Below are 72,089 nucleotides of genomic sequence, written 5' to 3' on the forward strand. Positions count from 1 at the left end.
ATGCTTTTAATTCTACCAGGTTAATTGATGGGTGAAAATAATATCCTGCCTTGAATTTATTTCCTATAATTATTGGTTATTTTTATTCCTTTCTCTGAAATATCCTCTTTTATCATTTGTCAAGTTAAAAAAATGTTCTTTATATTTTTGCTAAATATTTGTGGAGTGCTTCATATGTTAAACCTTTATTATTTCCTGAAGTGAAATTTCTAGATGTGGAATTGCTGGGCCAAAGGACTGAACAGTTAAGGGAAGGTTTTTGACATTTCCTAGTGGAATTTCAGGGAAATTTCTTAAGTCTTCCTTCTGATTATACCCTACTGATGAGTTAAGTCTCAGTTGTTGCCAGTATACAAGTTCTCTGTACAAAAGAGATAAAGCAGTGAACTACCTGCCAGTGTAGTCTATGGCTGTTGAGGACGAGCTGTGCTTAGCTACTTTGCAAATAATTGTCAAGCTTTTTTCTGAACATAGCTGGGCTGAGGTAACTCATGAGCCATGATAAAAGCCAAGGAAGATCCTTCATTCATTGATTATGTACTTTTTCTTGTTCCCCTGAACAAGGGAACCTAGACTCTTGTTAGTTACTGAGATATTTACCCATTACTTCCTATGAACCAGGCACTATTTTAGGCACTTAAGATCTAGAATCTCCAAGGATAAGCCAGGTTTTGGATGTGGCAATTCAGCTGAGTAGGCCATTTGCAATTCAAGATTCATCTTTTTTTGTGATTTGGATTTTAGACTTTATGAGGCTGTTACACAATTCTACTATTAAATCACTAAGTTAAGCTGGCCACTTAGCCTTTGAACCTCAATGTGACTCATGTTCTCTATTCACATAAAGAACAAAGCAGTTACATTTTTTTGTTAGACATAGCTTATAAGGGAAAGAGAAAACTGGTAAAAAGTTGAAAAGCAGATAACTTGTGGTGTGTGGACATGCACAGGAAATAAGTTGTTCTTAGAGGAAATATGATTTAGGAGATAGCCAGGAGCTTGCAAAACATTTTTGTCATTTGAGAATCTAAAAATTTGCAAAGGTCTCAGGGTATACTTCGGCAGTCTCCTACATTAATACATTTTATAAATATTTTATTAAAAACTGGTGCTACAGGGACATTTGTGGTTAAGAGATTTGTATATCAGTTATTTGAAGTCTTCAAAATTCAGAAGAGTGACTGAAGACTTGTTACAACTGGAGGTGGTTTTTTTGTTGTTGTTTGTTGGGTAGTCTAGTGACTTGTTCAGTTGAAACCTTTAAAACCAATGTGGGTATCCTGTATATGCACAGCATCGATGTTTTTGCTGTTGATGTTCTCAATAGTTAGAGGGACATAACTGATCCTAGCATGATGCAGGTACATGGGATTTAAAATACGAAAATTTTGTTTGAGTATTAGCTCTCTTCCTAATTGAGTCTGCCATCTTTGGGGAGTCACCTAATCTCAGTGCCTCATTTTCTCATCTGTAAAAGTATAGATGCTGGCAACAGATCTTTGTAAACAAAAACTTCTAGATGGGAACAAAACATCCTTCAAATGGGATAGTATAAAAATCATCAATTGGAGTTTATCATTTTGTCATAATAATAAAAGAGAGGAAACATTCATTCACCAATTCATTAACAGTTTGATTACCTGCCATGAGTCAAGCATCATGCTAAGTGCTGGAATAATGAAATAAACAAGTCCTGCTTTCTGCCGTGCTAGAGATTACAAGCCAGTGCAGATGGTGGTCAAGATGGTCTAGTCCAATTGTTGCCATGCTGGATGGAGCTGGTTCATGTGCACTCACAAGAACTGATTGCTAAATTTTCAGGAATTCTGAAAAGCAAGTTGCTAAACATAGCCATTATTAAAAGTAAAGTTATATAGTTGACTTTTATTCATGGATTCTGTATTTGTAAATTTGCCTATTCAATATAATTTATTCATAACCCTTAAGTCAATACTTGTGGTCATTTGTGAACATGGGCATGTGAAGAGTTGTGAAAAGTTTGAGCTGCCCCATGTCATGTCCCTGGCTAAAGCTGAATAAGGATTTCTTGTTTCAGCTCTCATACTATAAATAAATGTCCTTTGCATGACAAATTTAGTGCCAGGGTTTTCACATTTCTGTGCTTTTTGTGGGTGATTTTGCTGTTAAAATGGCCCCCAAGCAGAGTGCTGAAGTGCTGTTTAGTGTTCAGAAGAACCAAAAGGCCATGATGTGCTTTATGGAGTAAGTACAGGTGTTAGATAAACTTCATTCACACATGAGTTATAGTGCTATTGGCCACAAGTCCAATGTTAATGAGTCAGCAATATGTATCTGACAAGGTGTCTTTAAATAGAAATACATATAAAACAAGGTTACATATTGATTGGTTGGTGAAAATGTTTTTACCAGAGGCTCATAGAAACCTAACTTTGTATTTCTCCTAGAAGCATTGATTTAATATTTATTAATTCAGTGCTTGCAGCAACTTTTTAGAATGTAACTACTGTGAATAATGAGAATTGACATTATGAAATTATATTACACAAAGATTACAAATATCCCAAACTCTTTATTCCCTAATTATTTTGCTACATACTACTAGTATCTATGGGTTTTTTTTTTTTTTTTTGTACTGGAGATTGAACTCAGGGGCACTCAACCACTGAACCACATCCCAGTCCTATTTGTATTTTATTTAGAGACAGAGTCTCACTGAGTTGCTTAGTGCCTCACTATTGCTGAGGCTGGCTTTGAACTTGTGATCCTATTGCCTCAGCCTCCCAAACCTCTGGGATTATAGGCATGTGCCACCACACCCAGCAATACCTATGTTCTTAAGGTTATTTGTGACTAATGTATTTGTACAGTAGAAATACTATATGATGGGGGGTGTTACCATGCATTTCTTTCCAACTCCCTCATGTTCAGTGATACCAAGTCAGTAGTTTGACATTGACTAAAGTGGGAGTATTTTATACCATGGAACAAATCTAGGTTCTTTCCCTCCATCCTCCAGCTGGTAAAACATTTACCATACATAACTACATTCAACTTTCATCAGACGCCTGTTCTCAGAGCTACTAGAGTTAACACTCAGGTTCTAGGAGAGTGCCCAAAATTACAGAAAATTTATCTCCTCCTACCTCCACCCAGGTACATTAGAAAATGACTGACTCGGGTTCTCATGCCTTGCAGTGGGATTTATACGCCTGAGTTTCCCGTGGCATCCAGAAGCCTGGCATCATAATGTCTTTTGGCTCTCTCCTCTTCCCTGTCCTGATCACCTCTTACCCTTACGAGTATCTCCTGGGAGCTCTTCCTTGGTCTATTGCTTGCACACAAATACAAGTCTCAGGGTTCACTCTTGGAATACTCCATCTAAACAGTACTCATGCAATCAGTGTACATGCATCCCAGCTTCTAAAGAACTACTGGTAGATCTTGGTTTTCTGGTTTAATTCCTCCTTAAAAAGCCACTGCAGCTGGGCATGGTAATTCATGTCTGTAATCCCAGTGGCTCAGAGGCTGAGGCAGGAGGATTGCACATTTGAGGCCAAACTCAGTAACTTAGTGAGGCCCTATCTCAAAATAAATAAAAAGGGCTGGGGATGTGACTCAGTGGTTAAGTGCCCCTGAGTTCAATCCCTGGTTAAAAAAAAAAAAAAAGCCATTGTTTTACAATTTTAATCTTCGATTTAAATTATCTAATGACCTGTAGACATGTGAATTAAAAACTTTTCAGGTTTTGTAGCTGCAACTTAATGTGCTTAATGCATTCACATTTTGATAAAATATGAAAAATCACTGGAACATTGTCATTTACCCAGACTGGCTTCTTGATGGGTTTGCCTCTGCTGAGCTCAGCGAGTGGCCTTGAACTCTGACATGCAATAATAAATCAAGCTTTCATCAACTTCTTCTTAGCCTGTTGAGAAACAAAAACCCATAAGAAATGCTGCAATAACTGCCTTTGAAATTCTAATTTCTTTTACTGTGATAAAAAGATGTGAGAGGTAGTCAAAAAGTCCACTGTGCTGTTATGTACAACAGTAATATGATTCTCTAAATAGTTTCTTCATTTTCAAATTATTCTTGCTTTAGCAATTGCCAGTTCAGATGCATGGCCTGGGCAATTGTGTAGTAATTAAATGCTTGCTTGAGAAAACAATTTTAGATCACTAAATTGCTTTATTGCCTTTTGAAAGACTGAAAGGGGCATTCAATCAGGTAGAGACTGTGTTCCTAACAAGACTCATCATACATTATTCACATGGGCAAAGTCTGAATTTGAGAAGGAAGAGACTTGGGGCACAAGGCAATTATTGCTTCAATGGTCATTGTAGAGTTCAGTAGGCCTCATAAAAGGAGGCCTAGCCCAAAGATTCCTGGCAAAGTTTTGAGGATAAGGAAGAAGTGCCTCCTTAGCTATTCTTATTTTTTAAAGTGAGACAACTTAATGCGAGGGATTTTACTTACTCTCATGGATTACTCCCAGGTTCAAACAGCTCTGTACAAGAAAGAGCTCCTGCCAATTTCAGTTAAATTATGTAATTCAGAGGAAAGCCTAAAACCATGATTTCACAAAGTATGACATAGGTGGGAAAATTATTAGTATAAACATTGGGAATCACATATATTCCTGCACACAAGACGAATGTTTCACTGAGGCTTCTAAGTATATTTATGCTTTTTTTCTGGATTTTTTTTATTGAACAATTATTTACCCACAGTGAAATGCACAAATTTTAAGTGCATAGCTTGATGAATTTTAAAAATGTATATACTCATGTAACTATCATCTAGATAAAAATATAGAAAAATTTTATCACCCCTGAAAAATTTCTCATGCTTCTTCCCAAATAACACCCTCTTCCAGAGGTAAGCACTATTGATTTTAAGACACAGATTCTTTTCAGTTGTTTTTGACGTACATATGGATAGATGTACTCATTTCTTTAGTCTGATGACTTTTGCTTAACTTAACGCATTTGATTCATCCATGTTGTAGTACTACTTTTTATTGCTAGGTGGTATTAGTTGTATGGATGTACCACAGTTTCTCTGGTCTCCTGTTGATGAGTTGACTCTCAGTTTCTGTTTACTATGAGCACAGCTTTTATGACTATTCTTGAAGAGATATTTTTGTAGACAATGTACAAAACAAGGTTGCTTGAGTACTTATTTTAGATATATGCCTAAGTAGCATTGCTGGGTCTTCCTTAGAAATTTACAAAAAAGAAATACATAGAAATGAAACAGACAGTATTACCCTGTATATATGTATGATTACATGAATGGTGTGAATCTACATTGTGTACAACCATAGAAATGAAAAGTTGTACCCTATTTGTGTACAATGAATCAAAATGTGTCTGTAAAAATATTTTAATAAAAAAAAGAAATACATAGAAATTGGAAGGATGCAGAAAAAGTGACTTTGTCCAACATCTGTTCTCAGAAGGTGAGAACAAAACTTTGTACCATCAAGGACATTGCTTTAGCATTTACACTTGGACTAACTCAAGTTATTGGTTAGCCATGGGGAATTGGAGAAATGGAATTCTGATTCTTTTTTTGGTGATATTAATTTAAATATCACATCAAATAGAAGCATTCAGGAGACCTTGCAAAGGAATTCTTGGTAGTTTGGGAAATTAGGCTAATTTGAGACTCATCACCTGGAAACAGGATAGTCTGGCTTCACCTTGGGATCACCCATGGCCCACAATAATCAAGCTCTGCTGGGAGAAGGGTACATTATGAGACTTCAGTGCTGCCAAAGTGCCATAGGGCCACCAGAGCTGACCGTTGACTCCCAAGGGGCTCACACTCCAGATCTGTTCTTTGCCAACAACCTTCTGATAATGGAACTGGTTTACAGACCAACCTAATCACACACAAAACACAGGGCTAGTAGACTTGTGAAGGGGTTAGGGCACCCCCTGGGGGACACTGAAAAGTTCTTCCTGTAGACAACTTCCAGAGGTCAAGTTCAAGTTGTATTCATTAACTTCTCAGGCATCCCTCTTTCAGTAACTCTCTTTGAAGGTCTCAAACTAAAGAGATTTCTGAGTTTTATTGGGAACAACTGGATTCAGGGAAAGCTTATGAGGAATACATGTGATGTCTAAGCTCTCACAAGAGGGGAGAGGAAATCTCTGGTTTGTTTCTAGTAAAAAGCCTTTATGTGATTGAATAATTTCTAATATTTGTTTTGTTAATGAAGGTGGCGGGGTAAGATGACAACTTCAAATTCTGCAGACCAAATGCCTCTACAAGATGGCTGTGAACCTTTTGTGTCTTGTTTGCTTAGGGTGTAAAATGAGTGATTTTCAGCCCACGTCAGTACAACTCTTCTAGAAGTGAGCATTTGGAAGTGCATGGGAGCACTTTTGATTGTCACAATGACTGGGGGGGGCATACTACTTCCATTTGCTGAGTTGAAGGAGGGAAGAGGAAATGTATAGCATGAAGGAGAGTTGTCCCATACAAAACACCTATAAGGCCCTTGATGAGAAATGCTATTTCCCCCTTCAGGCGATCTGGAGGCATTTATATGCAATTCATATTCAGAAGACTTAACAATACAAACAAAGTATGTCAAGCAAGTGAAAGTTAGCAACTTAAGGAGATTTCTGAGACAGGAGTGGATTTAAGCCTCCTTTTGGACATTTGGATTGCATGATCACTTTGCCCAAAGCAGAAATGTAGCTCTGGCCTTAAGTGGGATATGGAGGTGGGGAAATTATTTTTCCAGACTTCCTAGCATCTCTTTATTTATCCTCTTCCAAACAATTGTTCACTGACCCTGCTCTACTCCCATGTTTCTAGGAATAAGGAAGCAGCTGATAAATTCATTATGTCATGAGAATTTTGTCTTACACTTTCCAGCAGAATATTGGGAAGGGAAGAATCTCAAATGCTGGAACTTCAGATGTGGGTGAAGGAAGGTAGGTATTTTTGGCTGTAATATCTTTCTAGAACTTCTTAAATTATCCCTGGACAAGGAATAACTTGTTTTATTATGAGGCTGGCATTAGATGTGGAAACCAAAGTGTTAACATTTGCTGTAACCATGACAAAGACAAGGAAGGAGGACTGGATAACTTTGTAAGTTTATTGGCATATGAACCAGTTGCATAGGATTCTTTTGCAGGATTGAGTTTGCATAGTGCCATGTGTATGACTGCTTTGCAAACTTGAAAGTACTATGCAGTTTTGATGTATTTTCATTATACCAAATCTTCCTTGGATTTCTCATAGCACTCAACTCAGAATCTTACACAAATTATCCATTCAAAATATCCATTAATTGTGTCCCAAATGAAACAAATAAGCAGGCATGAGGTACATTGGAGGTCATGAAACAAGGCCTCATGTTGCCAAGTTTATTGATGTGCTGACATACTTCAACATGGATGGGGTTGTTCACTGAGAGGGAAATATTGCTACAGTATTCCTTTTGCTTCTATTGAGCATTTCCTGGGAGGAAATTCTCAAATCTCCCTTGAGAACAGGATTGATGACAGATCACTCCAAGGCTTCTGAAGGACACAGAATTATTCTGTATCTATTTAATAGTGAAGCAATGATTGGGGGACTACAATTGGTGATCATTTTCCAGTACCTGGGCCAACTAGTGATGATGAGAATCTAATTATGAGAGCCCCTGGGATTGTTGGACTTAATTCTCTAGGATCAGAATGCTGTGGATAGCTCAATCACTTCCTTCCTTGGTTGGGAAAGAATCAGAAATTACAAGAGGTTAAGTACTAGTCAACATTTATTGAACAGCTATTGAACCAGCCACCATACTATGCACTAGGACATGAAACTGCTTTTATGGTGCTCACAGTCTAAGGAGAGTGTTGTGGGGAGGGAGTCACAACCTGAGTCATAGATTACAGTTACCTTAAAAAACCCATGCCCAAGCCACATTCTCAATTTTTAAAACTTCCCAGGTGATTCCAAAGTGCAGCTAAGGTTGAGAAACACTGAAGAAGGGGAAAGACACAAATCTGTACGGGAAAATTTTAGATCAAAACATGGAAAGTTCTCTGTGAAGGTTAAAACCAAGTGCAGCAGGAGATGCACAGAATAGAAGAAACTGACTCTGATATCCAAGAGAGGTTTCCTATGTCACCAAGAGTTAGAAGAGCACTGGAAAATGGGGAATTCCAGAAATAAGAACAAGAGGACATCCAAATCATTTTCTAGTGGAACAATTCTAGTTTACACATTAATTTTTGTCAATGATTTTGGGGGCTTGAAAACAAGAATTGGCAAGTCATATATTGCACATCCAACTCTTTTCTTCTTGCCTTTCTGCCCTCTCTTTATTAAAACCTCTGGCCACGTGCATGGTACACAGAATGCTAGGTAGAGGTTAGTGACAGCAAATATAGTAAAACAAAAGGGAAAAAATGAAAGTTTATTATTTCTCTGAGGAAAGCACATGAATACACTATATGGTATGGTGATGTGGCTTATTTAAAAGCCCATTAATGTATTACATTGCTACCTCTAAATACATTAACTATAATCCTTGTAATACCCCTCCAACAGAAGCATTCTTATGTCTGATTAACGAAGGAAAAGAAAAGCCCAGAGAGGCCAAGTAACTGGCCAAAATTCCATATCTATTTTGTGGCACTTTTGGGATTCAAATCCACATCAGTCTGACTTGAAAAGGCTACTTCCCATTTTGCATCTGAAATGGTCTTTGCATCTGTGAAATGACTTTGTTGAGGTGGGCCTATTGTATTTATGGGGTATATCTCAACATCACACTGAAAAAATACAGTTGTTGACTAAATTTAGTCACTACCACCACCAACCTCACTGAACTTAAGGATCTGTTGGATGGACTCTTAAATAAATCTCAATGGAAGGGGAACATAGGGAGAAGTGAATTGAGGACTTATTGTGCTGTAAGAATGTAAAATCATGAGAGTTAGTAAGAAACCTAATTTCTGGTAAAAAAAAAAAAAAGAATAAAAACCCGAAGTTTTATTGTGCATTTTAGAGGAACATACTTTCAGAAAGCAAAACCAGTTGGTTACAAACTAGAGATTCAGTGCCACAAGATCTTGAGTGTACTCAGCTTTTGAAAAATAAGAACAGGATGAAAGCAACCTGAACTAAGAAAGCAAATGAACAAAAACCCAGAAGCCTAGAGGTTATTCCATTTCCCACCTTTCGCCTGAAGGAAACAAGAGAATGTAGATTTGAAAGCTTTAAATTCTTATAGCAAAGCAATATTGAGGTAGTAACCATGTCATTCATTCACAGGAATTCACATTTAACTCTCTTTCTCACACCACTGAGGTGGTAATGAAACCTTTTTATACAGATTGCCTGCAAGGCAGTAGGGTAGCTGCAGCAGCATAACAGAGAAAGAAATTGCATTCCACAGCTTTTGTTTCTAACACATTCAGAGAAAAGACTTTGAGTTTTGCCAATATAATTGTAAGACTAGCAGAGCCAAAATTTATGCTACAAACCAGTGGTTCTCAATGTCCTTGCATCAGAATCACCTGGGGGTATTTTACAACCTACTCGTGCATGGACTTCAACTGCAAAAACTCAATTTTAACTGATTTTTGATGAACATTCATTTATATGTATTTTTTAAACTGCCCAGATGATGGTAATGTGCAGCAAGGATGGGGAGCCATTCTCTTAAAACAGTTGTTCCCGCACATAAATCTAAGGCATTTTTATACATAAGTGATGAATCTTCAGAAAGAGAATTTAGGAAAACTACCCCATTCACAATAGCATCAAAAAATAAAATAAAATACTTGGGAATCAATCTCACAAAAGAGGTGAAAGACCTCTACAATGAGAACTACAGAACACTAAAGAAAGAAATTAAAGAAAACCTCAGAAGATGGAAAGATCTCCCATGTTCTTGGATAGGAAGAATTAATATTGTCAAAATGGCCATACTACCAAAAGTGCTATACAGATTCAATGCAATTCCAATTAAAATCCCAATGATGTACCTTACAGAAATAGAGCAAGCAATTATTAAATTCATCTGGAAGAATAAAAAAACCCAGAATAGCTAAAGCAATCCTTGGCAGAAAGAGTGAAGCAGGGGGTATCGCAATACCAGATCTTCAACTCTACTACAAAGCAATAGTAACAAAAATGGCATGGTATTGGTACCAAAATAGAAAGGTGGATCAATGGTACAGAATAGAGGACATGGACACAAACCCAAATAAATACAATTTTCTCATACTAGACAAAGGGACCAAAAATATGCAATGGAGAAAAGATAGCCTCTTCAACAAATGGTGCTGGGAGAATTGGAAATCCATATGCAACAGAATGAAACTAAACCCATATCTCTCACCATGCACAAAACTAAACTCAAAATGGATTAAGGACCTCAGAATCAGACCAGAGACCTTGCATCTTATAGAAGGAAAAGTAGGTCCAGAGCTTCAACATGTCGACTTAGGACCAGACTTCCTCAACAGGACTCCCATAGCACAAGAAATAAAAGCAAGAATCAATAACTGGGATAGATTCAAACTAAAAAGCTTTCTCTCAGCAAAGGAAACTATCAGCAATGCGAAGAAAGAGCCTACAGAGTGGGAGAAAATCTTTGCCAATCATACTTCAGATAGAGCACTAATCTCCAGAATCTATAAAGAACTCAAAAAACTCTACACCAAGAATGCAAATAATCCAATTGACAAATGGGCTAAGGAAATGAATAGACACTTCACAGAAGAAGATCTACAAGCAATCAACAAACATATGGAAAAATGTTCAACATCTCTAGTAATAAGAAATGCAAATCAAAACCACCCTGATTCCATCTCACCCCAATTAGAATGGCGATTATCAAGAATACAAGCAACAACAGGTGTTGGCGAGGATGTGGGGAGAAAGGTACACTCATACATTGCTGGTGGGGCTGCAAATTAGTGCAGCCACTCTGGAAAGCAGTGTGGAGACTCCTTAGAAAACTTGGAATGGAACCACCATTTGACCCAGCTATCCCACTCCTTGGCCTATACCCAAAGGACTTAAAATCAGCATATTACAGAGATACAGCCACATCAATGTTCATAGCTGCTCAGTTCACAATAGCCAGATTGTGGAACCAACCTAGATGTCCTTCAATTGATGAATGGATAAAGAAACTGTGGTATATATATACAATGGAATATTACTGAGCCATAAAGAATGATAAAATGATGGCATTTGCAGGCAAATGGATGAAATTGGAGAATATCATGCTAAGTGAGATAAGCCAATCTCAAAAAACCAAAGGACGAATGATCTCGCTGATAAGTGGATGATGACACATAATGGGGAGTGGGAGGGGTTAGTGTTAGGGTTAGAGTTAGGGTTAGGGAGGGGGGCAAGAATGGAGGAAGGAAGGACTGTATAGAGGAAAAAGAGAGGTGGGAGGGGTGGGGGGAAAGGAAAAATAACAGTATGAATCAAACAGCATTACCCTATGTAAATTTATGATTACACAAATGGTATGCCTTTACGCCATGTACAGAGAAACAATATGTATCCCATTTGCTTACAATAAAAAAAAAAAACAGTTGTTCCCAAACTTTGCTATGCATTAGAATCACCTGGGGAGCTTTAAAAATTCCCCAATGGCAATGATGCACCCACATCAACTCCCCAATGCCAAGGTTGCACCCATACCAATTAAATTAGAATGTGTGGAGGTGGGAGCTAAACAGTAGATTTTAGAAATAATCCTGATCACTGTTCTAGGGAATTATACTTAGAAGATTCCACAGACAGGCAAATGAAAGGAAGGCAGAAAGGGGGGCAGAAAGCGGGGAGAGAGATAGAGACACAGACACACAGAGACTTAGACATTGGTATGTCCTTGAGAAGGGGCTCTGTGATCACCTCTCATTCCCAAACTAAGATGTGCTGACAAATATTGAACAGATGGTACTTCAAGGGAAAAAGGACCCTGATTTGTAGGATTTGCCAATGTCTATGGTGTAAATACTCCCGTCACCAATGTCAAATTACCATGTAATATCATTGATTCTGAAGTTGGACAGAGATGCACATAAGTGTCTCCAGGGAGCCATTATGAACTGGCCCCTGGATAACTCCTCAGGTTAAGTTTGGGGATATTAGGTTAGAGAGTTTTGTGCTTTATTCCCAGGCATGAAAAAGAAAAGAGATGAAAGAGTCCAAGGTTTCTCCATGGGGTGTCACCTAGAATGGAAATGGGGATACATTTAGGCAGGTCTCATAGGAAGGGCATGAGATCACCTCTCAAGTGTCCTGTCTCTTCCCAGTGGTGTAAGGGATGTTTCAGACTCTCCTGTACTCTTGACAGCATTATGGAAGCTCTAGGCACATGCTGGGAGAGTTCAAGGGGATTTGAAGTTAGGGTGAGAAAGCCATGGAGGATTTTGATACTGATGGGCACATGAAAATCATCTCTAGATGCAGATATTGGTGAGGGTCAGTGAGCATCAAGGGTAACAGTTGAGATTCTGAAGCTTCTTCTTGATGCTGATGCCATTAAATCCAATGACAGAAAGGCCCAAGGAAACAGAGAAAATGGTGAATTTTAATAATCTCAGTAATTAGAAGTTTTTAGAGGGAATGCATCCAGAACCTCTCCTTCTCTTACTTCTTGGTAGAAGCCAAACAGAAAAGTGAAACCTGGCTTTAGGTTCATCTTGTTGGAGCTATTGAAATAATGCAGGATATTTTTCTCCTTTGATTCTGGAAGAAGTAACTGGCAATATCTTGCAAGTTCTGAAGAACATCACATTTCAAGTTCACTGAGGCAAACTTCTTGAAAGCTGATGTAAATGGGACAAGATGCTACACCTTATAAAAGTGCATATGCAAATACCACTTATGATAGTGATGTTATGGGAGACTCTTTCCCCATTCTTTGGGATGCACATTGCTGAACTTCTCTGCCATTTGTGAATTCCCAATGGATAGTTCTCATTGGGTGTTTGGTGGTGTTTAAACTAGTGCTGACCTTCTACTCTGTGATCCTCACATACTGTCATGGGTAAGGGCAATTTTGTTAGGAGACACAATAGCAGAAAGAAAACCAGAGTGGTAATGAGGAGATCTAAATTCTCATCCTGGCTCCATACCTGCTACATGATCATGGAAAGTTACTTGACCTCTCTGAGCCACTCACTACATTATCCATGATCTCTTACTGTACTGACTGAAACATCACATAACCTTGCTATTTTATTTTCTATTTTAAGACTTCTTTTGATCATTCATCCTGCTCTAGCTACTTCCCTATTTATCTACTCCTTTCCAGGAATATACCTCAAAAGATTATTGTCTATGTGGTGTTTTTACTTTCTCACTTGACAGTTTCTCCTTATCCTTCATGGTATAGCCTTGTTCTTCTGCACTCCATTGAAACTTCTCTTGCAGATGTCAGTGACTTTGATGCTACCAAGTCCATTGGTTAATAGGCATTGTCTTACTTATTTCAGCACCCTAGACTGAGTTGACTCTTCCCTTCTTGAAACAGCATTTGTATATTTTTTATTTATTCTTTTTAGATATATGATAGTAGAGTATATTTTGACATACTTTTAAAAATGGAGTATAACTTATTCTAATTAGGATCCCATTCTTGTTGTTGTATATGATGTGGAATTTCAGTGGTCATGAACTCACGTATGAATGTAGGAATGTTATGTCCAATTCATTCTACTGTCTTTCTTATTCCCATCTCCCCTTCCTTCCCTTCATTCCCCTTTGTCTAATCCAATGAACTTCTATTCTTCCCCATCCCTCTTATTGTGTGTTAGCATCTACATATCAGAAAGAACATTTGACCTTTGGTTTTTAAGGATTGGTTTAATTCATTTAGCATGCTAGTCCCCAGATTCATCCATTTACCAGAGAATGTCATAAAGTCATCCTTCTTCATGGCTGAGTAATATTCCATTTTGTATATATACAACATTTGCTTTATCCATTCATTTGTTGAAGGGCACCCAGGTTGGTTCCATAGCTTGGCTATTGTGAATTGAGCTGCTGTAAACATTGATGTGACTGTCACTGTAGTGTGCTGATTTTAAGTCCTTTGGATATATATTGAGTAGGATAACTGGGTCAAATGGTGGTTCAATTCCTGGTTTTTTGAGGAATCTCCATACTGCTCTCCAGAGTGGTTGCACCAATTTGCAGTCCTACCAGCAATGCATCAGTGTACCCTTTTCCCCACATCCTTGCCAACAGTTACTGTTGCTTGTGTTTTTTTTAAAATTATGTTCTTTTTAGTTATACATGACAGTAGAATGTATTTTGATATACTTTACATACATGGAGTATAACTTCCCATTCTTATGGTTGTACATCATGTGGAGTTACACTGGTCATGTATTCTTTTATGAACAGAGGATGTTGCTTGTATTCTTGAGTATTGCCATTCTCACTGGAGTGAAATGAAATCTCAGTGGAGTTTTAATTTGCATTTCTCTAATTGCTAGTGATGTTGAACATTTTTTCAAATATTTGTTGACAATTCTTATTTCTTATTCTGTGAAGTGTCTGCTCAGTTTCTTTGCCCATTTATTAACTGGGTTTTCTTAGTGTCAAGTTTTTGAATTCTTTACAAATCATGGAGATTAATGCTCTGAGGTGCAGGTGGCAAAAGTTTTCTCCCATTCTGTAGGCTTTCTCTTCACATTGTTTTCTTTGCTGTGAAGAAACTTTCTAGTTTAATACCATCCCATTTATTGATTTTTTATTTTACTTCTTGCACTTTAGGAGTCTTATTAAGGAAGTCAGTTCCTAAGCCAGCATGGAGAGTTGGAGCTATATTTTCTTCTAGTAAGTTCAGGGTCTCTGGTCAAATGCCTTGGTCCTTGATTCACTTTGAGTTTGTTCAGGGTGAGAGATAGAGTTTTAATTTCATTTTGCTACATATGGATTTCCAGTTTTCCCAGCACCATCTGTTGAAGAGGCTATCTTTTCTCCAATGTCTGTTTCTGGTACCATTGTCTAGTATGAGATAACTGTATTTATGTGGTTGTCTTTGTCTTCTATTCTGTTCCATTGGTCTTTATGTCTTTTTGATGCTACTACCATACTGTTTTTTTTTTAAAGCTAGTTTCCTTCCTCACCCTGTTTAAGATGAGGAAGGCTTGAATTTCAGACATTTATTGAAAACTTGTACATGCCATGTAAATGGATTAGACTCCTTAGTTGGTACACCAACTTTCCCCAAAAAACTTGTCCACTAAATGAAGAGGCCCAGCAGTCTTTAGAGAAGCTGCAGCCTGACCATCTTCTCTGCCATTGCCTGTGAGAGATAAGAAATGGCACATGGAAAAGTGGTGGGCAGACCAACAAACCCATGCATGGGGTGATGCTTTCCTCTTCATCTTTTATTCCCATTAGTCCTAGCCCAGAATGAGCCATGAGTGCTATTATTTCCTGGCAGGAGGATGAGGCAAAGGGTGCCTGAGCCCAGGCTTTGGTAGAGCTTTCCAATCCTCTGACTCCAGCACCGGGATGCTATCTTCAGATGGTCCACCTTCAGAGTCTGCAAGACCTCCTGTTCTGAGGGACTAGGTATAACTCTAAGATCTGGGGGTCTTCTTGATTCAGGTGGTAAGCCCCTAAGGCACGCATGGAGGTGCCTGGGGTCAGGGCATGCCTGCCTTTCAGCTTTCAGTCCTTGCCCATGAGAATGTGGAGGGCCCTCTGGGCACTGCCAAAACTTTTGAATTTCAGGAAATAGTATTTTTTCTGTTTTCCACTTTTAAGATCTTTAAGCAAGATCACAGCTTCCAGGCCAAGGATGAGGTTTGGCGACTGCAACAGATGTTCTTTGAAGGTTTCACCAACTCCAGACAGGTAAATAGTATCTTGGTTCTCAGAATCTCATTCCAGCTGATTAAGAAGTGTGTCACAATCAAGTGTAAGCTCCGTCACAGGTCTCTGCACCTCGATGGTGATACCTTCCACCAGAATGCCATTCAAGGACTCTATGGCCAGCTGGGCAGCTCCTAGGACTTCATACTGAACGTAGAGATGAGGATGATGTGTTTCAAGAACAAGAGTCATTGAATGGACTGGGCCAAAGCTCTTAAATAGCCTCTCAAGAGCACTTAGGTTACAATTTTTGCTAAATGGCCCGGCATAAAAGTTGACATCTCTGTGCACTTGATCCTCATTCCTTTTGTTCATCTCCTCAGTGAGGAGAGGTGGAAAAAGCTCAAAAGAGAACTGGACAATGCTGAGGGGGAACAGAGGAATTACCCATTCTGGCCTGCTCAAAGACCTCTTTATCTGAAAGGCACTTAATAGTTTGACAGTTTCCAGAAGCGGAAAGTTCAATATGATCTGTCTCCTGGGCCTAGAAAAGGAGCTTCTGACCCACTGAATCTAAGCATTCTAAAACACTTCTGTTTGGGTGCTGAACCACTTCTCTTGTATTTCTTGGCTTTTGGCCTGCTGCTTGTAGTGCTTGGAGACTAGTTAGTGCCTCCAGCTTGAGTTCTGCAATCTCCTTTGGGCCATACTTGAGGAAATACCAAGCCAGTTCAAGGACTATTCCAACATCTTCTGTGGCATCATGACTGGGTCTGTTTGAACACTGTGTATCCTTCCCCAAAATAGCTTTGGCTAAGAACTTGAGCTTAAATTTTCTGCCCTACTCTCTGACATAAAGCAATGAGTTTTCAGTAACATATGGATGTGTCATTTTCAATGCTCAGAGATCCTGGTCTAGAGAATGGCCTACTAACACAGCATCAGGAGGAAGCAATGCTTTTAACTGCCTCTGTATGTCTTTAAGTTTGGTTGACACTGGGTTAAGAATTTTCTTTGTGATTCTTGAAAAGCTTTCACTGGTAGTCTACAATCTTGTAGATCAGGTTTGACCAGTTCATCCATAACACAGCAGCCTCCTTCAGCAACCAGTGAGATGTGTGTTAATTCTCTTCCTCTGGATGTGACACACATTTCACAGTCGAGCCCAAAGAGAGGACTATTGTCTGTTATGGAACCATTACATTTGGTAGGTATAAAGTCTTCATAGTCAGGAGAACCTTGTAATGGGAAGTGAAATGTTTTCATTTCCTTGTCAGAAGGAAATGAATGATGGGGTCGTTCTGCAGGTTGATGCTGGTTTTTGAACTAGCAGAAAGTAAAGATCCTTCAATGGTCTTGGGCAAATCTCCAGCTGTTTATTTTTGTTGCCCAATGTTATCAGCTAGAAAATTTAGATGATAGAGGAGGCAAGAAGAATTTATGTGTGAAAGCTTTTCTGAGAAATCCAAATTCCAAGTAGAACCTATAGAAATGTAGCTGACTCATTCCTTGAAGAATAAAAACCACTATGCTGTTCAGATGGTTTTGGTAAAAAAGTTGGCACCACCTGGGTTTAGGAACATGGGGTTTACCCAAAACTGCATACTTCAGCAATTCACATAGCTGCCCATGGGTTGCTTCAGTTTTCAGCAAATAAAATGGTAGACAAGCGGGCCCTCTTGGCCTCAGGCTGCCTGTTCTCAAGAACCCAATGGGCTCTCCTCACCCTGGGTGCCCCAATCAGTCTGTTGGGGACCTGTCAACTCCTCTTCCTGCCCTTCCTGGGGAGTCTCCCAGTCTTTGGCTCTGGCTCCATCCGCGTCCAAGGTCAGATTCCAAAAGGCTCCCCAATGATGCCAGTGATGCCGGCCTTCTGGCCAAAAGGAGAAGGGATGCTACCTAGCAGCTTCTCTGCCTAAATCCACTCTCCATGCCCCTGAGTCTCTGAAATGCTGGAGAGAAGTGGAGAAGTGAGCACAAGGTGCTGCCTCCGCATCTGCCACCTTGCTGTTTTTGTTGCTATAGCTCTGTAGCGTAATTTAAGGTCTGGTATCATGATGCCTCCTGCTTGAAACACCATTTTCGCTTGTTTCATGTAACACTACACTCTCCTAGTTTCCTTCCTACCCCACTGGTGGTTTCTTGTCTTCATTGTTGCTGCTGCTTTCTCTTCAAAACCTGTAAATGTTGGAATTGGAATACCACAGAACTCAGTCCTCAGACCCCATCTCTTTTCTAATTAATCTGCACTGTAGGTGCTCTCAATCGGTCTCATGATTCATCTATGCTCATTACTGTCAAATAAATATCTGTTCCCAAACTCTTTTCTGAACTCTGGAATCATATCCAATCCTTTACCAATTACTTATATTTATATGTCAAATAGACATCTCAAACATAACATGTCCAGAATGAACTCCTGATTTCCCCTCAGTTATAGGTGGTATTACTGGTCTCAACTATTAACTGCCTTGCTATAAGAGTTGGACATTCCTTCCCATTGCCTTCTGACTCACAGTGCTTCCTCATGAAATGAGGGTATCTTCCTGTCCTATTGAGGGCTAACTAGGCCACATGACTTGCTTTGACTAAGGAAATGTGAGTGGAAATGACATAAACCATGCCTGAGTGGATACTTTAATATATGTTGTATAGTTCCACAAATGCACTTTTCCTTCTCTTCAACTAGACTGAGGACAGGAGTTCCTCCTTCAGCTAGGTTCTTGAATAAAGAAAACATGGAGCAAAGCTAATGTTTGGCATGCAACATATCCACAAGCAAGAAATAAAGATTTGTTGTGGTAAGCCACTGAGACTTTGGGTCATTTGTTATCACAGCATAACCTTGTGAAATTTGACAGTTGCACTTCCTGTTTCGGTATCTGTTGCCAAAACTATCCCCAAAACATAGTGACTTAATGCAACAATGGTTACTTATTTACTTATAATATTTTAAGTTGAGCAGGGATTTATGAAGACAGCTCATCTTTGCTGTACCTGGCATCAGTTGGAGTGACTAATAGGGCTGGAGATACCACTTCAAAAATGGTTGGTTCATATGCTGGCCATTGACTGGGACCTCAGTTAATTAAATCATCCTCTTTACAGTCCACTAGCTGCTTGGATTTCCTTAGAGCATGGCAGTTGTATTCTCAAACATGAACATTCTAAGGGATAAAAGCAGATGCTTCAAGGTTTCTTGTGACCTAGTTTTAGAGGACACACAATTATTTTTGCTTCATCTTATTGAAGAAGCAAAAAGACCAGTCTAGATTTAAAGGAAAAGTAAATAGGCTCTACTCCTTGAGGAGGCACTGGCAAAGTCATATTACAAAACAACATATAGTACTCTGTTGTGGCCATTCTTTGGACACATAATCTGCCACAAGCCATCCATGCACCATCCTGAATATCCCACAGTCTTTTTCATCTAAGCCAGAGTAGGGAAAATGCCCACTTTTATAAATAAAGTTTCATTGGAATACAGTCATGTACATTCATTTACTTACTCTCTGTGACTTCTATGGCTATAGTTACAATGGATATTTTATGGCCTGTGTGTTCAAATTCATTTACCATCTAGCCCTTTACATAAAAGACTGCTGATGTCTAGTGTAAATTAAGGGACTATAATCCATCCATATATTCAGACCCCAAACCAGAGTGACCCTTGGTTCCTCTTTGTCTCAGACGTCTATACTCAATTCTTCTGAAATTCTCTAAGCTTTTAGAGAAATAACTGGATTCTGATTTCTTTTTACCACCAACACCACAAGTCCAAGCTACCTTCAGCTTTTTTTATTTTGCCACATCAGCTCATGCCTTGATCAATATCCTTGTCTTACTCTTGTCCTATTTACAATCATTTCTCAATACAGCAGGCAGGTGATGGTTTAAGATATGCTAGGTGGACTGTGTACTACCTTGTCCAAAACCTATAATGGTTTCCTATCACATTTTGAATAAAATTGAGAATTTGTATTGGGACTTCTGAGGCCTTACGTTATCTCTTCCCCTAGTCCATGTGACTGACCTCATCTCCTCCTGCTCTTGCCTTACTTCTCTGTCACACTGGCCTCCCTGCTTAGCTCTCCAAGTATGTTCAGAGCCTTTGCACTTACCATTCCCTTTACATGGAATATACTTACCCTGGCTATTGACAGGCTAATTGCCTCATTGCCTTCAGGTATGTACTTGAGTGGCATCTTAGAGAAGACTCCATTGACTCTATCTAAAATAACACTCAGCTCTTTTATATTGTTTTTCCTTCAAAACAATCATCCATTTGGCTATTTCTGCTTCCTTGTCAGAATGCAACTTTACATACTGTATCTTGAGCACAGTGCTCAATAAATATTTATCTAGTGAATCTTTTGAGTGAATGGGCCTCAGTTTCCTCATGTGTAAAACAAATGAGAGGGCCATCTGGCCAAAGCATCTGTCACTGAACTGATTGCCAGGATTTTTTCCACTGACCTGAATGACTATGTAGGCATCCCTTTCCTCCTTATGTCAGTCCCTCCAAAGCCTATACGTGGAACAGTCTTCCTTTTCTTTGAGCAAGGATCCAAGTCCCTATACTTGCTTGATGGAACCTCAAAAGTTCTCTTCTCATGAGGGTATACCACAGTAATGTCTTTTCTGCCCCTTATGAGTATGGTGAAAATCAAATGCAATAATATATTTTAAACTGTAAAGTTCTATTGAAGTGGAAAGAAATAAAATATAGCAGATGAGGACTGACTTTCTAGCATCATCCATAATTCCCTTCTTTTCTCTATTAACCGCCTCCCCACCACCTCTATCCTGGCCTGGGGACTAACTTAACAGGGTATGTGAAACACAAAACAGAAGTTGAAAACAAGACAGAAGAGTTTTGGGAACTGGGGCTCAAGAAGATAATAAGTTATCCAAGAAAAAAATAAAGGGAAAAATATTTCTAAGCTGGGTGTGGTGGCACATACCTGTAATCCCAGCAACTTGGGAGACTGAGGAGGAGGATTGCAGGTTCAAAGCCAGCCTCAGAAACTTAGCAAGACCCTAAGTAACTCTAAATAAAATGCAAAAAAGGCTGGGAATGTGGCTTAGTAGGTAAGCATCCCTGAGTTCAATCCCTGGTATAAAAAAAAAGTTTCTAGCCTAATTTCCTACCTTACTAGACTCTAGTACTGAAAATAAAAACAAATCCCCACAAATGAACCCTAACCAGACCAAATCAAAACCACTTTCATCATTTTAGGATTCTTATAAAAGAAGTTTACTGGTTATTTACACTCTTGAATAGTAGTAATTCAAAAACCCTAAATTCTTATAAGATACATTATTGGAACACTAAATGTATATCTGAGTTGTTAATCAAAGGTAACTTTGACCTGTTTCTTAGCAGGCTCTTTCCCCAGGTGTAGTTCATGACAGGGATGAAGGTTTGCCTCTGGGTTTTGAAGGGGAGCCAAAGAGGCGGTCGATTCAAAATACTGGTGCATTTTCAACCAAGCCTTCTGACTTTCAGCTGGTGTAAGCAGCTAATGATCATTTAACTCAGGCATTTTTCACCTAGGCAACAGTAATGTATATTTAGGATTTTTTTTTCTTTATCTCTGTCCTAATGAGAATAAAAAACTAAGCATCTTGAGCATCTAATGGGATAGAGTTGACTGAAAGCTATTTTAGATTCACTTCTGATGTGAGCTGTATCTAGATACATCTAGTGACATCAGTAAGTGGGAATAAAAATACAATTTCTATGGTAGATAGGGTAAGTGTGAAAAACCCCAGTTTGGGCCTTCTAAATAGCCCTGGGTCCCCTGATTTCAGGGCATTGGATTTGTCTCTCTTCTGCCTTGAAAATGATACCAATCCATATGATGAATTATCATAGGACAAACACCATTGAAAATCCTGGTCAAAATATTACTGTATTTTCATTTTGACCTTCATAGCATGGTGATTAAATGCATGAGCTATGAAATTAGATGGATGCATTAAATTCAGCTCAATTCACTTACTAACATTATGAATCTATGCAATGTACTAAATTTCCCCAAGCTCCATTTTTCTATTCCACAGAATGGAGAATAGTTATCTAAATTATAGGACTGTTTGTAGACTAAATTAGATAATTGTATGTAAATGTCCAGTACCTTGCACATAGCAAGCACTTGATCATATGACTAATAGCTGTAATAACATTACTTTTAGATTTATAATGAGAGAATTGCCCAAAGTATGACATTTGACTACAAATTTTTGCAGATTTTATAGCAAAAAATTGTTTTTTGCAAAAAAGTGGAGTACAAATATTATGTGAAGCCTTTTAAAAATTGTGCTAGTATTACTTAAAAATCATTACTAAAAACTTTTTTTAGTGTGAGGGTAGGATGCACAGAATACTATTGAATATACATTAATGTGATGACAACAATTATGTGGTTAAATCTGGTAATTTCCAAGGGACTTTGTAATGAAGTGCCAGACTTGGTGGTTAAAACAACAGAAATTTATTCTCACGGTTCTGGAGGCCAGACGTTGGAAAAATCAAGGTGTTGGTAAGCCTCCAAAGGCTCTATAGGAGGACACTTCTTATTTCTTCCTAGCTTCTGGTGGTTACTGGCAATCTCTAGTGTTTCTTGGCTTGTAGAGGCATCATTTCAACCTTTGCCTAATGGTTACATGGCATTCTCCCTTGCTCACACTGTCCCTCTCTCTGCCTTTATGTCCAAATCTCCCTCTTTTTTAAAAAGACACTCATTATTGTATTAAGACCCACCCTAATCCAGTAGGACCTCATCTTAACTTGATTACATCTGCAAAGATCCTGTTTCTAAATAAGGTCACATTCTGGGGTTCTGGATTGACATGAATTTTAGGAGTACACTATTTAAATCAGCATACCCAATGCAGTAACGTATTAAGTGCTGGAAAATATTAAGGGGACTTGCAGAGCTCACTCTAATAAGAACTTGGGCAGGAAGGGAAGTAAAATGACAAATGAGTCAGAGAGCACTGCCTCCCTTGATTACCCAGGAGAATTGTGCATATTCTATGCCCCACTGAGTCCTACTACCACTACCACTTCTTACCAGACTTCCCCTTCAGCTCTGGAGTTTAAATTTGGAAGCAGCTAGGAGCAGGGGGAAGGAAGGAGAGAGGTGGATAAACCAGAACTGAATCCTGTGATCTAAGGAGCTAGGTTCCAATCCATTTGCAGATGGAGTAGGACACATTACTACAACAGAGTCTGGGGGACAGAAGCAATTGACACCCCCATAATGTTCTTCAGTGGTTTCCCATGTAGCAAGATACATGTACAACAATAGCACTTTCAAAACTGCAGTGTGTAGAAAAATCACTAGGCAAGTTGTTGAAATGCAGATTCTGAATCAGTGAGTGTGAGGTGGAGTTTGAAGCTGCATTTCTAACAAACTCTGAGATGATGCTGATGTTGCTGCTCCATAGACCACACTTAGTTCTGGGCTTGGCTTGCATTGCATAACCACTCTAAGCTAGTGAGTGTCCACTTTTTAAAAATGCCTTGGGTGAGGGCTGGGGTTGTGGCTCAGTATTAGAGTGCTTGCCTAGCATGTGTAAAGCACCGAGTTTGATTCTCAGCACCACATAAATAAATAAATAATATAAAGGTCTATCAACATCTAAAAAATTAAAATACCTTGGCTGAAACATCACAATTAAATTTAAAATTATACTCATGTATATGATTCAATATCCAGTTAATATCCAAATTTCCTCAGTTGTTTCCAAAATGTCCTTTAATGAAACATAATCAACTCTAGGACCACCCACTGCATGTGGTTATTTCCCTTCCATCTCTTTTATTCCCAGTCTCTTTTTCATGACCCTGACTTACTAGTAGATAAGTTACTTATAAAAAATGCTTTGTCTTCTGGATTTGTGTGGTTGCTTCCTTGTGGCATCACTTTACTATATTTAGCCGTATTTCTTGTAAGCTGGAAATTGGCTGTAAAAACGTGATGGGTCATATTAAATATTTGTGACTAGAATTCAACACAGATGATAGGGACATTATAATGCATCACATCATGTGACATGTGATATCTGCTTGTCCTAACATTAGTGATACAAATACTGAGCCCTGGATTAGGGTGATGACAGTTTGATCCCTCCACCTTACACTTAGATTTTACTCTTCGAAACCAGGCTTTCTTTGGCATTATTTGACTACTTTGTTCCTTGTCAACCATTCTTGTAATATATATATATATTTAAATACCAATTGGTAATCCACTGGCAGAACTTTGTTATGTTCTTCCTAGTATGGGGAATATTTCAACATGGAAATAGTAACAAACAGCAAAATGACTCACTGCTGTGCAATCAAGTGTTTTCTCTGATATCTGGATGCTAACTCACAATGGGTAGGGAGATAGGCAAAAATAGTTACTCTAGAATAGGTAGAGGGGAGTGAAGGGAGGGGAGGGTGTACGGGGGTAGGAAGGATTGTAGAGTGAAACAGACATTATTACCTCGTGTACATATATGTACTTATTGAATGATTTAAAATTTCTGAGTCTTTGACCCAAGATAAAATTTCTCCCTTACACTGAGTTCCTTAAGACTAAGAACTGAGTGTTGATACTAGAAATTCTGTAAATATTTCTCCAATGAAAAGTTTGTTGAGTAAATATACAGTTTGGGTTCCTGTATATTCACACAAGAGAGCAAAAGTGCAGTGGGAACAGAGGGTGAGTTATCAAGTGGATCTAAAATCATCATCATCATCATCATCATACTGGGAACTGAAGCTAGGGGTGCTCTACTATTGAGCTATATTCCAATCTTCTTTTTTTTTTTTAATTTTCAGTTTTGAGACAGGGTGTTGCCCAGTTGCCCAGGCTGGCTTTGAACTTGAGATTCTCCTGCCTTAGCCTTCTGAATAGTTGGGATTACAGGCATGCACCTCCTCACTGGCTTTAAGTGGCTATTTTAAAGTAAAGTTCATTTGGGAAGTATTCAGTAGGTGTTTGAAATCTATGGGCTTGTTTTAAAACAAAATGTTCATCTCCCACTTCATATACATTTATGCAATTTAAAAAGGTGGTTTGTAGAAATTCCTGAATTTGAACTGAAGCCTCATTAATAGGACTGTGTATTGGAACTTTTTCTTTTCTTCTGTTACCATTAAAAACCATGAAGTAAAGAGCATGGAATCATGGGAGGTTGTCAAAGACTGGGGCAGGGATCTTCTGTTCAATCTATGGGGCATCATCAGCAGTTCATATGCTTCAGTTACCCTTTTCTAACTTCATAAATGGGTTAATTCTGATCCTATTCCTCAAGTATTACAACATTAATCTTACACAGAAATACTGGCTCTCACATGAGAGAGGGGAAGGAAGGAGATGTGGTCCTAAGACTGAAGATCTCTAAGGAGTCCTAGGACTGTTAGGGTGTCTGGGATTTGTCTTCCTATCCTAGAATGGGTCAATACTCTTAGAAATTATTTTAATTTGCTCTGCTGAGTCAGGAAGGACTTTCATAGTCATATTGTTTATGCTTCATTTAGCAACAGGTTCAAGAAAGGAATGCCAGTTAAAACATGCAATTTAACTCTGTTCCTGATGATAACCAAGGAGTGCAATTTATTCATCATACATCAATACTCCTAACTCACAACAACAGGAAGGTTATGGAAGACAGTCATTTGAGAATTAAAGGAGTCTATACATGCTGACAGAACAAGCAGCTTGAAGCTGTTTCTGTCAGTTTGTCATTGACCCAATGATACTTTTGAAAATTGCCCACTCAGCCAGAGACAATAGGGAGATGTGAAAGAGAAATTGTTGATGGAGGCAACAGAGTTCTTTCACACTGAGAGGTTTTGGGTGAATTTACTGGGCATAAGGCATCTACACCTCTTTTCAAATTTCCACCCTTTTGGCTTTTTGCATTAGTGTAACCTGAAGTGCATAGTCAGGAGCTGTGTTGCTAACTGAAGAATTAATTTTATGTATCCCAGCACAAATGTCAGAGCCTGACCAGGATAAAAATATCCCATTTTTTCATTAAAAAGTAATGTCATGGGCCACTTCAAGTGACATGGGTTGGAAGATGGTGTCTCCCACAGACGGGACAGATTTGGAAGCATCTTTGCTAAGTTTTGAGAAACTTGACTGTGCCTCACCAGATCATTGGCCAGAACAATTACCAGGTGTTGCTGAATTTGCAACTTCCTTCAAAAGTCCTATTACTAGCTCTCCACCCAAATGGATGGCTGAAATGGAATGTGATGACATCGAAATGTTGAAAGAACTGGGGAGCCTTACCACAGCTAATTTGATGGAGAAGGTATGAGGCCTACAGAACCTGGCCTATCAACTGGGGCTGGATGAGTCCAGAGAGATGACAAGGGGAAATTACCTCAACATCCTAGAGAAACCCAAGAAGTAGCAGCAACTCATGGACAGGTGTCCTGGGGACTCTTCCCAGTGCAGCTTTTCCTCAGGAGAGGCCAGAGGCTGTACCTCAGGACTGCCCCTCTGCCCTGTTCCTAGGGCTCTGTGTCTCTGAGGAGATTCAGTGACCAGAGAAGAATCTGCTCTATGCAAAGATCATCACAGTTACTCCAACAGCTCCTTAACCTTGGATATTGGTAACACCAGAGGTCCTATCATCTTAAAGGTCAAAGTCATGCTTTTTCATTTCCAGAAGTGATTCAGGAGCCCCAGCATCTTCTAGTTGATTTGATTCCATGATGGCGAAGTCACTTGTGACACATTGATTGGATGGGTTCTTTTGAGTTGAACTGGATCTTTTAAGAAGTATTTATGATGTGAGGAGATTAGAGACCAACTAGGTTCTGGATCAGACCATGCAGCCTGACCTGTGAACTCTCCAATATAAAATAGGATCCAAGATGTTTCAGCTGGAAAAACCAGAATCTTCTTGAAATTTACATTGACTTTTAAATTCCATACCTCTCATTATAGTCCTACCCTCAACACTGTTCATTCCCCACCTCCCAGGTCTGACTCCAGGCAAGGGGATCCCTGAGTAGGGCGTCCCTCCTGGAATCAGCTTGAGAAGTGAAAGGTCCATGCTAGGTCTCATTGGGTTGCAGACCTCAAGACAAATATGAAGATGACCAGCAGGACTTTTGATCTCTAGTTAATCAGTTACAGATCTAAGTAAAGGAGTCAGTATGGCCTGATAGATAGGAAAAGGGCATGATTTATGGGAGTTTCCATTTGATTGAAAACTAGAATCCTAATCAATCTAGTGTGTGCTATGGGATGGTGACAACGTTTTGTCCACCTCAGGCCCTCATTGCACATATCAGATACTTCACAGAAACACACACACACACACACACACACACACACGAAAGATGAGGAGAATATCCTCAGTTAAATGCAGTTTTAAAAAAATAAAAAACAGTAATGTCATAGTGTTTCAGGGTTGTTATTAAGTGCATTGCTTGCAAAAGACAGGAGCTCTGCTTGCCTATCCTGCTTTAGGATGGGAGGTCATGGAAGGCTCAAAAGAAGCACATCTCAAAAATGTACCAACAGAAAGAGCAAGTTCTATCTTCTCTCCCAAATGTCTGCTTTTAAGGTGAGATTCCTCACGTCTAGATGCCTTTTCATAGGAACCTCCTTCTGCAGTGCAATTTGGAGATATCTTACTGATGAGAATTCATCCCTTTACATATTATGACCATATTTTTTGAACTAAAAATCAGCACTGCATCTGGAAAGAAGATAAAATATTCAGAATTGGGACCATGCTAGAAATAATCCACGTATGACCACCAAACTTTGATGTCTTGAGAAAACGTGCACTTAATTTGTGTTTGATGTCATCTGGGTATCATATGATATCATATTCTTTGAATTTACCAAAAGGAAATTTGGCCTTTTTTTTTAAATTTGAGGGTTAACCACCATTATATAGAATCCACAATAAGTTTAGTATGCACATCTGTAGTGTCCTTAAATCATTTACTTTTAGTTTTGGTACATTTGTCTTATGTTTTTGATTATATTTTAAATTCCTTTTGGACCTGCTATAGAACCTGGAATGTTAGACTTACCGTTTACTGATTTAATACAGGTAATTTTCAGTACCTAACCCATAACCCTCAAATCCTCAGAATTTCTAGTCAAAACTGTGTTTTAGGCCATTATCCTGTTCTGATGTAACTTCACTATGACATAAATGTAAGCAGCTTATAAAGCCATCATAGTAAATTGGTTCTTAAGTGCAGGATAAAATGTTACTCCTTTTATAGAAAAGGGTCTCGCTACAGAAGATTAAACCTTTGGTGGTCTTTGAATAAATGTCCTTTTCATCCCCAGCAATTTGTGTATTGCCCTCACAATAATGTGCAGATGGAAGAAATGGGCCAGAGTGGTTAGTCATCCATCTAGAGCTTTAGGCATTCAGTAGTGGCAATTGTTAGTGGAAGATTTTTCTATTAGGTGTTTTGAAATGTCAGACACAGATGCAAGGCAAGGTATGGCACATATGCCTCCATTTATGCCCTACAACATTCATTGTTTTCTTCCTTTTAAAGAAACTGAACAAGGAACAAAGACAGTGGCATACTGTGCTTTTGAGCTGATGCTTTGAGTTTGGATGAGACAGGAGATAAAAGAAACGGAAGTCAACTGTTTGAAAAGCGCAAGTGTCTGTGATGTAAGAAAGAAGGTTCAGCATGTGTGGAAAGAATTCATTTGAGCATGAATGGCAATTTAATGCTTCCATTAAACTTTCATTGAAAGAGATGTGACTTGGGTTTAGTTTGCCTTTTATTATTCCTTGTGCCTTGGATTAGTCTACATCCAGGGTAATAGCTTCAGTTTTGAGACAGGGAACTGATATGGACAAAGAGTATACAGAGGAGGCTGGGTGATGTCCTTAAAGTTGTTCACATTCTGTTTTACAGTGAAAAAGCAAAGTGGAAATTAAGAGATTTTTCTAACTATGACAATGAAAATTTTTTAAATTCATGCTTTTTAAATTTTCAGGAAGCATGGAAATATTACCCATCTTACCAGCCATTAGCCTTTGAAACAAGAAGTAGTCCCTTCACAGAGATGGACTCCTTGACTTTGATGGGCAGGTACATTTTTCTTTGCCTTTAGCTGGTAATGTTTCCATGGAGAACTTGAATTGATCTTTGTGTGATCTTGAGAAAGCAGTGTGGATTTTATTTGCCACATATAAAGTACCAAATGTGGAAAATGTACTTAGCATATGTGGATGAGCATGAAGTCTTGCAAAAATTTGGTATTCAAGTCAGAGCAACTGTATTTAGCTCATGACTTCCTGTGGTTGATCAGTAGCTTTATCCATGAAGTCAAGAAATTCATGCAGGCCTCCAGACACATAACAAGTGTTAGAAAAAAGTTATTTCTTATAAAATGTTATTTTGTGAAAAGATGGAATGTAAATAAGTTCATGGAAAAATTTCAAGTATTAGAGATTTTTTAAAACAGGATTACTTAACCCTTGGTACTATTGACATTTGGAGGTCATTCTTTGTCTTGGGGCTGTACTGTGCATTGGAGGATGTTTAGCAGGATCACTGGCCACTACCTGCTATGCACAAGTAGTACTTTCACTCCCCTAGTTGTGATAACAAAAGATGTCTCTAGACTTTGCTGAATGTACCTTGGCAGGGGTGAGGTGGGGAGGGAGATAACTGTCCCTGGTTGAAAACCACTGATTTAGAATTATCTGGGCAATTGATATATGCTCTCAAAATCAAATGAGTTGTCTAAGAGACTTAGGTTCAGTAGATTGTTTAATTGATGATTATCATTCTTCTTTGCCAAAACTGACCTTGCCAAGCACAAGTAAATAAATAATTTTCTTTCACCGACTGAGTTGACAGGAGGTTGTAGGATTGATCCAGCAAGAGCAAAACATGAACTTGACACCATCTTCAAAAGACAACAAACTCACCTCTGCTCTGTGCTCCAGGAGAGAAGCAATTACCATGGAAGTTCTTAGGGAAACACATTCTTAGTTTGCTCACCCCTCTTTTTTCTTCAGTTATCTCCTTCCCAGTCACTGCATCTTGAGCAAAAATCAAGGGTTCCATCATTTTCTTTAAAAAAAATATCATCTTACCTGCTCAACTTTTGGAATCAATGCTATTATGGTTAGCATTTTTGTTTCAGAGAGTTGTTCCTTGGGCAAAATTGTGATGTCACCAAACTCTATATTTTCCCTGACTCTATTTTCATTGCATTTTACACTCCTCTCCCCTATGCTTCATCACATGTTGCCTCCCCTGCAAATCCACCTCCAGGTGCCCCAAATGCCTTCCTAATCTTTCTTCCCTCTAGCTTTATATAAATAGTTTTTACCCTCTATGTGTGTGGAGTGGGGTGGGATCTGATTATTCTTCCACATTGTAACTTAATACACAATTTTTTTTTTTTTTAAGACTGGCCTGCATTTTCCTTAAACGTTTATTTTTTAAATTGACATATTGCAAATGACTTCTTTTGATGCATGGTTCTATGGGTTTTAACACAGTTATAGTGTTGTGTAACCACTACCACAATCAGAATACAGACTGATTGAGCTGCCCGCTGAGGCTTCGCGCCCCTCGCCATTTTCCAGCCGCACTTCTACACCGGGTCGCAGTGGCTGGGGAGGCGGAGCCCCAAGAGCGCGGCCCTGGCCGGCCCCGCGGGGGCGGTCGCTGCCGTGAAGGCGGCTCCAGGCCCAGCTCCCCTTCCGCACCCCTGCCGCCAGAGATGAGGGGAAGATGTCCGTGTCAGGGCTCAAGACCGAGCTGAAGTTCCTGGCGTCCATCTTCGACAAAAACCAGGAGCGATTCCGCATCTTCAGCTGGAAGCTGGACGAACTGCACTGCCAGTTCCTGGTACCGCCGCTCCGCCGGGTAGCCCACACACCGCAGCCGCCGCTCACACTCCACTGCAACATCACGGAATCTTACCCATCTTCTTCACCAATATGGTTTGTGGACTCCGATGACCCAACTCTGACATAGGTTCTGGAACGTCTAGAAGGTACTAAGTACAACAATTCACTTCATCAGCAATTAAAGTGGTTGATATGTGAACTCTGCAGATTATTTAACCTTTCTAAGCACCTGGATGTTGAGATGCTAGATCAACCACTACCCATGGGCCAGAATGGAATAACAGAAGTGACTTCAGAAGAGGAGGAGGAAGCAGAGATGGCCGAAGATATAGAAGACTTGGATCATTATGAGATGAAGGAAGAAGAGCCTATTAGTGGGAAAAAGTCAGAGGATGAAGGAATTGAAAAAGAAAATTTGGCAATATTAGAAAAAATTAGGAAGACTCAAAGGCAAGACCATTTAAATGGTGCAGTGTCTGGGTCAGTGCAAGCTTCAGATAGACTTATGAAAGAGCTCAGGGAATTATGCAGATCACAGAGTTATAAAACAGAGATTTATTCAGTGGAACTCATAAATGACAGTTTGTATGATTGGCATGATAAACTGCAGAAGGTTGACCCTGATAGTTCGTTGCACAGTGATCTTCAGATCTTAAAAGAAAAAGAAGGCATAGAATACATTTTGCTTAACTTCTAAGGATAACTTTCCCTTTGATCCTCCATTTGTTCCAGCGGTATTACCTGTTCTCTCAGGAGGGTATGTGTTGGGTGGAGGAACATTATGTATGGAACTTCTCACAAAACAGGGCTGGAGCAGTGCCTGTTCAATAGAATCGGTCATCATGCAAATAAATGCCACCTTAGTCAAAGGCAAGGCCAGAGTGCAGTTTGGAGCAAATAAGAATCAATATAATCTAGCAAGAGCCCAACTGTCCTATAATTCCATTGTACAGATACATGAGAAAAATGGCTGGTACACTCCTCCAAAGGAAGATGGCTAAAATATGTTGCCTCTCATATGTTTGGACCAATGTTGCTTTAAAGAAAATATTTCCAACATACAGATACAAGCTTTGAGTGCCCCTATAACAGTAGTACCGAAAATGTTAGCTAATAGATATTTTAGTGGATAATCTGTCAACTGACATCCAGTATAAGTTACAGCCATTCCGTTTTGCTCCCTTTAGTTATCTTGGATTGAGCAGTGGGGCCTTTACTGTATTTTCCTGATAAATACACTTACTGGCCACTCCTTATCTCTTTTTCTTGAAAAGTGAAATCTTTTAAGCAGGCAAGTCAGCATCAGGTTACTGCAGTTGCGACTTGGCAGTGTCTTTCCTATGTTGAGTCCATGGGTTACGAGGATTTGCAATATACTGTTCCATTTAGAGCCAATAAAAGTTTAATCAATGTTCAATATTGGTTTAGAAAATTTTAAGTCTTCTAAACCACAACCTTTTAAAGGCCTAAAACCATTTTATGATATTGCCAATGTAATGACAGGAAATTTACTCATTAAATTGTTAAACATTTTTTATGACTATATGAAGATGTGAACTGTTTCCTGAAGGTATGCTCTTACTTTAATTGTACTTTTTAGGCAAAGCAAAGTAAGGCAGTGCCACTTAAGGCTTGTGGGTAGTAATTTCCACTGGGGCAGGAGAGTCTTGCTGGGCTGAATCTGCTTCTTGATGGTTCAATATTTCTTACGAAGAAGAGCCACAATGTAGAGCTTGAAGTTATTTAAAATACTAAGTCATTTTACCTTTCCATTTTATTAACGGGATGTTGCAATTATTTGTAAACTAATAAACTTATAAAGTGAAAAAAAAAGAATACAGACTGATTCTATCATTTAAAAAAGAACCCTCAGGCCACCCCTTTATAAAACTCTCTACTTCTACACACTAGCAACTGCCAGTCTGCTTTTTATCCCTTTGCCAGGAGGTCACATAAATGGAATCATACACAATTCTGTCTTTGAGATTCATTTATGTTGTGTTTGCATTGATATTTTATTTATTTCTTGTTGAGTAGTATTTCATGATATAGATAACCATGGCAGGTTTATCTATTTAACCATTAAAGGGTAAAGTTTTCAACCCTTGGCAATTATGAGTAGCTGCTGTACAGGTCTTTGTGGGAATGTAAGTTTTTATTCTTTAGGGGTGAGATGGCTGGATCATATGGTAAATAGTTCTTTTCACTTTCCATTGAAATTTTTATTTTTAGTGGGCCCAGGAATTAACTCACCATTTAAACTAATGATTTTGTAAGTATGGAATTTTAGGCTTTGCTTTTGAGATCTGGAGTAAGGTGGTTACCATATGTGCTATACTGTGTGTGTGCATGTGTGTATGTGCTGGGGACAGTAAGGATTGGGAGTTCTGAAATCACTTTGACTCAAGGGTGACCTATTCCTACCCACCTGATGCTTGTGGGTCAACATGCCAACTTTTCTCCCAATGCTTTAATCCTGACCCATGGTATCAGTACAGGAAGAGCTATTTAAATTGGATAATTGACAAACAACCGTCTGTTCCTGATGAGTGAATTTCCTTCTATCTCAAAATCCCATGACTATGACTGTGACTCTTATGCTTGAATCGTTCTCTAGCTACATCAATTTCATGGTTGTCAGCAATACCTAATCCATCTTCCATAGTCTGGAATCACTCAGACGGAGACTCCCTTGAGGTGGGAGTGCTCCTTGTACTCACTAAATGTTCCTGCTATCCTACAGTTAATGTGTGTCCAGAATTATTTAATTTTGGCTGTAGGAAAAGCCTTTCATGAGGGAAAGAACAAGCAGAACAATACTATTGATACAATTTCATTTTTAGAAAAACATAGCTATTTTCATTGCCTAAGGTTCTGAAGTTCCAAAACTCAGATTCTGTGCATGCAGCTATTCTTCCTAACCTCAAATATCATACCCATGCATGGCTTACCCTAAGTGTAAAGTATTTGTTGAACTGAATGAGTGAAGAAAATAATTTGGTGGAAAACAATGATCTATATAATTCACTATGTGTACTATATATCAAGCCCTCTCTGTTTTCTGAGCAAGACTTCATTTTCAATACCCAAAATGTTTATTGCCTATTTTTATTTTTTGATTCAGATTTTGTATTAGAAGTGTCAGAACTCTTTTGGAAAAATAGTGACCTCTCTGAATTTTGAAAAACAAATTCATTGATTATTCTATAAATTGGGATATTAATTTAACAACCTCTGTTTCCAAGGAAATGCATACTCATCCTTTAAACTCCAGATAAAATGCCATCTTCAATGAGATTTTCTCAAACCACTCCATGCAGAATTGTTCTATTTTCCACATACCACAGTTCTATTACAATTTACTTGAATTCAGGTCTACTTTTTGCAGTGGTCTTTATCTTAGCATTTAGCACCTTGTCTGGCAAATTTTGTGCTAAATAAATATTTGCCATGTTAAATAATATTACTGAAGTGCAATAACTGGCCAACATTTTGTTATTTTGCATGTAGTTATATGTGATATATAAACAGAATATTGTTTAGAAATGGATAAGTGGTAGAATTGAATGAGAACAGAGCCCTTTCCTGGAGTAGTATAGACTACACATGGATAGATTTTTTTTTAAAAAAAGGGGCAGATAAATCACCATCAAGGAAAAAAATGAGTTTTAGAATAGTTTATTATCAAGGGAATTAGGTTTTGATCAGTCTGAGAAGACAAGGGACCCCATTCACCCTGTCAATTCAATTTCAAGAGCTCTCAGAGAATGCCCTGAGCCAAAATTTCTTAATGAAATGGTTTTTAAAATACTTTTGTTGCCCTGAGAACCACTCTGGAAAGTCATTAAAAATCTAGCTACCTGGGAAACTGCACAGAAAACGTGGACCTCTGTATTGTCAGCAGTACAAATCATCTTCTCTATAGCTTTATTTCACAGATCAATCTCATAAAGTTCCTAATGAGATAAAAGATCTAAGGGTTAAAAGAAATTATTTCCGCTGAAAAGAGGTAGGAGCAGAAACAGTTGAGGCCAAGACTTTTATATTATTCTTTTTTATTCTATATGGGAATTTAGCTTTTAGCACTAGCGTATCCCAAGTGGTTTGCTATGATGTAGAAGTCTGTCTGATATGACCATGGGCCAACAGCGAGGTTGACTGGGTAGCTAAGCTAGGCAGCTGGCCAAATTGTCTTAGAGGGAAGTAGTCTGGTCAGATTCCTTCTGAAGGAGGTGACCACACACAGAAATGCAGATGTTTCTTATTGGAGGATGACTCTTGCTAGCATGCTGGGGAATGCTGTAGGTGTGCCACTCAGGCTCCCTTTGCTGTGCCAGGGCAGTGTACTATGAGTTTGCTTCTTATGACTCAGAATCGCACTCCTTTCTGGAGACTTATTCTCAGCCAGCTGGAACAACTTTGTTTGGAAATGCCTGGGAGATTACACTTTTCCCCTGGGAACTGCCCATAGGCAGTGACACTACGTTGAGGAAACGCTATAAAATTCTGTCCTCCGCTTGTCTGAAGATGGGATAGCTATGTTGCCATTTATACAACAAAGCTCCTTATGGGATCAAGATAGGCTGGATTTTAATGGAAATGACCCCTTTGCTTGACTCCTTCTGGCCTATGTTTGTCCTTCCTTACTCCTGTGTGCTCCTGAGAACATTTCTTCAATAAATTACTTGCACTAGAATCTCTATCTCAGATGCTGTTTCTAGATAAACTGACCTAAGACACATGCCTCTGCCTAAATGAACTCACATAACAGGATGCTAGAAGGATCATCTGCTTGGATACTGAAAATATTTAAAAATTACAACAGGAAAACATTAAAATAGTGATGGTGAGGCAGAGCAACCTGGCAGGTGGTCACAACAAGATTCTGCTTACCCCACATCTGCACTGAGAAGACTAACATGGTTGGAGAAAAACCCATAACTATGTCAATGAGTTGCACTTTGATCTAGTGATTACAAATGTCTTGTGTGGGAGTTATAGGTGCAGCTTGATCATTGTTTATGTTTCTCAGTTTTCTTGCTGTCCAAATTATCTGTATTCATTGATGTTATTCTAGTGACTGAAACAATAAATGTAATATCAGTGACTGAATTCAATTTCTTTTCATGTAAATTCCCAAATAATCTTCTTGATTGTCATGTGACCATTACATGTCATAATTCAGGGATCCAAGGCTTGATGATCTTACCTTGTCATGATCTTGCCATCTTTGACTCATGGTTTCCATGATTTTAGCTTGTGAAAGGAGCATGGAAGATGACACAGTGAGGATTTTGTGGGTGCATGTCATTCTTGCATTTCATTGACTGGATGATGACTGCATATTAGATTTTCCATTGACCACATGGTGGTATGTAAGTCTCCCATGTATTTGGCATAACCCTGGGAAATGTTTGGTACTGAATTGACTGGAATTAATTTTTCACTATTGAGGTAATGCAGACCTAAAAAGGAAGTTTAGCTATAGAAAATAAAAGTCTTGGTCACCTGGCTTCATGGCCCAAGATTTGTATATGCTGCATGTGTTTGAAATACCTGAAAGGGTGATTTTGGAGTTGAAGGGGATAACTGGGGTAAAGAGCATGGAATTGAAGGACTCAATAAGAAAGTTTAAAATTGAATCTGTGCGGACCATGACATAGTAACCTTTGAAGCCTTTGCTGATGAATCTCAAACAAGGGTACACTAAACCATACAGTGCTTTTGTTAGAAAAGGGACACAGCCTGTGCAATGGTGTGTGGCTTTGGGGTGTGGAGTATGGGCTGGATTCCAGCCCCCACTGTCCCTGGTGCTGCTGTGGAGGATATACCTGTACATCAATATGTGGCAGTGTGATCTCAAAGCAACTGCTTCTGCTTTTTCCCTATTGCAGATTGAATTAATTTTTTCAGTCCTAATTTTTTCCACTCCCTTCTGTATCTACACCTTTGCAATATACTTTGCAATTCTTTCCACTAAAGAGGTGTATTCTCTCACTGATGCTTGACTTTGACCATGAGATGAGCTTTGGTCAGTGGGATGTTAAAGTGTGACATAACCAAAATTAGAAGCACATGTATAATTAGGCTTTCCCTTTTATACCTCTGCCAACACCTTGAAAAGAACACACCCAGGCTAGCTTATTGGATTCAGAAAGAGATGAGTGGAGTCAAATACTCAAGTCAAAACCAGACCAAAGCCATTGATCTTCAGTCAGCCCTACAGATGCTCAAGTAAGCCCAGCAGAGATCAGCAAAAGATCTCTGGTCAAAGTCCAGCTGACATCACCTGAACCTCTTTCAACTCAGACATACACACCAAATAAATAATTACTATTGTTTGTCATTGTGATCTTGTGGTTGGCTGTTACACAGCATTATTATGGTCATAGTTAATTGGTACATCTTCTTTCTCCAGAAGTTCTAGTAGTATGGAAGATATATAGGTTGCTTTTACCATATCTGTCCTATCACATTAGGAACTTACATTCCTTTTCAGAATCTATCCCTTCCAACCTTCTCATCATCATGGTTTAAAATTGAACACTAGGAAATGATATAGGGATGATGAATTTACTGTTTCTGAAGAGAAATTATCACAGCTGGTACTAGGTCCTAGACCTAGAGGATTCTGGTCAGATGATTCTGGTAAAAGAAGTGTGGGTTGTGAAGAGTAGGCAGAGGGGAAAAGGTTAACCTTTTTCTCCTTGGTGATGAAGATTTCTCAGTGCAATGTCAGGTCAATTCATAACTTTCCTTCTATTTATAATCTCTTTCATATAGGATTTGATAAATAGTATAATTTTTGCTGGCCATAATTTTCTAATTAGAGATAGTAGGGATGCCATTGTTTACCTTGATAGAATAAGAGAAATGAATGTTTCTAAAGTCTCTGTACATAATGAAGTAAAGGGACTGAATTCTTGACATGTGATACATTAAGATGTTTTTACTTCCTATTTTCTGTGCTTCCCTATCTTGCAAATGAAACAGTTTCTGACATTTTTTCTTGCTGCTATTCACATTAAAATATCTAGTAACATTGACTAGTCTTATTAGCTAAATAAACATTTTAATCAGTGAAATTCGTCTCGCAGCAGCCAAGTTAGATTAGATTGTTAGGTCAAAAGAGCAAACACTGTAATAACCATCATTACTATAGAAAATTTTAAAATCATGACGTTCTTTTTAAATCTTGAATGCTTTGGGGACCAAGTAGCAAGTCCACCCACAGCTATTGTCAAGTATATTTCTTTTTTCATCAGTAATGAGGAGTGATCCTTCCTCTGCCTAAATTTAGTTCCCTTACAAAAAGATCTAGAGATTTGTATTGCAATGTTGGATTCCTGGTGTTTTATTTTCTTCTTTTTGAAGTCTCTTGGTTCATAATATAGTCAGAATCTCTCTTCCTAATATCAAATGGGTTTATCTGTGCCTTCCAAACCTAAATATGTTTACTACATTGAACTTTTCTCCTATAAGATTTGATTGCTTAGATATAGGTCTTAAAAATTTCCAGTTTTCACATAGTTTCTGGTTATCTGCCAGTATAAATCATGAGAAGTGATGGTTGTATCCATAAAGGTATTGTCCTCTTCTTGGCTAACAAGTACCTTGAATTAAATCTCCCTGGAGCCTAAAGTCTGATCATACTTTGGGTGGAATCATCTCTAAACTGAACAAATATTTTTATTTCTTTACACTGTTATAATGCATAGCAACACTGTTGCAGATTGAGTTTCCTGGGAAGCATACCCTGAGATTGAGTTTAGTAGGCAAGACATTTAAGTAGTGTCCTTGGGATAATCACATTGCTACTCCATTTCTGCCTCTTCCCAATTCTGCTTCTTTTCCCCTCCAAAGCACTCACATTAGTTTACCTAATATTTGAAACAAAATAACATGCCTACAATTGTAACTGGAATAAACATATTTAAGTATAAAAACCCAATTGATCTTTTTAAAGCATAGAACTTAAAAGACTAAAGCTGAGCTGTGTGGACAGACTAGAAAGGAGCCTGTTAGCTGTGAGCATTCTGGGTGTCATGGCTATGGTCACCTTGTTTTACAGAAGGTTATGATAGGGTCAGTTAGTCAAGTGGAACACTTGTAAGGGGACTTCTTTACTGATAATATGGAGGCAAACATTTTTCACCTTGAGCCCAATATAACACACTCAGAATACAATTTTACCAGTTTTGAAAACATCAGTAATTAATTTTACTATAGCAAGTTGGAATTCTTGAGACAAGAGGGTTCTAGCTTCAGAGGGGGCCATGGAGTGGAAACAAAAGAGAAAGACCTTTTTTGGAGGAAAAAAAAGAATGGATAGACTGACCAATGTGTTATGCTCAAAGTTTCAGTCCGAGGGGAGTAGCAGAGACTTACCAGAAGTTTAGGGGTGAGAGGATCTTGGTGGGGATGTAGGATGGTGTTGTATTTGTGGGCGAGTGGGGAAGTGGGTTGTGGTGGAAAGTAGAATTTTGTTTTTACTATATTCTAAATTGTTTGAGATTTAGGAATGTTCTGCACTAATTTTATAACTAAAGTTATTTAAGTCATGTTTAGTTAAACTGAACAGTATACATTGACTTGTGAGTGTTGCAAATCAAGAATGGGGGATAGAACCTTTGTGCTGGGTTTCACCTGACAGTGTCAGTTTAGGCAATTGACCAGAAAGCACAAATAGTGTCTTATAACAGGCTACACTGGCATTATAAATGCATGCGATTTGATTTATTACATATATCCTCTTAAACTCACAAATGTTGGATGCAATAATGTTGGATGCAATCATTTTAGTTCTGAGACATTATTTTTTAAGAAAGAATCAAAAAGTTCATAAAACATTAAATTCCATTAAAGGAATTTTCTGAAATCATGGAAAACTTCATATCTCAGATGAGTAAATACTTTCCCAATTAAGATTCAGAAATAACATGAGGGTCAAATACTTTTTTTGAAAGCCCAGCACTGTTCAGGCGATGATGCTTGTCAGTGAGATGCAGAGGGAAGAGGGCAAGATGGTGCCATTAGATGAATGGGCACTCACTGTGTGTGTGTGTGTGTACACATGCACATGCATTTTATATATTCTGAGAGCAGGTTTCAACAGCTCTATCCCTTAGAGTTCTCTTTTTCACTTAGTGTCCTCTTTGAGCATCCTTTTTCCAGGTGGCAAAGCTATATTAGCATAGCATTTCCCCTGTACTTAGCAAAGGTGTATTTTTGACTAGTTCATTTCTCCTCCTCTTCACCAGAGAGAGGCAATAAATCCATCAGAGGCAAATTAACAAGGGAGCAGAGAGCAGGGGTGGGATGAAGGTAGGGGAAATAGGGTATGGAGTAGGAGGACATGGAGGGAAAATAATATTGTGTATGCAACAACACATGCCAGGTATTGCACTTACTTTACCTCATTTAATCTGCCCAAGAATTTCATGTTCTAAATATTATCTCCATTTTACAAATGGGGAAAATGAGCCTAGGAGTGTTTAAGCAGTCAGTTTAGGTGCATGAGAAGCACTGTAATAATCTGGCAGACCCAGGTAGATCTGGTCTCCAGTATGTCCCGTTACAATAGCAGGATTCCCTGAGAAAGACATTGAGGGGAGACCACCAGATAAACCATGTGTATCTGGATCTGGGCACTGAAAGTTTAAGGCTTTTCAAACACCATGGAGGTTAGACTGAACGAATCTGCAGAGCTGAATTTGCATCAAGAAATAGAATGTAACTTCTGTAAGGTTTGGAGGAAAAGTTCCACATTTAATACTTTTTATCTTAAATTAGTTAAGAAATAAGATGGAGGAGGAGAAATAAATATCCAGGTAAATGAGAGAAGGCAGCTTTCACATTATAAAAGTTATTTAGTGCAGAATGACTTGTCATATTGTGAACATACTTTAAGTGATATTGTACAGGTTAATGGAAAAGGGGTGACAATTTCCAAGTCATTGCTAATGGCTCCCTGATTTTTGGGACCATCTGATAAAATAACATTTAAATAAAATAATAATTTTGACCTATAGAACTCATTTGAGTAATCCTGGTTGGTATGTCTCATTCATTCTAAGTGTTTTTTCCTGGATCAACACCAGTCCACAAACTGTTAATGGTCAGTGATATGTATAGGGATTGAGAAGAAGAATATAGAAATTTTTAAAGTTTTTTTTAATTGTAAACAAATGGGATACATCTTGTTTTTCTGTTTGTACATGAAGTAGAGGCATACCATTTGTGTAATAATACATTTACATAGGGTAATGGTGTTTGATTCATTTTTTTTCTTCCCCCCACCCCTCCCACCCCTCTTTTACCTCTACACAGTCCCTCCTTCCTCCATTCTTGTCTCCTTCCCACCCCCCATTATGTATCATCATCCGTTTATCAGTGACATCATTTGTCCTTTGGTTTTTTGAGATTGGCTTATCTCACTTAGCATGATCTTCTCCAATTTCATTCATTTGCCTGCAAATGCCATAATTTTATTATACTTTATGGCTGAGTAATATTCCTTTGTATATATATACCACAGTTTCTTTATCCATTCATCAATTGAGGGGCCTCTAGGTTGGTTCCACCATCTGGGTATTGTGAATTGAGCAGCTATGAACATTGATGTGTCTGCATCACTGTAGTATGCTGATTTCAAGTCCTTTGGGTATAGGCCAAGGAGTGGAATAGCTGGGTCAAATGGTGGTTGCATTCCAACATAGAAATTTTTGTAACCATTTGACATTACTGCTTCATTGTGTGATCAGTGAGTTTGCATTTTGCATGCTTTTAAATTTTCATTGTATTTCATAAAATTATTGGTCTATAGCAATGATAGTTTGAGAACTGATTCATGTGACATATAAATTAAGAGGTTATTAAGTTATATCCTAGTGCAAATATAGATGCATGGCTTCTGTCTCTAAATTTTTAACTTTTATTCTTTAAAGAAAACTAAGTACTGTTAGAAACAAGGTTTCTTTCTATTGACTGATTTAGTCTCTGGTGTGATAATACAAAGTATAGCCATGCTGGCATACTACAGGCAAATAGGGTGTGTAAATTGGTCCTCTGTGGGAGGTTTGATATGTTTCAGAAGAGAGAAATAACAGCCATATGTATACTCTAACAAATATAATCCTCAAAAACATTCTAACAATTGAATATTGCTAAAAAGTTCTTTGTTAAATACATTGAATGGTTACTATTTCCTTAAATTTTTAAAAGTTTTATTTTTATTTATTATCTAGAATAAAAGACTCTCTAGTTTCCTATACTCCAATGAATTATTTCAATATTCATAAGTCCTTTGCTGTTCAGATATAACACAGAATTAGCTGATTTCAAATGATTATTTGAACCCATAGCTAAGTGGTCCCCATTATATTAAAATATATGCATTAAATACATGCACTAACTTAAAAAAAATCTCAGAAGTTCTAAATTGTGTGTGCACCATTGAAGGGCTTAACATCAACCATTTTTTTTTCCATAAAAATTCTAGAGCTATTGACTAATGTGCTATCTGGCAAGGAGAAGATCTAGGGTAGAGGAAGAAAGATGGCTCACCCAGAGGCCATTGGGTCTTACTAAGCTCTGTGGTGGTTTTCCCTCCAGTTATGAAAATGCAAGGTCACGAATCAACCACTAGTCTTACCTCTGGGCCACTTTTAAGGTACATTGTGCATAACCCCTTTTCTCCCCCACCCCAAGGACTTTGTTTATAAATCCAGCACTTTGAGGGGTCTCTCCCAAACTGGTTGAGGACTTGGGTGGGGTCTCCTTTGCTTTCAAAAAAATAACAAGGAAGTAGAAGCTATCAGTCTTTTTCTTCACGCTATAAAGGTCTCGCTTGCTCCAGAACTCATTGCAGAGTGAGAAGCACTCTTCTGATTTGGGGGCAACAATTCCTCTGAAAACCTTCTATTAGAAAAAATGCAAATCAAAGTAAATAATGATAAGTTAATGTTCGATTGATACTGAATCAGTATTGATCAGTGATAATAGCATCATTTCTATGTATTTCTAAAAGTGATCCACTTTTGTTTCTTGTAGGCATATTTTAACTTAAATTTTGCATGCTGTATATTTTCCTAGTAACTCTTTCTAACCAGTTTTCTAGTCTGTTAACCTTTTAATAATACAATCATGATGAATTTACAAGACATGAACAAAAGAACAAATACAGTGGTACTTGGTAATATTGTTTGAACAGCTTTAATTGTTAAGGATCAATGGGCATATTTTTTAAAAAAAATCTCTGGAAGGGAATTTATGAAATCTGATTATGCACTGAACTCAGTTGACTCATCAGGGTAAAAACACATTTGTACATAAGATTTGTGTTAATCATGGGTCCTACTTTTAGCAGTCAGAGCTCCCTGGTAAAACATTTTCTGACCTTCAGATTGTCATATTTTATTTACAAGATCAGAGTGTGGCATACTTAGCCAATATTGCTTCAGGGACTCTGGGACCTGAACACATGAAGACATAACACAAAGAACCTTTTCTTTTAACCAACGATCTTTGTACTCTAAATATGCCCAGTGCTCAAAGCCATTGTAATTTCTCTGGAATCTGAAAAACAAAATCAATTTCATAATTTAATTCAGTGAAGAGGAAGAATGTATGTTTAACATATAGTGATTGATTCAAGTCAGATAAGAACATTCATCTTTGGGGAAGAGCTCAGAGTCATATTTTTCCTCTCATCAAGTCTCAACATTTAAAAATCTACATTCCTGAGCTTCAACAGTCCTTATATATAGCATATATAATTGATTTCAAGGAGTTACACAATTAGACTACATATTCTATAAGTTCAACTGATGCGCATTATTCTAATATTTCAGGTCTTAAAAACCTCAACATATGATATGAAAATAAACCTTTTGTTTTCAGAGCAAAAAATAAAGGTTGCCAAAGTATTTGTGAGCAGAAGTAATTGATCTCAGGGAAGTTTTTTGTTTGTTTGTTTGTTTTGTTTTGTTTTGTTTTGTTTTAAATCTTGACCTTTTCAAAAAATTACATGTCGGGCTGGGGAGATAGCTCAGCTGGTAGAGTGCCTGCCTCGCAAGCACAAGGCCCTGTTCGATCCCCAGTACTGCAAAAAAAAAAAAAAAAAAAAAATTTACAAAAAATTACATGTTGTGATCATTCTTAAAAGCTTCTACCATGAGCATGGTTACTTTAAACGTTCTACTTGCTATGTTTAGCTACAAGATGCTTGACAAAGAACAGTGCACATGCTTGATAAAATCTTCATAAATTTATTATAAGGCAATATCTACTTGTCAGTTCTTGAGTCATTACTTTGACATCAAGCTAAGAGACAAATGGAAGGTGAACATAAAACTCCTGCAGTTATTTTAAAGAACATATATATCATAGAAAGAGCTGTTAATAAGAGTAAATGAAATAACAATTTTCTGGCAATATGATGATTGCTTTTATAGACCCAAGAAGAGGTGGTTAAAATCTGAAGTTGCTTAGAGTCTGCTAAACCACAGGTGACAAAATGATGTCAAAATAAATCTAGGTTAAAAACACTTCACTATGATTTTTCTAAATATCATTATGTATCTTTTACACAAAGCTTAATCAAACTTCTCATTTGAAGTTGCTGTTAAAATTACATTGAAATAATACTCACTGACTCCTCCTGTGTTTAGGAACCACTAAGGAGATGATCTAATGCTCAGCAAAGAGAATCTTAAATACCTAGTTGTGATCGTATGTTTAGTGATCTAGGGAAGGGGCTGAATTCCTATTAAAACTCAACTCCCATTAAGAGCAGATTTTCTGGTTTTCAATAAATCACTGTGTAGATTATGGAGCTAATGTGGTCACCTCATATATCATCTACGTCCATTGGTCGTTGCCCTCCAGGATCTTAAATATAATTGGGAAGACAAGATATACAGACATGAAAAAGTTAAATAATCATCCTAGACAGTGATATAAGAGCTATCACAAGGCAATACACAATTGAGTGCCAAATAACGCCTCTGTCTCTGAACTAGTGACATTTATTGCTGTATACAGAAGAGATCAAGCCAAGAAATTCTGCAAGAGTTCAGAGGTTAGACAGAAGAATGTGACCTGATGTGCAGAGATTTTACAGAGGTAGGATTGGCCCTTTAGCCAAAAGAAGGATCAAGTGTGTCTAGTTGCTTTGTGCTCTGACCCCAGATTCTCAATTACATTTCTGCCTGACTTTATTCTTACAATTTTTGTCTGCTCCCGTAGAAGAGCCTAGTGACTACTTAGCAAAATCCATGTTCTCTTCTTTCTGGGCTAGACTACTTTTACTGTTCTTTCAAAAGTTGCATGTTAAACCACAGGTGACTTCTATCTTTTGAGTTCTATCCAGGAAATGAGTGGAAATGTATTAATTATCTATTTCTGCATAACAAACTATCCTGAAACTTAAGAAAACTAACATCTATTATTTCAGTTTCTGAGGTTCAGGCATTCAATCGGGAGCTAATGATTAAGTGATTTGGATCAGGGTCCCTTATGAAAAACTGAGGGATAGGTGTAGGCTGGGACTACCATCCCCTGCAAGCTTCCAGGGGTGGAGGATTCACATCTAAGATGGCTCACTCATGGTTACTGGCAGGAGACCTTATGGTTTTTCTGTGTGGAGGTCCTCATAATAGCAACTGGCTTCTCTCAGAGCAAGCGATTCATTCTTGGAAGTCCTTTCTGCTATATCTTACCTGTTACATGGGCCAGCTCCATTCAATATGGAAGTGGGTTTTTCATGATCATGAATACCAGAAGGCAGGGCTCACTGGGGCCATCTTGAGTGCTGGTTACCACAGGAAGTTCCATCTGCTACTTTCATGCTTGGTCATAAAAAATTTCATGTGTACTTTTAATCTTTCCCCTTCCAGCTTGCTTAAATTAAATGACACTAAGCGAAACTTGGGTACCTCATGATTGCACAAAGAAGAATACCCTGTTGGTTCAATTACCTGCCGAGGACTAGTAAGTGAGCAAGAAATAAACTAGGGTGTTTGCACCATTATACAGTTTCGGTCTGTTTGGTTCAATAGTTAATCTAGTGTAATTTCCAGCTGGTGAATTTTTACAATGTCTTCTACTAAAGATAAGCACAGAATGTTGGATAGTGAGTGACTATCTGTATTGTGTTATTTGTCCTTTTCATTATGTGATGGAAAAATGGGGTGGGGGAGGCATATCAATTGAGTGCCTATCATGGATCAGAACTTGCTTTAACTTCTCAGGGCACAACTGTAATAAGACAGTCTCTGCTTCATGGAGCTCATGTTCTGCTGAAATATCTAGTAGATTCCTCTTGAATACACCAAAAAACTATGCTCATGTTCTTATTAAGGGGTTGACAATCTCTGAAGGTATTAGCTGAATCTTGCTCTGATGGGGGCCTGATAGACTAGTGTTTACCCTAATTGTGCTCTAAACCAGTACTTCTCTGTTTAATTTGTGCACAAATCAGCTGGAGATCTTGTTAAAAATGTCAAAAATCAGAATCAGCAGGTACGGGGAGCTGCCAAAGACTGCATTTTAACAAACTCCAAGGTGATGCTGATGCTGCTGGTCCATGGATCACACTTTATGCAGCGAGGTTCTAAGGAACACTAATTACTGGACATTAAGGATATTCATGTAAAAAGGATTTCAGTTTCAACTAAATGAAAACATGTAGGCAAAGGGAGAGGTTAGCCCAAGTTGCCCTGGTTCTTGTCTTTCTAATTCCTGTTGATACTCCTATCAGAAGCTTAGCATTACCTTTTACCATGTGTTCTGCATGATAACCCTCTCTCTTTATAATAAATTTATATTTTAAAATTTTATCCAGTTTGAGTGTTGGTTATTTGTGGCCCCCCAAAACTGAGTAAAAGTCAAGAGACCCAGGCACAGGAAATGAAGGAGAAAAGTAGCTATGCTGCAGAGTCAGGGACAAGATCAAAAGCAATCAAGCTGCAAGGATAACATGAGGTAGATCTCCCAGGAGCCTGGAATATCCTCCACCCTCCTGCCCTTTCTAAGCCTTGGTTTTTTCACTGGATAGCTGAATTTGCTATGAAAATCAAATAGGATAATATTCTCAGATTATATAGCAGTGATACTTTATGAATTTGGTCATTATATTTTTCCTCTAAAATATTACATGCTAGAGGCTTGTGAGAATAAAGTGGGATAATGATCATAAAGGAATTAACAATTGGTCAGTTACTCAAATATTAACTACAGGGAATCCAACTGCATTGGAATTAAAGAGAGAAAGATTAAATGCATTTCCCCCCCAGATGGAGGAGATCTGGCATGTTTGAAAACAGAAATGGATATACCCCTGGAGAATTGGTGAAGATCATTGACAGAGGCAGCAAGAGAGTAGGGATAATGGAAGGAAGAAGATTATACACATCCCATCTTAAAGCTAGCATTTTCAATGCACTATAACAAAGATGATTCATGAAGAAATATCTCAACAAAATAGTAGTTGCTTACCAAGTTAAAACAGTTGAATTATTTTTAAAACATATTCAGTGATCATCACTATATAACTTGCCTATCTTCTATAGTTCAAACACCCAAGTAAAGAATTTGCAATATTAACTATTTTATATTTAGGCAACTAGAAGGAAAAGCTCAATTTCTATGAAAGTATGTGCTTACTGAACATTGTCATATTAGTTTATCTACTATTGCTGAAACTCCCAAAGATTCAGTTTCAAGTATTAACTTTATTTTCCATGGCTGTGTATCTTAGTATCCCCAGCTCATAAGCAAAGAGCAAAATAAAAGTATATAAGGTGTTTGCAAGCCTTGGGGTGATGGACCTTTCTGACTCTTGATTGTAGTGGGGGTATTCATAGTTATACAGCTGAATAGGGCACATTTTGTCATATGTAAATGTACCTCAATAAACCCGATTTAAAGAAAAACCAAAAGAACACAGACACAAAGAACACACCCTTGAACACAAGGTCTTATGCTGTAGAAGTACAGATAAACAGGGTTTAACGAACTGATTTTATAACTGAAGTAAGAAAGAAAAGTTAATTATCAGAGAGGAAAATCCACATTTCAACTTTCTTATCAGTGACAGCTCTTGAATTGACCAGTTGGACAAAGTACAAAGAAAGGCCTTAGCTGTTAGTCTTCTTGAAAAGACCGGACACAGAATGAAATTCCCTTAGCCACCAGGGTAAACAGCAGATCTGCTCAAACACAATCCCAGGAAACATGGTATTTTTGTTGTGATTTTCCAGACTCTTGGTTGTGCTGGACAGAAATTCAACTCTGGCTCAGGTTCTTGCCTAAATCACATTTTTACTTCAGCCAGGTCTCTGCTCAAATAAGCCTTTGCAGAAACACCTTTCTTGTCAACCTAGTGCAAATGATCATGTTTGTGAATTGGCTGTCTCTCCGCCTAGACTGTAATGTAAGCTCCATGAGGTCAGGGACTTTGTCTTTTCTCTTGACTTCCGTAGCTCCAGTACTAGAGATATACAGTAGAAGCTCAGTTAAGAGGATAATCAATTGGCCTCTGAATCCAAAACCACATTAAATCTGAGGCACAATAAAAAGGGAAGTATATCTAGAACCAGGGATCCAAGTACACTCAGGGATCACTTTGTTCATCTGCCACTCACTCAGGTATCTCCTACCATCTTTCAGTGATCTACATAGTGGCTGCCCTGGAAACTCCAGGTTTACCTTATCACAACTCCACAACCAGAGGGAAAGGGTCTCTCTCAACTCCAGGTTGCATAATCCGGGGAAGTGTTCTGATCAACCTGTCTGTCCATGACCTACAGAAGGAGCCAGGTCACAACTGAATTGTATCTTCCCTATTCATTTCTCACTCTCCAATTTGCTTATTCTGTTTTGGAAATGCTGCTCTAGTTTTAATAATGATGATAGAGTTTGTAGCAGCTGCTGTGAGGGTTCTGCCCAGTATTCCCTTGGACCCATTTAGCATTATTTGTTCAAATCTACTTTCTGCCTGCATTCTTTCTCAACAGATGCCCCTGCAACTCCTTGCTGCATGTCTTCCCTGAGCTGCTGATACCTACATTGCCTATGCAAAGAGAGGTGCACCCAGAGGTAACTCTGAACCAATGACTGATAGTCCCAGTGTATAGGCACTCACAGTCCCTGTGTTCCTGATGGGGGAAAAAATACTAAGATGTGTCATGGTTTGGATGTAATGTGTTACATCCCCCAAAAGCTCCTGTGTTAATGCAGGAATATTCAGAGGTGCAATGATTAGACAGAGCTGAGACCTAATCTGTTCATCCTAGTGTGAATGGATTGACTGGATGTTAACTGCAGACAGATAAGGTGTGACTGGAGGGTATTCCCTGGAAGGGTTCATCTTCCCCCTGTGGCTCCTTCCACCCTTCCTTCAACTTTTCTTCACTTCCCAGATGCCACGTCCTGAGCAGTTTCCCTCCACCATGCTCTTCTGCTATGATGTGCTACCTCAGAACAATGGAGTTGACGTACTATAAACTGAATCTCTGAAACAAAGCTAAAATAAACTTTCTCTCCTCTAACTTGTTATTGTCAGGTATTTTGGTCACATTGCTGTAAAGCTGTGTAACACACACATGTCCCCAGAACTTTCAGGACATGGCTCAAGTTACCCTTCATGGGGCTTTGCTAGATGGTGCACTCCTACTTGGCCTCCTTTCCTTCCCCATTCCCATTCCCATTTACTTTTTTTTTAAATTTATGTTTATTGTAAACAAATGGAATACATATTGTTTCTGTTTCTACATGGAGTAACAGCAAACCATTTGCGTAATCATACATTTACTTAGGGAAATGATGTTTGATTCATTCTGTTACTTTTTCCTTACCCCCCACCACTCCCACCCCTCTTTTCCCTCTATACAGTCCCTCTTTCCTCCATTCTTGCCCCCCTAACACCCCCCATTATGTGTCATCATCTGCTTATCAGTGAGATTACTCATCTTTTGGATTTTTGAGATTGGCTTATCTCACTTAGCATGATATTCTTCAATTTCATCCATTTGCCTGCAAATGCCATGATTTTATTATTCTTTATATCTGAGTAATATTCATTATATATATATATATATAGATATATAGATATATATATCACAGTTTCTTTATCCATTCATCAATGGAAGGACATCTAGGTTGGTTCCACAATCTGGCTATTATGAATTGAGCAGCTATGAACATTGATGTGGCTGTATCTCTGCAGTATGCTGATTTTAAGTCCTTTCGTTATAGGCTGAGGAGTGGGGTAGCTGGGTCAAATGGTGGGTCCATTCCAAGTTTTCTAAAAAATCTCCACACTGCTTTCCATAGTGGCTGCACTAATTTGCAGCTCCACCACAATGTATGAGTGTACCTTCTTCCCCACATCCTCTCCAACACCTATTGTTGCTTGTATTCTTGATAATCGCCATTCTAATTGGGGTGAGTTGGAATCTTAGTGTAGATTTGATTTGCATTTCTCTTATTACTAAAGATGGTGAACATTTTTTCATATGTTTGTTGATTGCTTGTAGATCTTCTGTGAAGTGTCTGTTCATATCCTTAGCCCATATGTGATTGGGTTATTTGTATTCTTCATGTAGAGTTTTTGAGTTCTTTATATATTCTGGAAATTAGTGCTCTATCTGAAGTATCAGTGGCAAAGATATTCTCTCACTCTGTAGGCTCTCTCTTCGCATTTCTGATAGTTACCTTTGCTGAGAGAAAGCTATTTAGTTTGAATCTATCCCAGTTATTGATTCTTGCTTTTATTTCTTGTGTTATGGGAGTCCTGTTAAGGAAGTCTGATCCTAAGCCAACAAGGTGAAGATGTGGACCTACTTTTTCCTCTATAAGATGCAGGGTCTCTGGTCTTATTTCAAGGTCCTTGATTCATTTTGAGTTGATTTTTGTGCAGGGTGAGAGATAGGGGTTTAGTTTCATTCTGTTGCATATGGATTTCCAGTTTTCCCAGCACCATTTGTTGAAGAGGCTATGTTTTCTCCATTGCATATTTTTGGCCCCTTTGTCTAGTATGAGAAAATTGTATTCATTTGGGTTGTGTCCATGTCCTCTATACTGTACCATTGATCTACCTGTCTATTTTGGTGCCAATACCATGCCGTTTTTGTTACTATTGCTTTGTAGTAGAGTTGAAGTTCTGGTATTGTGATACCCCGTTTCATTCTTCCTGCTAAGGATTGCTTTAGCAATTCTGGGTTTCTTATTCTTCCAGATGAATTTCATGATTGCTTGCTCTATTTCTGTAATGTACGTCATTGGGATTTTAATTGGAATTGCATTGAATCTATATAGCACTTTTGGTAGTATGGCCATTTTGACAATATTAATTCTTCCTATCCAAGAACATGGGAGATCTTTCCATCTTCTAAGGTCTTCCTCAATTTCTTTCTTCAATGTTTTTTAGTTTTCATTGTAGAGATCTTTTACCTCTTTGGTTAGATTGATGCCCAAGTATATTATTTTATTTTATTTTTTTGAGGCTATTGCAAATCGAGTTGTTTTCCACATTTCCCTTTCAGCTGTTTTGTCGCTTGTGTATAAACATGCTTTAGATTTTTGCATGTATATTTTATAGCCTGCTATTTTGCTGAATTCATTGATGAGGTCTAGAAGTTTTCTGGAGGAGTTTTGTGGATCCTCTAAATATAGAATCATGTCATCAGCAAATAGTGACAGCTTAAGTTCCTCTTTTCCTATTCATATCCCTTTAATTTGTTTGGTCTGTCTAATTGTTCTGGCTAGAGTTTTGAGGACAATGTTGAATAGAAGTAGTGAAAGAGTACATCCCTGTCTTGTTCCCTTTTTTAAAGGGAATGGTTTCAGTTTTTCTCCATTCAGAATGATGTTGGCCATGGGCTTAGAATAAATAGCCTTTACAGTGTTCAGGTATGTTCCTACTATCCCTATTTTTTCTAGTGTTTTCAGAATGAAGGGGTGCTCTATTTTGTCAAAGGCTTTTTCTGCATCAATTGAAATAACCACATGATTCTTATCCTTAAGTCTATTGACATGATGGATTACGTTTATTGATTTACAGATGTTAAACCATCCTTGCATTCCAGGGATGAACCCCACTTGATCGTGGTGTACAATTTTCTTAATATGTGTTTGGATACGGTTTGCCAATATTTTGTTAAGGATCTTTGCATCTATATTCATCAATAATATTGGCCTAAATTTTCTTTCCTTGATGTGTCTTTGCCTGGTTTCGGTATGAGGGTGATATTAGCTTCATAGAATGAGTTTGGAAGGGTACTGTCCTTTTCTATTTCCTGGAGTACTTTGAGAAGTATTGGAATGAGTTCTTCTTCTATTTTTTTTATTGTAAACAAATGGGATAAATGTTGTTTCTCTGTCTGTACATGGCGTAAAGGCATACCATTTGTGTAATCATAAATTTACATAGGGTAATGTTGTTTGATTCATTCTGCCATTTTTTTCCCTTCCCCCCTCCCCTCCCACCCTTCCCCTCCATCTATACAGTCCTTCCTTCCTCCATTCCTGCCCCCCTCCCTAAACACAACTCCAACCCCAACACTAACCCTTCCCACCCCCCATTATGTGTCATCATCCACTTATTAGCGATATCATTCTTCCTTTGGTTTTTTGAGATTGGCTTATCTCACTTGGCATGATATTCTCCAGTTTCAACCATTTGCCTCCAAATGCCATAATATTATCGTTCTTTATGGCTGAGTAATATTCCATTGTATATATATACCACAGTTTCCTTATCTATTCATCAATTGAAGGGCATCTACGTTGGTTCCACAATCTGGCTATTGTGAACTGAGCAGGTATGAACATTGATGTGGCTGTATCTCTGTAATATGCTGATTTTAAGTCCTTTGGGTATAGGCTAAGGAGTGGGATAGCTGGGTCAAATGGTGTTTCCATTCCAAGTTTTCTAAGGAATCTCCACACTGCTTTCCAGAGTGGCTGCACTAATTTGCAGCCCCACCAGCAATGTAAGAGTGTACCTTTCTTCCCACATCCTCGCCAACACCTGTTTTTGCTTGTATTCTTGATAATTGCCATTCTAATTGGGGTGAGATGGAATCTTAGGGTGGTTTTGATTTGCATTTCTCTTATTACTAGAGATGTTGAACATTTTTCCATATGTTTGTTGATTGCTTGTATATCTTCTTCTGTGAAGTTTCTATTCATTTCCTTAGCCCATTTGTCAGTTGGATTATTTACATTCTTGGTGTAGAGTTTTTTGAGTTCTTTATAAATTCTGGAGATTAGCGCTCTATCTGAAGTATGATTGGCAAAGATTTTCTCCCACTCTGTAGGCTCTTTCTTCGCATTGCTGATAGTTTCCTTTGCTGAGAGAAAGCTTTTTAGCTTGAATCTATCCCAGTTATTAATTCTTGCTTTTATTTCTTGTGCTATGGGAGTCCTGTTGAGGAAGTCTGGTCCTAAGCCGACATGTTGAAGCTCTGGACCTACTTTTTCTTCTATAAGATGCAAGGTCTCTGGTCTGATTCCGAGATCCTTAATCCATTTTGAGTTTAGTTTCATGCATGGTGAGAGATATGGGTTTAGTTTCATTCTGTTGCATATGGATTTCCAATTCTCCCAGCACCATTTGTTGAAGAGGCTATCTTTTCTCCATTGCATATTTTTGGCCCCTTTGTCTAGTATGAGAAAATTGTATTTATTTGGGTTTGTGTCCGTGTCCTCTATTCTGTACCATTGATCCACCTTTCTATTTTGGTACCAATACCATGCTGTTTTTGTTACTATTGCTTTGTAGTAGAATTGAAGATCTGGTATTGCGATACCCCCTGCTTCACTCTTTCTGCCAAGGATTGCTTTAGCTATTCTGGGTTTTTTATTCTTCCAGATGAATTTCATAATTGCTTTCTCTATTTCTGTAAGGTACATCATTGGGATTTTAATTGGAATTGCATTGAATCTGTATAGCACTTTTGGTAGTATGGCCATTTTGACAATATTAATTCTTCCTATCCAAGAACATGGGAGATCTTTCCATCTTCTAAGGTTTTCTTGAATTTCTTTCTTTAGTGTTCTGTAGTTCTCATTGTAGAGGTCTTTCACCTCTTTTGTGAGATTGATTCCCAAAAACTTTATTTTGTTCGAAGCTATTGTGAATGGGGTAGTTTTCCTAATTTCTCTTTCTAAAGATTCATCGCTTATGTATAAAAATGCCTTAGATTTATGTGCATTGATCTTATATCCCGCTACTTTACTGAATTCACTTATGAGATCTAAAAGTTTTCTGGTGGAATTTCCTGGTTCCTCTAAGTATACCATCATATCATCAGCAAATAGGGATAGTTTGAGTTCTTCTTTTCCTATTTGTATCCCTTTAATTTCTTTGGTCTGTCTAATTGCTCTGGCTAGAGTTTCAAGGACGATAATGAATAGAAGTGGTGAAAGAGGGCATCCCTGCCTTGTTCCAGTTTTTAGAGGGAATGCTTTCAGTTTTTCACCATTTAGAATGATATTAGCCATGGGTTTAGCGTAGATGGCCTTTACAATGTTAAGGAATGTTCCCACTATCCCTATTTTTTCTAGTGTTTTGAGCATGAAGGGGTGCTGTATTTTATCAAATGCTTTTTCTGCATCTATCAAAATAATCATGTGATTCTTGACTTTAAGTCTATTGATATGGTGAATGACATTTATTGATTTCCTGATGTTGAACCAACCTTGCATCCCTGGGATGAAACCCACTTGATCATGGTGCACTATCTTTTTAATGTGTTTTTGTATGCGATTTGCTAAAATTTTGTTTAGAATTTTTGCGTTGATGTTCATTAAGGATATTGGTCTGAAATTTTCTTTCCTCAATGTGTCTCTGTCTGGTTTAGGAATCAGGGTAATATTGGCTTCATAGAATGAGTTTGGGAGAGTTCCCTCCTCTACTATTTTATGGAATACTTTGAGAAGTATTGGAATGAGTTCTTCTTTAAAAGTTTTGTAGAACTCGGCTGAGAACCCATCTGGTCCTAGACTTTTCTTTGTTGGAAGGCTTTTGATGACTTCTTCTATTTCATTACTTGAAATTGGTCTATTTAAATTGTGTATGTCCTCCTCGTTCAGTTTAGGCAATTCATATGTCTCTAGAAACCTGTTGATGTCTTCGAAATTTTCTATTTTGTTGGAGTATAGATTTTCAAAATAGCTTCTAATTATGTTTTGTATTTCAGTCGTGTCTGTTGTGATATTTCCTTGTTCATTCCGAATTTTAGTGATTTGGGTTTTCTCTCATCTTCTCTTTGTTAGTGTGGCTAAAGGTTTATCAATTTTGTTTATTTTTTCGAAGAAACAACTATTTATTTTGTCAATTTTTTGTATTGTTTCTTTCGTTTTAATTTAGTTGATTTCAGCTCTCAGTTTAACTATTTCCTGTCTTCTACTACTTTTGGTGTTGGTTTGTTCTTCTTTTTGTAGGGCTTTGAGCTGTAGTGTTAGGTCATTTATTTTTTGAGTTTTACTTCTTTTATTAAATGGGCTCCATGAAATAAATCTTCCTCTAAGTACTGCTTTCATAGTGTCCCAGAGATTTTGATATGATGTTTCTTGTTCTCATTTACCTCTAAGAATTTTTTAATTTCCTTCCTAATATCTTCTGTTATCCATTCATCATATAGTAGCATATTGTTTAATCTCCAGGTGTTGGAGTAGTTTCTGTTTTTTACTCTTTCATTAATTTGTAACTTCAATCCATTATGATCTGATAGAATACAAGGTAGTGTCTCTATCTTCTTGTATTTGCTGACATTAGCTTTGTGGCATAATATATGGTCTATTTTAGAGAAGGATCCATGTGCTGCTGAGAAGAAAATGTATTCACTCTTGGTTGGATGGTATATTCTATAAATGTCTGTTAAGTCTAAATTATTGATTGTGGTATTGAGATCTATGTTTTCTTTGTTCAATTTTTGTTTGGAAGATCTGTCCAGTGGTGAAAGAGGCATGTTAAAATCACCTAGTATTATTGTGTTATGGTCTATTTAGTTTCTAAAATTGAGAAGGATTTGTTTGACATACATGGATGAGCCACTGTTTGGGGCATAGATGTTTATGATTGTTATGCTGATTTATGCTTCCCTTAAGCAGTATGAAATGTCCTTCTTTATCCCTTCTAACTAACATTGGCTTGAATTCCACATTATCTGAAATGAGGATGGATACTCCAGCTTTTTTGCTGAACCCATGTGCATGGTATGTTTTTCCCCATCCTTTCACCTTTAGTCTATGGGTATCTCTTTCTATGAGGTGAGTCTCTTGCAGGCAACATATTGTTGGATCTTTCTTTTTAATCCAATCTGCCAGTCTATGTCTTTTGATTGATGAATTCAGGCCATTAACATTCAGGGTTATTATTGAGATATGATTTGTATTCCCAGTCATTTGGTTCATATTTAAAATTTTTTACACATCTTGGTTCCTCCTTTATTTGACAGTTCCTGTAGGATAATTCCTCTCTTTGCTGATTTGCTTCTTTGTTTTTTATCTCTTCCTCATGAAATATTTTGCTGAGAATGTTCTGTAATGCTGGCTTTCTTTTTGTAAATTCTTTTAGCTTTTGTTTATCATGGAAGGATCTTATTTCATCCTCAAATTTGAAGGTAAGTTTTGCTGGGTATAAGATTCTTGGTTGGCATCCATTTTCTTTCAGAGCTTGAAAAATGTTCAGGCCCTTCTAGCTTTTAGGGTCTGGATTGAAAAATCTGCTGATATTCGTATTGGCTTCCCCCTGAATGTAATTTGGTTCTTTTCTCTCACAGCCTTTAAAATTCTGTCTTTATTTTGTATGTTAGGTATTTTCATTATAATGTGCCTTGGTGTGGGTCTGTTGTAATTTTGTGTATTTGGAGTCCTATAAGCCTCTTGGACTTGATTTTCCATTTCATTCTTCAGATTTGGGAAATTTTCTGATATTATTTCTTCAAAAAGATTGTTCATTCCTTGGGTTTGTTTCTCTAAGCCTTCCTCAATCCCAATAATTCTCAAATTTGGCCTTTTCATGATATCCCATAGTTCTTGGAGATTCTGTTCATGATTTCTCACCATCTTCTCTGTTTGTTCAACTTTGTTTTCGAGGTTAAATATTTTGTCTTCAATATCTGAAGTTCTGTCTTCCAGCTGTTCTATCCTATTGGTTATGCTTTCTATGGAGTTCTTAATTTGGTTTATTGTTTCCTTCATTTCAAGGATTTCTGTTTGGTTTTTTTTCAATATCTCTAACTCTTTATTGAAATGATCTTTTGCTTCCTGAATTTGCTCTGTTAACTGTCGATTGGTGCGATCGTTCAATGCCTGCATTTGCTCTTTCATCTCATCGTTTGCTTCCCTAATCATTTTAATTATGTACATTCTGAACTCCCTTTCTGCCATTTCTTCTGCCATGCTGTCATTGGATTTTATTGATGTAACATCTAGATTTGTTTGGGGCATTTTCTTCCCTTGTTTTCTCATATTGTTCAGGAATCAGTGGGTCATTAAGATATTGCAGATTTCCTCTATCGACTTATAATGTCCCTGAAGATTGCTAGTATATCCCTTCTTATCCTTCAGTAGCCTGAAGTCTTGGAGGAGGTTGATAATGCAGAGCTCCATGAAGAAGCTGCCTCTCTAGGTGTGGTAACCCTCAGGTGGTGTATATTCCCTGCTAGTGGGCAGAGGTGCCTCCACTTGTTGACCAATAGTCATCCAATGGGGAACTAGACTGCGGGCTGAGGCAAGGCCTGTTTGTGCCTATGTCTCTGTGGGAAAACCTCCCCCGGCCGGGAAGAGTCACTTGGTGGGGACGTCTCGCTGGTCAATTGCCCTCCTAGAGGTTCCCCTCAATCTACAACTACCACCTGGGATGGGCTGTCTTCCTCTGCAACTATCCCAGGGGCCTGGACCTACGTCCTGGGCCTGGGAGCCTCACCCTTCGCAGGCGAGTCTCCTTAGGTCGCCTCTCCCAGAGAATCTGCCCGCTGCCCTGGAAACTTTGCTCCGCCCCTAGGCGTGTCTCTGTGCGGCTCTTCCAGCAAGAAGCCACCTAGCTCCTGGGACCCTGCTGTGCACCAATCACCTGGCTATGCAGCCCCTCCCCTGAGCCACCACCTGGAGCCCCGTACAATAGCTCCGAGATCCAGAGACCAGCCACACACCTCCTCCTCCGGACAGCCGCCCGGTTTCCGACGCAGTCACTAGGAGTCCAAACAACTCACTTCGGGTCTCCTCCTCCCGCCAACCACCCGTAGCCCTAGGCAGTCACTCCAAGTCCAAGTGACCCACCCTGTTCCTCCTCCTCCTCCTTGGGGTAGCCCCCTGGGTGTTCAGGAGCGGTGGCTCCAAGACCAGGTGACTCACCACGCTCCTCCTCCAGGCAGGCCACCGGTGTTCAGGAGCAGTCACTTTTAGTCCAATCAACTCACCACTCGCCTCCTCCTCTGGCAACCACCTGTGATTCTGATGCAGTCACTCCCAGACTAAGCGTCCCACCACTCTCCTCCTCCAGGCAGGCCACCAGTGTTCTGGAGCAGCTGCTCCGAGTTCAAACAGCTCGTCACGCAGCTCCTCCTCCGGCAACCGCCCGCGGCTCTGATGCAGTCACTCCCAGGTCAAGCAACACGCCGCGCTCCTCCTCCTCCTCCGGGCAACCTCCCAGCACTCAGGAGCGCTCGCTCTGAGTTCAAACAGTTCACCACGCAGCTCCTCCTCTGGCAACTGCCTGTGGTTCTGATGCAGTCACTCCCAGACCAAGTGTCCCACCGCGCTCCTCCTCTTCCTCCGGGCAGTCCCCTGGCATGAGTTCAAACAGCTCACCACGCAGCTCCTCCTCTGGCAACTGCCCGTGGCTCCGATGCAGTCACTCCTAGACCAAGCGTCCCGCCGCACTCCTCCTCTTCCTCCGGGCAACCTCCCCGGTGTTCAGAAGCGGTTGTTCTGGGTCCAAACAGCTCGCCACGCAGCTCCTCCCCAGGCAGCCGCCCGGAGCCCCAGCGGCTGCTCGAGTCCAAGCGCTATGCTGAGCCACCTCCTCTACGATGATCCCAGTTGTCCGTTTTTACCTCTCCAGCGGGGGGAGGGGCATCTCGCCGAGCAACTCCACTTCACAAATTCCCTGCGTTCTGGGGCTACCGCCCCATCCAGGACACCTCCCCAACAGGAGAGACTCACCTGGCAGCTTTGAGTTGGTCCCAAGTCTCTCACTATCTCCTCTTTTGAATCTTGTGTCCTGGAGCAGCGTGAATTGCAGCCGCCCTCTAGTCCGCCATCTTGGCCCCCCATGAGTTCTTCTTTGAAGGTCTTGTAGAACTCGGCTGAGAATCCATCTGGTCCTGGGCTTTTCTTGGATGGTAGATTTTTAATGGCTTCTTCTATTTCATTGCTTGATAATGATCTGTTTAAAATGTGTATGTCCTCCTGGTTCAGTTTGGGAGGAGCATATGTCTAGAAATTTGTCAATGTGTTTGGTAGTTTCTATTTTGTTGGAATAAAGATTTTCAAAGTAGCTTCTCATTATGTTCTGTATCTCAGTGGTGTCTGTCGTGATATTTCCTTTTCATCACAAATTTTAGTAATTTGAGTCTTCTCTCTCCTTCTCTTTGTTAGTGTGGCTAAGTGTTTGTCTATTTTGTTTACTTTCTCAAAGAACCAACTTTTTGTTTTGTCAATTTTTTGAATTGTTTCTTTTGTTTCCATTTCATTGACTTCAGCTCTGATTTTATTTCTTTTCTGTCTTCTACTTTTGCTATTATTCTGTTCTTCTTTTTCTAGGACTTTGAGCTGTAATGTTAGGTCATTTAGTTGTTGATTTTTCATTCTTTTCTGAAATGCGCTCCATGCAATGAATTTTCCTCTTAGTACCACTTTCATAGTGTCCCAGAAATTTTGATATATTGTATTGTCGTTCTCATTGACCTCTAAGAAATTTTTTATCTCCTCCCTGAGGTTTTTTGTTATCCATGTTTCATTCAGTAGCATATTATTTAGTCTCCAAGTGTTGGAGTAATTTCTGTTTTTTATTTTGTCATTGATATTTACTCTCAGTCCATTATTATCTGATAGAACACAAGGCAGTATCTCTATTTTTTGGCTTTTCCTAAGGACTGCTTTGTTGCATAACATGTGGTCTATTTTTGAGAAGGTTCCTTGTGCTAGTGAGAAGAAAGTGAATTCGCTTGTTGATGGATGAAATATTCTATATATGTCTATTAAGTCTAGGTTATTGATTGTGTTATTGAGTTCTATGGTTTCTTTGGCTGGTTTTTGTTTGGAAGATCTATGTAGTGGTGACAACGGTGTGTTAAAGTCACCCAGAATTATTGTGTTGTGGTCTATGTGATTCCTGAAATTGAGAAGGATTTGTTTGATGTACAGGGATGCACCATTGTTTGGGGCATTAATATTTACTATCATTATGTCTTCCTGATTTATGGTTCCCTTAAGCTGTATGAAATGTCCTTCTTTATCCCTTCTGACTAACTTTGGCTTGAAGTTCACTTTATCTGATATAAGGATGGAAACCCCTGCTTTTTTACTGAGTCCATGTTTGTGGTAGATTTTTTCCCATCCTTTCACTTTTAGTCTGTGGATGTCTTTTTCTATGCTTACAGGCAGCATATTGTTGGGTCTTTCTTTTTAATCCATTCTGCCCGTCTCTGTCTTTTGATTGATGAGTGTAGGCCATTAACGTTCAGGGTTATTATTGAGATATGATTTGTATTATTGAGATATGACTTGTATTCCCAGTCATTTGGCTTATTTTTGGTTTTTAAGTTGGCTTGGTTTCTCCTTGAAGTGTTTTTTCTCTAAGGTAGTTCCTCCCTTTGCAGACCTACATTGTTGTTTTTCATTTCCTCCTCATGGAATATTTTGTTGAGAACATTCTGTAGTGCAGACTTTCTATTTGTAAATTCTTTTAACTTTTGTTTATCAAGGAAGGATTTTATTTAATTTTCAAACCTGTAGGTTAGTTTTGCTGGGTATAGGAATCTTGGTTGGTAACCATGTTCTTTCGGAGCTTGAAGCACATTGTTCCAGGTCCTTCTAGCTTTTAGAGTCTGGGTTGAGAAGTCAGCTGCTTTCTGTATTGGTCTCCCCCTATATGTAATCTGATGCTTTTCTCTCACAGCCTTCAAAATTCTTTTTATTTTGAATGTTAGGCATTTTCATTATAATGTGCCTTGGTGTGGATCTGTTGTGATTTTGTGCATTTGGTGTTCTGTATGCCTCTTGTGTTTGATTTTCCATTTTATTCTTCAGGTTTGGGAAATTTTCTGATATTATTTCATTGAACAGGTTGTTCATTCCTTTGATTTGTATCTCTGTGCCTTCCTCAAACCCAATAATTCTTAAAATTGGTCTTTTCATGATGCCCCATAGTTCTTGGAGATTCTGTTCATGATTTCTCACCATCTTCTGTGTTTGGGCAACTTTATTTTCAACATTAAATATTTTGTCTTCATTGTCTGAGGTTCTGTCTTCCAAGTGGTCTAGTCTTTTGGTGATGCTTTCCATTGAGTTTTTTATTTGGTTTATTGTTTCCTTCATTTCAAGAATTTCCATTTGTTTTTTTTTTTTTTTTTTTGAGAATCTTTCTCTTTTTGTTGAAATGATCTTTTGCTTCCTGCACTTCCTCTTTCAGTTTATTGGTAATATCATTCATTGCCTGCATTTGCTCTCTTATCTCATCCTTTGCTTTGAGAATCATCTTAATCATGTATAATCTGAAGTCCTTTTCTGACATTTCTTCTAACATACTGTCATTGGGTTCTATTAATATAGAATGTAGATTTGTTTGGATCATTTTCTTCCCTTGTTTTTTCATGTTGTTCATGCATCTTCCCCTCTAGCAGTGCAAATCTGGGGTATTACAGATTTCCCCCTATTGGTTTATAATGGCCCTATAGGTTTCCAAAACTCTTTCTTTAAGGGGAAATCAATATTAGCAGTGTCCAATTCAGACACTATGAAATCCTAAACCAAATAGCCCCTATGAGGACAATAACAAAATGGTCATAATAAACAGAATGAGTTCAAATATTATCTTCAGTAAAACAAACAAATTTGCAATAAGGTCTGCAGTTTCAAATGGAGGACAAAGAGGATGCAGAGGGATGTAGAATGTGGCTGTTAATGGGATAAGAAAAGAATATACAGATGTTCTAGATAATAGAAAGGGTGAGAGTGTAATGAAAAGAAATTGGATATTAGCTAGCAAAAAAGGGAGAAAGAGACTTTGATGGAACAGGTAAACAAAAGGAAAAGAGAGCAAGAAAAGTAAAGAAATAAAAAGTTAAATTTTTTCAATAAGGAGAAAAAAGAAAATCTATAATATAACAGTCATATAGTAATGAAACCTCCCAGAGTTCAGTGGCCTGATGCATTCGAGGTACCTGACAATGAGCTTCAAGCCTCCAGCAGGTGTCTCAGGATGGGTTTTGCCTCACCTAAAGATAGGAGTTATGGCATGCAGGATTATCCAAGATGGCTACTCTGGCTTCAAAATGTGTTGGCAAATTGGGTGCTGCAGCTCAGGGTGTGGCTGTAGTCAGCAGGAGGTCCTGGAGGCAGGATGCAGTTGGTCAGGCAGGGGTCCTGGAGGTCAGGTGTGTTTGGTGTGGTTGTGGGATCCTGGAGGCCGGTTGCAATCAGTTGGTCTGGGGTCCCAGTGATAGGGTGCAGTCAGTTGGTCTGGAGGTCCTGGCAGCAGGGAACAGTCAGTCAATGTGAGGGCCCCAGAGGCAGGCAGTGATAGGTTGGGCTGAGGGATCCTGGAGATGGGGCTCAGTCAGTCCAGCCAGGGGTCCTACTGGGCCTGGCTGTTGACTCAAAATGGTGGCAGCCATGTGTAATCAAACCTGCAGGTACTGTCACAGTGAACTTCCAGGCAATAGCAGGCAGCTGGTGCTCCACTGGGGGTCTGCAATCAGTTTGCTGACTGTTGTCAGAAGATCGGGAGGTGAACCTCATGCGTTGGATGATGGATAGGTGTAAGGCAGGTGATGCACAGGCCAGAGGCAGGCAAATGGTGGATGATAGGCACCTGACAGTGAGCAATCTGCACTCAAAAAATGCGTTGATATGCTGGCAGACTGCAGGTGATCACAGCAGACAAATGGGGTAAACAGCAGTGGATCGATAAGCAGCAAAAACTTACTAAGAAATAGATATCCTCTGCTTGAAACCAGAGTTACAGAGCTAGAAGGAATGCAACCTCCCTCTAGTCCACCATGTTGGACCTTTTTACTACTCATGTGCTTTTAATATGCTCCTATCATTAGAGTTCCTTCTGAGTCTCCCTGTTTAACTTGAGATCATTTCATTGCTTCTCAGATACATTGTTAATTTTTCTACTCTTCTCATTACTGATGGCTTGTCTAATCACCCTCTCTAATGTGTCAAAGAAACATTCCTTGTATTTTCCCCTCTCATCTTCCAAATCTTTCTGTATCTCTATTTGGTGCTTGATCAAGATGTCTCAAGATCATGCTTGATTACATCTCAATTTAACAGTCAAATGATTATACCTTTCACCTCTTCCTAGTTCACATCTCTAAAACATGGGGATGTAAAAGACTGCCATGAAGTCCCTGTCTTTATTCCTCTACCATTTTCTAAAATGTTATTTAATTCAGCTAGATTCAGAGAAACTTTTAGTAATTGTTAAGTCAGATGAATTTATATGTACATCATGATGGGAAATATAAAGTCCTGTGTATCTTTGATTCAGCCTCAATTAAGACTGACACTGAAACCAGAGGCCATGAGTTTCAAATAGCAGAAAATGAGAAAACATGGAGAAAAATTTTAAGATGCTGACATGAGCACTTTTGACAATGTAAAACACCAGATTAATCGTTACTCATTATTTAAACAGATGAGGAAGTTTAGCAAATATTTACATACAAGTTTTCTCAACTTTTAAGCTAAATCTGTACTTCTATATATCATCATTATGCAGTTGAAGTTCTAAAATTGTTAACTCAAAAAGGGCAAAGAGAACTTCTATGGTATTGTAGGGTTTGTTTTAGTAACTCCAAGGACTGTTGACTTGTATCCCTGAGACTATGAATGTTTATTAAAGGAAACTGCATGTTGGAATGTCTGGGGTAGAAAATTGTGCTTGTTTAAATTCGTAAGCCATTTTTGTCATTGGAGATTGACTTTACTCGCCACTCTTTGATAACTGATCTGCCTTTTTCGACCTCCCTGATACAGCTCTAATTAACTTGACAAGTAAAAGAGAATGTGCAGATAGATTCATTTGGAATTAAAAACATAACTGAAGGCATTCTTTGGAAAAAGTGGTTTTGCTGACAAAATAAGTTAAAATGCAAACAGGTCACTGCACTCTTTGTGAAAACCCCAAACCAGAAGCTATCCAAATACTGCCTGATAATAGTAGCTTGGATAAATATACTCTGACCTGTTTACACAATGGAATACTATATGGAAATGAGAATGGACTGCAATCAGACAAAAACATAGATGGCTCTCATAAACAAAATGTTGAGCAAAAGAAGCCAGACCAAGACAACATACCATGTGCACCCATTTATTTAAATTCAAAACCAGACAGAAGTAATTCATGGTGTTGGAACAGTGCTTATTTGGGACAGCAAAGACTGAAAGGGGGTACAATGAAGGGACTCTGGGAGCTAATACACCGAGTTGTTTGAGTAGTTTTCCATATGTTACCCATCAATAAATGTTTTTTAAAACCATATGCAATACAGAATCTCTATTTTCAGTGACATTAACTACTTCCAAAAGGATTTGAATCATCTTTCAGATTCAGGAAGTATACTAGACCCTGAGAACCGAGATAAAAACTGATACTGTCCTTAGGGACCTCGTGGTATGATGAGAGAATGGCTGACATAGGGTGAATTAGGTGAGCAGAAGATGCTTAGGTGGTACAGAGATGGATATCTTACTTAGCCTGGTGATGGGAGGGGTTGTGGGAGGCTTCCAGTGAGAGGTGATATTTGAGTCATATCTTAAAAGTTGTATAGACACTAGCCAGGCAGAGAAGAAAGCAAAGGGGGGAATTTTGGAGGGAGGAATTCTCAATGTGCAAATGGCAGAACATATTCAAGATTGGATATTCAAGATTGGATATGGTGTGAAAGTAGATAAGAGATAAGCACAGAAGGAATCCAAATAAGGAAGTAAAGAGGTAAGCAAGGGCAGATTCAGAAGAAACCTGTGCTCATGAGGTAAGGGGATTTATACTTTATTTTGGAATCAATATGAAGTCACTGAAATATTTTTAAGCTGGAAAATATGATCCTTTGGGGGATTTTTTAATGATACTTCTGTCTGTGGTGAGTAACCTAATGGTTTCTCCTAGGTGGGTAAGGTGAGCTTGGGCAGATACAACAAGAAACATTCAAATAAGAATAAAAATAGAAGATCTGGGATATAACTGGATGTTTGGGATGAAGCAGTGAAATATTGGAAACAGTTATTGAGTGTCTTCTATGACAGAAAAGGACTGTTCTATCCAAGATATTAGCAGTGCAGATAAGCTCACTGGTGGTCATCTGTTTTAGTCACATATTTGCAGCTGTGAACAAAAGACCTCACAAGAACAGAGGAAAGTGTGTTTGGAGCTCATGGTTTCAGAGGTCTCAGTCCATAGATATCCAGCTCCATTCTTTGGGGCTTGATGTGAAGCAGAACATCATAGCAGAAATGTGTGGTAGAAGAAAATGGCTCATGATATCACTCCAGGAAGCAGAGAAACCCTCCTCACCACAGATAAAATATATATCCCAAAGGCACACCCCTAAAGACTCACCCCTTCCAGTCACACCTTACAGTTACCTACAGTTACCACACTGTTAATCCCTATCAGGGGATTAATATGTTCATTAGGCTAAACCTCTCATAACAAAAATCGTTTAACCTCTAAACTTTCTTGCATCGTCTTACTTATGAGTTTTTTGGGAACACCTCATATCCAAACCATACAACCACCCAATACCACAGTGGTGCAATAGTTCTTCTATTTTTCACCTTAAACTCACAATTATTTACTCAAATGCATGCATGGAAACTCACACAATTCTCCCATAGATCCATCCAAAATTTCTGACCATCAGAACTGAATAACTTCAGTCATCTCTAGTCTTCAATTGTTTTGAGTTCCCAGCTCATGAACCTGTAATTCAGTATAGAGATACTTCAAGCACCTCAATGAGCCAACAGAAGCATGTCATAAAGGAATTGCCACCTTTCAGTTGGCAAAATATCAACCCATTAAATTTGGTTGGTGAGTAGAGGAGTCTTGGAATCATTCTTCTTTGTTCAAACAGTATTTATCAAGCTATTTGTCAAAAATTTTAAGTGACCACATGTCCCAATTCCTGCTTTAGATGAGACAGTAGAATAAAGAACAACTTTTTACCCCAAAAGCAATGTTAGAATTCAGAGTCAGGTACTCTCATTGTCACACTTAGCAAAGGTTTTTGTTTTTACAGTGAAACAAAGGCTAATCCACAGGATTTTAACTAGGAGCACTGAAGCAAAAGAGACATTTTGGTTTTGAAATCAAGGGCAAATGAAGGTTTGATTTTAATGCTTTTGCTTACTTCTATAGACAAAATAGTTTGCTAAAAAAATTAGAGGGGAAAGAACTATTTCCTAGGTGCTCAAGTAGGGTTAATATAGTCCTTCTAAGATGCTTTGTTTCCCCCAAACCCAGATATCTTATCAACTTTATAGACAAAGAACTTCTGCCCATTCTTAATATACCAAAAAAAAAAAAAAATCTGCAGAGAAGAATGGTATGAACCAATATCTTTTGGCTAAGGAGAATCCATCCCATTAAATCATTTTAACTAAGCTTTGAATGTAGTCGGTGTTTAGTATGCAGAATGAGAAGCAATTCATGACTTAGAAAAGATGGTTTGCAGCACAGAATTTTCAAGCTGTAAGTGATTTAGAGATAATTGAGCCAAACTTCTATTTTCTCAATGAGAACACTGAGGACTAGAGAGGTTATGTCACATGTGCTCAAGTTCACACAGTCATGGGGGATCCTGAATCCTGGTGAAGCAACTGCTGGGTCTTGAATCACCAGGTATACAAGAGTGTTACAAATCTGGAAACCAGCAAGTCAGACTGCCCCCTGCTTCACTTTGCTTCTCCTCTCCAATACCTTTGAGATAATTTTCATATAATCCACCCCATTTAAAGTGAAAAATTCAATGGTTTAATATTTACACACAGCTGTGCAACCATTACCACATCAATTCCAGAACCTTTTCATCGTCCAAAAGGAGACCCCCATCTTCTTTGCCATTCACTCCTCATTTCCCCCTCTCACAAGCCCCTGGAAACCATTAATGTCCTTTCTGTCACTAAATAGATCTGCCTAGTCTAGACATTTCATATAGAAGGAATTAAAATAAAATTCCATTATGTGGAATTCCACATACCAATGAGGTCCTTCATGACAGTTTTCTTCCACTTACCATGAAGTTTAAGGTTCATTCATGTTCTAGCATATATGGGTACTTCATTTTTATTGATGAATAATACTCCACTATATGGATTGACCACATTTAACTTACTTATTTGTCAGTTAATGGAAATTTGGGTTGTTTCCTGTTTGGGTATATACTAGGAATAGAGTGGCTAGGTCATATGCTAACTTGATATTTAAATTTGAGGAACTGTCAGTTTTCCAAAGAGGTTGCCACCATTTTACACTTCTTCCAATCAGTGATTACTGTCATTTTAGTGTGTGTGCAGTGGCATTTTACTTAGCATGATATTCTCCAATTCCATCCATTTATTTGCAAATGCCATATTATTATTCTTTATAACTGAATAGTATTCCATTGTGCATATGTGCCAGAGTTTATCCATTCATCTGTTGAAGGACATCTAGATTAATTCCACAATCTAGCTATTGTGAACTGAGCTGCTACAAATATTGATGTGGCTGTGTTACTGTAATTTGCTGATTTTAAGTCCTTTGGATATAAACCAAGGAGTGGGATAACTGGGCCAAAAGGTGGGTCCATTCCAAGTTTTCTGAGGATTCTCCATACTGCTTTCCAGAGTGGATGCACCAATTTGCAACTCCACTGGTGGCTGGCTTCTTGCATCAGAAGTCCAATCCTCACTCAAGGGGAGGGAATTGCATAAGGGCCTCAATACCAAGAGGTTGTATCATAGAGGCTGCCTATCACAGAGTCCTTCCCAGGGACTCTGCTGACTTCAAGCAGCCTTTCTGGAAATCCTACACAACACTTTCACTTATAGTTCATAGGCCAGAACTCAGCCATGTGGCCATACAAATTTGCAAGAGAGGTTGAGAAACAGTCTTTCAGGTAGATGCATTTTTTGAAAAAAATATTTTTTGGTTGATGGACCTTTATTTTATTCATTTATTTATACGTAGTGCTGAGAATCGAATTCAGTGCCTCACACATGCTAGGCAAGCACTCTACCACTGAGCTACAACCCCAGCCCCTAGATGTGTTTTTACTCTGAATGAAAATCAGAGTTTCATTGCTAAAGAAAGGGACGATGGCTAGTTCATATTCTATACTTCTAACTAGTTCCAAGATAGTGCTGATGCTGCTGGTCTCAAAGTGTGGTCCCAGAACCAGCAGCATCAGTATCAACCAGGAAGCTGGTTAGAAGTGCAAATGCTTTGCCAGTTTCAATGATGTATGCTCGTAGTCCCAGCCATTTGGGGGGTTAAGGCTGGAGGATCACAAGTTTGAGGCCATTCTGGGCATTTAGCAAGATCCTGTCATAAAATAAAAAGAGCTGGGAATGTATCTTAGTGGTAAAGTGCCTCTGGGTTCAAATCCCTAGTACTGACTTGGGCTGAACTGCAGGTTTGCTGACTCAGAAACTCTGGAGAATGGGCCTGGCGATTTATTCTCACAAGCCCTCTAGGGGATTCTGATGCTTGCTCAAATGTGAGAGTCACTGCTATAGAGGATAAGTTAATTGCCAGATACATAATTTATGACCAGGGATGATGAAATCTAGAAAATATTTCCCAGGAATGAACTATGTTTTAGCTGCCTGATACCAAAACAAGTTCTCTGTGATTAATACACTGATGCCTATGACGTCGTCACTATCTCAGAGATTAAAGCATTTCTTGGAGATGTCAAATGCCTGATATTGCTAAAACTCTCAGAAAGTTTTGGAGATGGTTATACTTGTTTTGTAAACATTTCGCCATTCAACATACCTTGAAAGCTGATTTCAGATCTGTTTAAAGAAGCTTTCTTTTTCATAATTTCCTTATTGACATCATTGCTTTTCCAAAGGGATTTTACGAAATGGACTCCTGCTTCAAATGCAGGTACACAAACTTCCTAGGGTCTTTTTAGGTATAATGCACAACAGGAATGATGTCTGCTTTAGGAAAGAAGCTGGAAGAGCAGAGGTGACACAGTGCTCATAGGAAGGATCAACTCTATTCTCAATTCTGTCAGTCTAAGTCATTCCTTGTTGAACTGTAAGTTCCCATAACTCCCTGGGATCCATTAGGCCCAGGACTCAGATTGGAAGACTATCTGCACTTTGGAAACTGCTTTTTTAGGAGTTGGAAATGGCAGGGGTAAAGTGCTTCCAGAGATAATTTCATAAATCTCAATAGAACCTTACGGAATTGAATTTCATTGCAGCAGCAGGTTCACATTCATCCCAAGTGTACCTTGGGCCTGTACTCAATGCTGCCAGATACATGAGTATTGAAAACTGCTTGAAAACACTGTGTTGGAGCCGGGTAGAAATGGACATGGCAGGGAAGGTCCAGTGGCAGATTCAAATGTCATTCACAAGGGCTTTTCAGGTCCCTTTCCCATGTTTCACGTCTATGTGCACTTTGCAAACCGATTTTGTAGGAAAGTGCAAATTATAATGACAAGGAGGTTCCCCAGGAAGTTTCATATGAAGTCCTCGATGTGCCTTTAGGGAATTGTCTTTTCTCCTCAGCACAGGGTCACGTTCTTCCTATGGACACCTTAGGGCCAGTGCACAACACGGCCAAACATATGCTTGCTGGAAACGACTAACTGGAGCAGCAGAAAAATGCAAGTAGCAGGGAGGTTCCAGGGGCAGATTTAAACTTAGTTCACAAAGGGTTCTTACAGAATGAACTCCTGCTGCAGCAGCAGATTAACCTTTGCCCTAGGAACTTATTAAGTTCAGCACTCACCAAGGCCGGCTGTCTGCCTTGGGATAACAGATGGAGCAGGAGTCAAAGGGAACAACCCCAGAGTTTGCAAATGATGGATCAAACTGAATCCTGGCACTGGGACTCATCCCTTGATGAGCTTCAGGATCCCATTCCTTAATTGTGCTTTTTAGACCCAGTCTCAGATTCGAAGTCTACATGCAATTTGTCAATTTCTTTTCATTAAAAATGGACGATGGTAGTTGTAGGGAGGTTCCAGTGGAGGAGTGAAAGTGCAGAAGAGAAACAGTAAAGACAGGCAGGTTTCATGTGCAGGATCCAACTGCATTCCCAGTTTGGGAGGAGAATTGTCCCCTTACATGCTGTCAGGGTTCCATTCTTCACATCAGCACATTATGTTCAGTCGTCACTTTTGCTCCATATATGCAATTTCTAAATTTCCTTTTGTAGGCCATGGGAAATGCCATTCATAGGGAATTTCCTGAGGAAGTTTCAAGCATAAATCTCCAAGGGGTTTACGGAACACAATTTCATTTCAATACTTGGTTCCAATCCTTTGTAGGGTCCGTGCTCACCAGGACAGGGCATGATACTTCACACTGGCTCAAAGAGACAGCAGAGAAATGCAAGCTGCCTGGTGTATCCAGCACTGGTTTCAATCCACCCACAATTGTTCTTACAGAATTTACTCCCACTTCAACACCAGGTTCACAGTTTTCCTCTGGCCCTCTTAAGAGCAGCACTCAACTGAACCTCATACCAGCATTTTTAAAACAGCTGGAAAGCACAGGAGTGAAACAGTACAGGCAGGCAGTTTCCACATGCAGACCCAACCTGAATTCTCAGTTTGGGAATGAGAAGTGGTCCCCTGATGTGCTGTGAGGATCCCCTTCTTCCATGGGCCCATTAGGGCCAGTTCTCAGTTTTCTGTTTATTTGCAAATTTTGAATAGCTTATCATAGGAGATATGGATATAGAGTTGGCTATAGATATAGAGTTGGACACAGATATAGAGTTGTAGGGAATTTTCTGAGAAAGTTTAAAACATAGATTGCAACAGGGAGTTAGGGATAAATAAAATAAAATACAGACATCTGATACATAAAGCAAATGATTTATGTTATTCCAGGTTGGCCTTATATATACCTTTCCTCTATTTGATCTACTTCAAGAGATATGTTAGTTCAATGTTACTGTGATTATGGATTCCTGAAACATTGTATTAGTTTTTGCTGTACATAATTCTTAACTATATTGTTAGATAACAGAAGTGTTGTATGTTCTTGGTAGCTGCATCCTTTTAATACATGAGAAATCCCTGCTGATATTCTTTTCCTTGAAATATGTGTTTGTTTAATACTATCACCACACTGGCTGGCTTTTGATTTTTCCTTGTATTTGAGTCCTTACTTTCTTTTGTACCAGGGGTTGAACTCAGGGGCATTCAACCACTGAACAACATCTCCAGTCCTTTTTTAGATTTTATCTAGAGTCAGGGTCTTGCTGAGTTGCTTAGGGCCTTGCTAAGTTGCTGAGGCTGGCTTTGAACTCCCAATCCTCTTGTCTCAGCCTCTGGAGCCACTGGGATTACAGCCATGCACCACTGTACCTGGCGAGTCCTTACTTTTTAACTTACATTTTATCACAAACTTTTCACACAAATACTCAAAGAGAACATTATAAGGAACATTACCCATAACCCTGTTTCAACATTTATCAACATTGTTTCTGTTTTTGTTTGATTCAAATGCCCTTTCTACTCAGTGCTGTTTTTAAAGTTAATGAATCCACCCATAAATATTTTCATGTGAATCTTAAAAACAAACATATTACCAAATATATTAGCAGTTATTCTTAAATCTCCAGTAAAAGTGTGTTCACTCAGGGACTTGCAATGTAAAAGTGTGCCTTTTTCCCCCCATCCATGCCAACATCTATTATTGTTTGTGTTCTTGATAATAACCATTCTAATTGGAGTAAGATGAAATCTGAGAGTTGTTTTAATTTGCATTTCTCTAATTACTAGAGATGTTGAGCACTTTTTCATATATTTATACCCCCACTATGTTCTATTAGTTTCTGCTTATGCAACTTTGCCATCTCTTCCTATCAACATTTTAATTCAAATTTTGAATTCATTGGAAAAATAAACAAATCCTATATCAGATTATTGAACCATAGTAATCCCTTTGAATATGGTATAAAGAGCATGGGTTCTATTATCAGA

The 72,089-nt window shown here is 38.7% G+C and overlaps 3 pseudogenes; 2 read left to right on the plus strand and 1 right to left on the minus strand.

Annotated features, from left to right (window-relative positions):
* Positions 1 to 5,693: 5,693 nt before the first annotated feature.
* Positions 5,694 to 20,009, minus strand: LOC124966094 (RNA exonuclease 5-like; annotated as a pseudogene).
* Positions 20,010 to 25,878: 5,869 nt separating this feature from the next.
* LOC124967207 (protein lin-52 homolog) lies at positions 25,879 to 26,229 on the plus strand (annotated as a pseudogene).
* Positions 26,230 to 30,562: 4,333 nt separating this feature from the next.
* On the plus strand, positions 30,563 to 31,682 carry LOC124967195 (ubiquitin-conjugating enzyme E2 Q2-like; annotated as a pseudogene).
* The last annotated feature ends 40,407 nt before the right edge of the window (positions 31,683 to 72,089 follow it).

This window comes from Sciurus carolinensis, chromosome 16 (genome assembly GCF_902686445.1).
Source record: "Sciurus carolinensis chromosome 16, mSciCar1.2, whole genome shotgun sequence".
Taxonomy (NCBI): Eukaryota; Metazoa; Chordata; class Mammalia; order Rodentia; family Sciuridae; genus Sciurus; species Sciurus carolinensis.